Genomic DNA, 72,089 nt, shown 5'->3' with positions numbered 1-72,089 from the left:
CAGTTATACATTCAATTCAGCATCTAAACAGTTAACGATTACATTGTCACTTCCTTTAATATCTTAACATCTTGTACCTTAATAAATTCTTGAAGCATCAGACTCCAATTTAATAACTACCTATTTTTATTCCTTTTCTTCAGCAAACAAAAACTAAAGAGTTGTGATCTTAGCTTACGTGCATACTACAAAAGTTCATGCAAATACTAATCTTTATTTTACTTTCAAACTGAATAGTCAAACTTCATGGGGGTTGTCTTTATTATTCACATACTTTGTCGAAATCCCTTCAAACCGGATCCTGTTAGTTAAAATGGCATCCCGTCAACCCTCGCCCCGTTTCCAGTTAGCTCCCATGTGGGGAGCTTGTGCACCAGTGTGGAATAGGTTTTCGCCCGCTCCTTTCATAGGAGTTATTTTATCAACAATGTGTTCCAGACTTAGACCATTTTCCAAATTTCCACACAATTCTTTAAGTTTAAGCAAGTTGCTAGTTTTCTCTTCAGGACCCTTCATGCTATTAGTTCTCAATTTAAGATCTGCAAGCGATTCCTCTTTGTTCAAACAGCATTTCGAATTCTGCTTTTTCACACCACACTCTTGAATAACAATAGCGTAATCAACCTGTAATTGATTCGCAGGCACCACGTTACCAAGCCATTGTCTCTGTAGCCTGGTGGCTGCTTCTGACATCAATCCAGACTTTAAATTTTCTTCATTCAATTTGGGAACTATACTTTTCCCTTTTCCTTCAATAATAAGATTCACATCACCACCTTTTATCTCCTCACTAACCTTTAACACACCTTCGAGCACAAACAACTGAGAATTCTCACTTCCCACCATTACCCTTTCTTCACTGAACCAAGTCCATCTGACCCACAAGGACTGCATTCCTTTTCAACTGAATCAAATACCTCAGACTTTTTCTGAACTCCATTACTAGGTTCAGTACCACATGCATCCACATCTTGGACACACTCAAACGGGACATCTGCCTCTTTCAGGCTTTCAATACCCGTACCCTTTTCAAATTCTAAATTCCCCTGATCCTCCCAGCTACTCTCTAGGCAACTCCCTTCCGGAGTAAACTCAACCCCGCAGGCTAAAACAACCTCATCTGCCAACCCAGCAGACTTCTTCAAGGTAATGGCATCCTTTTCATCTAGGACTGCCCTCATTTCATTATCGGGAACACCTTTAGAATTTTCAACTTCTTCAAACAGTTCTTCCAAACCAGACAGATCATCCATGTCCAACTCTGGACCTTTTAACAGCCTTATCTGTTTCTCATCTTTACTTCGTGCCTCTATAAATTTCCTCCTGGCTAAGGGCAGGACTACCTCCTCTCCCTTACTCTTTTTCACTTTCCTATTCTCCGTTTTACCGCCCTCTTGGTACAGGGTCGGTAAAAACGTCTCGGCCAAATCGATACTGGCCGGATTTAAACTGCTCTCGTTCTCAGCTGCCTTTCTCGACATGCTGCGAGTGATCGCGCATGCAGGATAGATCTTGGAATCTAGGGGCGGGTCCTCAACACTTACAGGCTGGCTCGTCAGCTTCATTGCTGACCAAAACTTACCACCAGCTAAATCGTTACCAAGAAGGACGTCCACGTCAGTTCTCGGGAATTCTGATCGCACCCCTATTTCAGCTGGTCCAGATACCAGCTCACAATTTATAATGATCCTATGCAAGGGCACCGCTTCTGTCCCTTTTCCTATTCCTCTCAAAGCTACCATTCCCGTCTTGCGACCAAAATCCAGTACCTTACTGCTAATCAATGACAGTTCAGCTCCCGTGTCTCTCCAGATCCGCACTGGAACTGGTGTGTCTCCCTCTCTCACAGACACGGTTCCTTTTGAAATACATTTCTCAGACCCTTCTCGTACTCTGTCTACCTGGGGCTCTCTCGTCGATTTACTGATCACCACAGCACATCCTATAGGGACTGCTGCTTTCCATTTTCCTGTCTCCTTCCTCGGAGCAAGGCACCTAGATGCAATATGTCCCCCCTTTCCACAATTAAAACAGGTCAAGCCAGGACCTCTCCTGCCGTCTTGCCTCTCCTCCTCAATCTTACCACTAGCTCCCGGCGGGAGCCTCAGCCGGCGGGCTTTCTCTACCATTCCCACGGTCTCTCTGGTAACTTTTATTCGAGGAAAACTTTGTCTTGTGGGTTAGGGCATATTCATCTGCGAACCTAGCAAATTCTGAGATGGACTTATTCGGCTTCTCATTCAAATACATCCGGATATCATCCGAAACACAACCTTTAAATTCCTCAATCAGAATTAACTCCCTGAGACGCCAAAAATCTTCCACCATTTCTGCTGCACACCAACGATCCAAGAGCACACCCTTCTCATAGGCAAACTCTGCATACGTCTGATTCCACCCTTTCTTTAAATTTCTGAACTTTTGTCTATACGCCTCAGGTACCAATTCATAGGTCCAAAGAATGGCCTCCTTTACTTTCTCATAATTCTCAGACTCCTCCTCCTCCATGGACAACGCCGCATATGCCCGTTGTGCCTTCCCTTTTAACACACTTTGTAACAATGCCACCCATTGCTCTTTGGGCCACATCTGATTCACTGCCACCTTTTCAAAATGCAAGAAATAACTATCAACATCCGTCTCCTCGAACGGAGGTATTAACCTCAGCTCCCGACTAACATTAAACCGCTCCTCTCGGTCTGACCCTTGAGCTCTTTGCTCTTGCCTTAACTTCTCCATATCCAAGTCATGTTGCCTCTGTTTCTCTTTCTCCTCATTCTCTCTCTCCTTCTTGGCTCTCTCCCTCTCTTTTTCAGCTGCTTCCAGCTGTTTTAACTGAATTTCATGCTCCCTTTGCTTCTCAGCTCTGTCCTGCTCTAACTCCTTTAGCTGGAGCTCATGCTCCCATTCCTTTTCAACTCTTCCTTTCTCTCTTTTGGCTCTTTCTTTTTCTTTTTCAGCTGCTTCCAGCTGCTTTAATTTAATTTCATGTTCCAGCCTTAATTTCTCCAACTCTAACTGAGCTGTCCCACTAGCTGGTACCTTTTCAGGGATATTTTCCAATACCTCAGCAGAAAACACATTCTTCACAATATAATACTGAGTTATGGCCCTCCGCACCTCCCGCTTTTTCATTGACAACCTCACCTCTGCGAGGTTTAGTCCTTTCGCAATATTTATCAAGTCCGACTTTGTGGCTGCCTCTAGCGCCTCCAGAGTTGGGTTTTCTATAAATTCATCCACGTCCATCTTTGCTGGTTTCCCATCTGGCTACCCATGCAACCAGATCCAAGTTTGAACTTACAAGCCTGATTCACTGGCCCTCCAATTTGGTATCAAATCTCAAGACGAGATCCCCAAGTTGTTACGAACCCCGTAACTGGGTCACTTACCAGCAAAGATAGAGAGGTCCGTTGGTACTATTTTTAACAGTATTTATTAGTAAAAATACACAAAAATAATATCAATGCAAACATACAGATAATATACGTCGTCAATACTAAATCTAAAAGTGCGGGTATAATAATAATCAATAAGAAATAAGCTCTATTGTTGTCTGGGGATAATGTATTGTCCGATGGAAATATAAAAGTCACTCAGTTCATTCAGGCTGCAGCCTTTTGGTTGGAGAGAGACAGATTTTAGAAACTTGCAGGCTTTCCTTTATCCGATCTTGATCCGTATTCGTCCTTTAGCGAGGCCGTTCCATGGAAGACTTGTCATCCGGGCAAGGATGGACACACACACAAGCCTCCACCAGTCTCATACTTTTCTCCTGGTGTGTCTGAAGGGGTTGTTCCTCAGACCCTCTTTAATCCTTACTCACGGGGTCTCAGATGTCAATCAGGTTGGGATGATGCAATCCCTCAACCAGCCCACTCTGGTCATCTCCTGAGGGCTTCAATGAATAGTACAGTACTCAATACACAATTCCGTCTCCAAGAGACAATGGCCGTTATCAGTGGCTTTGTTTTCGCTGAGGCCAGGACACATTCCAAACCTTGAGGATTCTGCGTGTCTCTCTCTCATTTCCTGGGTCCCAGACCCGAATTAATAGCGATCTTGCGATTCTCAAAAAGGAGGGGGCTACTTTGTACCCTTCGGCCCCTCAGAGTTGTGGCACATTCGTAACAGTGCTTCCAAATCATTGGGATCGGATGATGCTTTAGTAATTGGATGACCATTGATAATAGCTCCTACTTTGCAAAGGACTGTGTGGGAATCCTGTTTGTTACGATTCTGTACCTTCATGGAGGAATGGAGGATCTTTCACACTAACCTGATCAACCTCTCCCTTGTTCATCCATGATGTGAATCAGCCAAGGGTTAAAATCCACTTCATTCCTCTTTGAAGGACGTCACTGATCCGTGAACAATTTCACTTCTCAATAGCTTCTCGCAATTCATGTTCCAACAGAGTCTGTTGCACGAACCTGACCTCTTCTCGCTATAAAGCGTTGGTGCATGAACAAAGGAATCTGTGTCTAAAGAAGATGCCACTTCAATGTGAACAGTTCGTATAGCTAGACAGGTAAATGTGACCTTACACCTCTTCACTGTACTCCTGCTCTTCACCTCTAAAGGGCCTACACATGTAAACTGAGGTCCGTCTGGAGAGACCCGGTCCAGAGGTAGATTTGCCATGCACCAGCACCCTGGATCTTCATGCAATGTCGACAAACAACACTCTCAGAAAGGATTCTTCTTACAGCTGTACTAGCACCGGGAATCTGGTATTTCTGGTGCAACCTGAACAACATGTGGTTATGGCCACCATATCCCACCTCTTGATGTATATGCCTCAGAATGATGTCTGACATATGGAGATAACAGAATGTTTAGACTCTTCAGCCATCCACTGACTCTCAAGACACCATCGTCAAGTACAGTGTTGTGCTTCAAAATATGGCTGTTTCTTTTCACACTTTCTCCCCTTTGCAAACTTAAGAATTCATCTGGAAGTCTCTTTATTTGGCAAAACCCAGTGATTTCCACTTCAGCCTTTCTGAGCTCCTCCACTGAGAGACAATCTCAGCCATTTTGACCTTTGGCCTCTCAATCTCTCTCTCTCTCTCTCCAAAGAATACCCTTGATCTTCATCCAGGACAGACTGAGCAAAAGCAACGTTCACCTGCTTCCTCTACTGATGAAGAAACAAAATCAGGTTCTTAAATCTAAGCCACTATCCATTGTCTTGCTCAAATGGGTCCAAGACGAAAAGTTATGTATTACCCGTGTTATCACATGTATGGCATTCATTGTAGCACTGCTCTCGACTTACAGATCATCTAGCAGAAGTTCTCCAGAACAGTTGGAATTCACAGGCCACTGCCTTTCAGGCTGAAGAAGATACTGAGACACTGATACCCCTATCTCATTCTTTGGGAATGATTTCACCTTCAACCCTCTAGAGGCCATATCTGTCAGTTTGTTTGAACTGTTTACATTCCTCCATTGAGATGATTGTGAGACCTTAAGGATTTCTGAAACTCTGTTTGCAAAGAAGGTTCAGAGCCTGGATGTTTAATTCTCAATATACTTCAGCACAGAAGTGCTATCAGTTCAAAACACTGAGTCATGAAGTTGCATGTGCAACTCCTTCCTCCACAATGAGTCCCATATGACTTGCCATTGTAGCAAAGTCAGCTCCATATGAGAGATGGGAACTGGTGTCAATGGAGCTACCCTAGATCTTCCAATGATAAACACACTGTGCACCTGACACCTCATGATGTGCAACAATAGCCATCTTCGCTTACATCTGCAAAGTGGTGTAAATGTGCAGTAGTAACTTCTCCAAAATCTAGGGGTTTCATGCATCTGACAAACTTGAAGTCTTCCAACTGGCAGAATTCTCCTAGCCGGCTTGTCTACCCATAAGTAACTGATGTTAGTACTATGACATTCCAGCCAAACCCTTTCTTACATAGATCTCGTAGGATCTTCTTATCAGATTGCACCACCGGACTCAAGATTCCTAAAGGATCTCAGATGGAACTAACTGTGGGGAGCATCCCCCTTCTGGTGAGCGGTCTATCTTGGAGCCTGATCTTTGACTTGAAAGCATCAGACTGAATGAACCATTGCCTGTCCAGAACTCTCTCTACTGAAGATATATCTTGTCCTAAATCCAAATCCTAAATGTATTTCACTCTTTGCACTTTTCTGATGTTACATACCCCGTAACTGGGTGTTTAACCAGCAGAGAAAGAAGAATCTGTTGGAGTCTGGTGGTACTATATTTAAAGGTGTTTATTAATAAAAATAAGCAAAACCATATCAATAATGCAAATATACATATAAAACAAGTTAGCAGTAATAAACCTAAAAGTGTAGGAATAATAATAATCAATAATAAACAAGCTCTATCAATGTCTAGGGGTAAATGAATTGTCATAGAAAAGTATAAAGTTCAGTTCAGTTCATAAGTGCTGATGTAGTTATGGTTGTTGTATTGTAATTGTTGGAGAGAGAGAGAGCGAGCGAGCGAGATGTAACAGCTACAGCAGCCAAACCTTCCTTTGCTTTCTTAATCCGTCGTATCTTTGTGGTCATTCAGTTATGACCTCTCCGTCCTTCTGCTAGACCGTTCTTCTGCGGTGGACACGTCACTCTGGCATGAGTGGACACACAAACAAGTCCCCACCGGCCCTGCTTTAACACTGATAGCCTTAATGACCGACCTCCTGGTTCGGTCTTTGAAGCCCCCACCTTTCTTGTGGGTTCCAACACTCAATCAGTGTCCACTGGCATGTCTGGAGGGTGTCTCTCCAGACCTGTCTTTTATCCCTACTAACGGGGACTCAGCTATCCATCACTCCTGAATGACTGTGTCCATCAAATAAGGCCACTCCTTCAGTCCACTGAGGAATGTTTATGAGCAAACTATTGTCCTTGCAGCGAAACAGTAAATAATTCAAAAAGGAGTCACAATACGGTTAATCAGCAATTTCCCCCTCTCTCTTATCTGTCGCCAATGTTCTTGCTTGTTTTTCGCCTCTTTCTCATGGTCAGCATAGCAACAGTAATAGTTCGTGTTTCTCGGGGGGGGGATGGTTAACTCTGTACCCCATTGTCCATCAGGTCTGTTCATCACTCATAACACTGATATCACAGCTAGTGCAATATGTCTGTTGGTTATCCACTTTGTGAGTCAAATGCTACCTTTAGCGCAAATACATAGAGAGATACCCACCACTTCTTCCTCAGGGAACACTGAAACAACATAGAAACAATGCAAAACCTTATCTACCATCTTGTAACTGTGTTGTTCTTCATTGATTTCTGCACGTTTCCTAAGTTGGCACAGCTCAGTGATGAAGTTGCTCTAAAGAGATGTACCACTATTCTAAAGTCCACCATATCTTGGTCGAGGTCACCATCAGGCCAGCGGAGCAACCTCAGCAGATCTGCATCTTCCACTGATACTTTAACCCGTTGGAACGTTGATTCAATGCCTGCCATGATCACCACTGGTTCCTTTTGGAATCCGGTTATAACTCTAATCAGTGAGCTAGTAAGATTTGGTCCCTGTAAAAGCTGAGCATTAAGCAATGTTCCCTGAAAAGTCACACCACAGTCAAACACAACAGGAAGTTTCCCTTTTCTGGGGTGATAAACACTATGATGTGGAATATACCCGACTTTCCATTCACTGCATTCCAGATCCTCTGCCGGCACTCTTAGGGCATAACCTTTAGCGATGGTGTCCTTCATGAAAGTTGTGTAGTCAGTGTGAAATTACAAATCCTTCTTAAACCTCTTCCTCACATTTAGAGCATGCTGATCAGCAATCTTCCTATTACTTGACATGTTAACCTTTTTCTTTCTCAAAGGTAACCTAATCTGGTAGAGGCCATCCACCAGTTTTATGGAATTCAATGCTAACTCCTATAATTCGTGATCTTCTCCTGACTTCATCCTGTTCATCCCGGCCGCATTCAGGGAAATCTGCCCTGAAATGCTGCTGCCAAGCTCATCCAAGATCAAAACTGGGATCCTGTTAACTATCAACTCTGAATGTGCACAGTCTCTTCCATCACCATGGGCTCCTTTCAGTGGTCCACTCGCAGTCCAACCCAATGTTGTTCAAGTTGTATAGAGTCCATTATTAATGCTATGAATCACTGGCCATGGCTCCAGTGCTTTAGACACATTTGTCCCTGTCAGCAGCTCAGTTTCTGAATCAGTCTCTGGCAAATGGACGTGTTTCAGGTGAGACCATTCCTGGAGATCACTCTGTTGAGGAATGTTCCATTTGTGGACTGGTATACTCCCCTGCTGATAGATGTTAGGTAGTTCACAATAGTTTTCATTATCTAAGCCAGCCCCTCCTGGAGCAATGTAGCTACTCACAATCTCCTTTTGACCCATGGTGTGTAAGAGTGGGCGTGCCCTTTTTCCTGTGAGGTTGAGCTTGTTCACGAGGCCCACTGCACAGAACACTGCTGTACTTCCTTGATCTAGGAAAGTGTAAGTAACCGCTGTCCTGTTACCCTTCTTAGGCTTCACTTGTACTGGGGCTATGGGAAGTTTACAAGCATGATCGCCAACCTTGGTAAGGCCGTTGGGTACAAGGTCACTATCACTGCTGTGTCGGATTTCTTCACGGCTTGTTTTGGATCTGCACCCTTTTCATTAGAGTGAACACGAAGTACGCTGGGATGCCTACCACTGCATTTCTTGCATGAAAGACGCTTCCTGTGATCTTTGCTGTCTTGTATACAAACAGCTGAAGCAGACACCACTTTCCTCGATTTGGAAGCACATCATACAGTGTTGATCTGCTGGCTTAGTCTCTCAGCAGTTTTGAGTTGTTTTAAAGTGATTTTGTCAAGAAAAAAATAAGTTATACCAAGCAAACATCAGTCTATGGGTATAAGATTGCCTCGGACTCATGGGCAAAATTGGAATCTCAGCACTGAGAACAAGTTAGGAACAGGAGCAGCTTGCAGTAGGATTATGATTCATGCTGTGTGTTTGTGGTTTGAATACAGCTTTGAATGGACAGTGCTGCCTGTCCACTGGGGACTATTGCTTGATCACGTGGAGTTTGCCCAAGGGTTCATTGCTTTGTTTTATTGAAGTGCTGAAATATTCCGATTGTGGACATTTGAATTGAAGACTGTTTGTTCGGTCTGGTTTAAGTGCCGTAGACACACAGACAGTTTGTTTGTTGATTACATTTATTGAATCAAATGTAGCTGGTGCTGCAGGCAAACAAAGAGATAATTGCAAGTTGTGTAATTCACAAGGGAACTAAGGAAAGTAACGTGAGTATATAGAAGAATGAAGTCGGTGCGAATGACCCCACAGTTGGGGCTCGCAAAAGAGAAATTAAAGCTGAAGCTAAAGCAAATCTAATCAGAAGGCTTCAAAAGAAGCATGAAACAAAGGTGAACAAAATTAAAGGTTTAATACAATCAATTAACGATTTTATGAAAATTAAAGAAAATGCCTTACAAGTGCAATCTCATCATGAGGGCTTGATGAATCAATGTGAAGCTGTTGCTAAGCAACATCATATGCCAATCTCATTACTTCCCATGGCCGAACAAGAAAAGCAGAAGCAAAGTTTTCAAAAACATTGACCCCTATTGCAGTGAATTCATAGAGGATATGAAATGATCGTTGGCCCAAATATGTTATATTGAAAGTCACATTTCTGCCACAAGTAAACAAGTGTTTCATCTTTCAACAATGTTTCTCAAATTCCAAGGCATGTTTTGATTATGCATATAGCTGGCAACCCACAAGATGATGTGAAACCAAATGACAGTGTGTCAACTATCAGCACTCGAAGCTGTGTTACAGGAAGAAAATCTTCTGTATCTACTACCTCCTCTGCATACATTAAAACAGAGGCTGATTTAGCTGCATTAATAGAACATTAACGATTATTGAAGGACAAACATGCACTAAAAGAGCAAAAGGAAAGAAGAACATAAGTTGGATGAAGAAATACTACAACCATATGGCTAAAGTTGATGTGCTAAGGGCTTCATGTGTGGTACATGCTAAAAGTGCTCTAGCAGGATAGTCTTATGGTGTGAATTCTTATATTGAAAAACGAAACCCCTCAATATCAATATTGATTCACTTATTCCTCAAGTGTTTGGGAAACATGAACTAAACCCCTAAGAGGTAGGTCAGGGTGTTTACTCCCAGTCTGCACTAATGTGTCACTCTGAATCTACGTCATATCCCTCAGCTCAAAGCGCTCGTGGGGACTTTCACTTCCAGCATGGAAACACTCTTGTTTCAGGTGACAGATGTCAGGATAGTATTATTGATATTAAGAGGAAGCAAAATGAAATAAAAATCTTATAAAAACAGCGAAGGATTTCATCTTTACCTAAGAGAGAGATTCAAACCTTTGACTGAGATCTGAGCACCCCCAGGGCTGTGTGCTCAGTCCACTGCTGTTCACTCTGCTGACCCATGACTGTGCTGCAACACACAGCTCGAACCACATCATCAAGTTCGCTGATGACACGACCGTGGTGGGTCTCATCATCAAGAACGATGAGTCAACATACAGAGAGGAGGTGCAGTGGCTAACGGACTGGTGCAGAGCCAACAACCTGTCTCTGAATGTGAACAAAACAAAAGAGATGGCTGTTGACTTCAGGAGGGCACGGAGCGACCACTCCCCGCTGAACATCAACGGCTCCTCGGTAGAGATTGTTAAGAGCACCAAATTTCTTGGTGTTCACCTGGCAGAAATTCTCACCTGGTCCCTCAACACCAGCTCCATAGCAAAGAAAGCCCAGCAGCGTCTCTACTTTCTGCGAAGGCTGAGGAAAGTCCATCTCCCACCCCCCATCCTCATCACATTCTACAGGGGTTGTATTGAGAGCATCCTGAGCAGCTGCATCACTGCCTGGTTCAGAAATTGCACCATCTCAGATCGCAAGACCCTGCAGCGGATAGTGAGGTCAGCTGAGAAGATCATCAGGGTCTCTCTTCCCGCCATTACAGACATTTACCCTACACGCTGCATCCACAAAACAAACAGCATTATGAAGGACCCCACACACCCCTCATACAAACTCTTCTCCCTCCTGCCATCTGGGAAAAGGCTCCGAAGCATTCCGGCTCTCATGACCAGACTATGTAACAGTTTCTTCCCCCAAGCCATCAGACTCCTCAATACCAGGGCCTGAACTGACACTGCCCTCTACTGTACCTATTGTCTTGTTTATTATTTATGCCATCCTGGGTAGGTCCATAGTCTAGTGTAGTTTTTTTCTGTGTTGTTTTTATGTAGTTCAGTGTAGTTTTTGTACTGTTTCATGTAGCACCATGGTCCTGAAAAATGTCATCTTGTGTTTACTGTGTACTGTACCAGCAGTTATGGTCGAAATGACAATAAAAAGCGACTTGACTTGACTCGACTCTGCAGTCTAATGCACTTGTGAATGCTTTTGAAATCAGTGCTGAAGGCAGGGCTGACAGCTATAGTCACTGCCTCTGTTTCCTTGATCAGTACAATAGAGGTTGCTTTCAAAAGGGCACACTCACACCAGTGCCCAAGAAGAGCACGGTGGGTTGTCCTAACGAATAGATAGATAGATAGATGATAGATAGATACTTTATTCATCCCCATGGGGAAATTCAACTTTTTTCCAATGTCCCGTACACTTGTTGTAGCAAAACTAATTACATACAATACTTAACTCAGTAAAAAATATGATATGCATCTAAATCACTATCTCAAAAAGCATTAATAATAGCTTTTAAAAAGTTCTTAAGTCCTGGCGGTAGAATTGTAAAGCCTAATGGCATTGGGGAGTATTGACCTCTTCATCTTGTCTGAGGAGCATTGCATCGATAGTAACCTGTCGCTGAAACTGCTTCTCTGTCTCTGGATGGTGCTATGTAGAGGATGTTCAGAGTTTTCCGTAATTGACCGTAGCCTACTCAGCGTCCTTCGCTCAGCTACTGATGTTAAACTCTCCAGTACTTTGCCCACGACAGAGCCCGCCTTCCTTACCAGCTTATTAAGACGTGAGGCGTCCCTCTTCTTAATGCTTCCTCCCCAACACGCCACCACAAAGAAGAGGGCGCTCTCCACAACTGACCTATAGAACATCTTCAGCATCTCACTACAGACATTGAATGACGCCAACCTTCTAAGGAAGTACAGTCGACTCTGTGCCTTCCTGCACAAGGCATCTGTGTTGGCAGTCCAGTCTAGCTTCTCATCTAACTGTACTCCCAGATATTTGTAGGTCTTAACCTGCTCCACACATTCTCCATTAATGATCACTGGCTCCTTATGAGGCCTAGATCTCCTAAAGTCCACCACCATCTCCTTGGTCTTGGTGATATTGAGACACAGGTAGTTTGAGTTGCACCATATCACAAAGTCCTGTATCAGTTTCCTATACTCCTCCTCCTGTCCATTCCTGACACACCCCATTAACTCCAGCTCAGCATTTAACACACTCATTCCAACAATTCTGATCGAAAGGCTCCAGAACCTGGGCCTTTGTACCTCCCTCTGCAAATGAATGATAAACTTCCTCACCAGAAGACCACAGTCTGCTCGGATCAGACATAACATCTCCACCTTGCTGACAATCAGCATTGGCGCACCTCGAAGGTGTGTGCTTAGCCCACCACTCCACTCGCTCCATATCTAGGATAGTGTGGCTAGTGTTACGTACCCCGTAACTGGGTGTCTAACCAGCAGAGAGAGAAGAATCCATTGGAGTCTGGTGGTACTATTTTCAAACAGTGGTTATTAGTAAAATATACAAATCAATATCAATAATGCAAATATATAGATAATACACGTTAGCAATAATAAACCTAAAAATGTGGGTATAATAATAATCAATAATAAACAAGCTCTATCGATGTCTAGGGGATAATGAATTGTCATTTATAAGTATAAAGTTCAGTTCAGTTCATACGTGCTGAGGTAGATGTTGGTTGTTGTGTTGTAATCATTGGAGAGAGAGAGAGAGAGAGAGAGAGAGAGAGAGAGCGAGCAGTAACAGCTACCGGCAGGCAAACCTTCCTTTATATTCTTGATCCGTCGTTCTGTTGTGGCCATTCAGGTATGACCCCTCTGTCCTTCAGCTAGACCGTTCTTCTGTGGTGAACTCGTCACTCTGGCATGAGTGGACACACACACAAGCCCCCACCGGCCCTGCTATATCACTGTGAGTTAAACTGATCAATCCTTCGTTCGGTCTCCGATGCCCCACACCTTCTCGTGGGTTCCAACACTCAGGCAGTACTCAATAGTGTGTCTCCTGGTGTGTCTGAAGGGTGTCTCCCCAGACCTCACTTTTATCCCCACTCACGGGGTCTCAGTTGTCCATCAATTTTGAATGGCTGTGTCCATCAAACCAACCCACTCCGGCTGTCCACTGAGGAATTTTAATGAACAGAATGGTATAAGGTAAACAACCCTCTCAGAAGCCATAAGTCTCTCAGAAGTCATAATATGGTGAATCAGCAAGTCTCTCTCCCCTGCCTTATCTCTCTCTTATCTGTAGCAGATGTTCCAGTTCCAGCATGTTTTCTCTTACATCTCTCTCTCTCATTAGCAGCATAGCAACAGTAACGGTTAGTGATTCTCCCGGGGGGGGGGGGGGGACATGGGCAACTCTGCACCCTTCTGCCCATCAGAGCTGTTCATCCTTCGTAACACTAGGCACAGTTCAAATGCCATCTTTAAAGCTGCTGGCAACAGAATTATTGCAGAATTTCAGATGGTGACGAGAAGACATCCAGGAGTGAGATATATCAGCTGGATGAGTGGTGTGGCAGCAACAACCTTGCACTCAATATCAATAAGAGCAACAAAGTGATTGTGGACATCAGGACGGCAAAGAAGAGGGAACACACACCAAGGATCAGAGTGAGCAATTTCAAGTTCTGGGTGTCAACATCTCTGAAGATCTATCCTGGGCCCAACATATCAAAGCAGTTACAAAGGAGGCATAACAGTGACTTTATTTCATTAGGAGTTTGAGGAGGTTTGGCATGTCACCAATGCTACTTGCAAATTTCTAGATTTACCATGAAGAGCATACTAATTGTCCACATTACCATCTGGTATGGGGAGGGGCGCTACTGCACAGTGAGATGCAGAAATTTGTGAACTCAGTCAGCTCCATCATGGATACATACCCTTCTCCGTAGTATCCAGGACGCCTTCAAAGTGCAGTGTCTCAAAGAAGTGGCACCCATTATTAAGAACCCCGTCACCCAGGACGTGACCTCTTCCCATTGCTACCATCAGGGAGGAGGTACAAGAACCTGAAGGCACACACTCAATGATTCAGAAACAGCTTCTTCCTCTCTGCCATCCAATTTCTGAATGGACATTGAACCCATGAACACCACCCTACTGCTTTTTTTGCACTACTTATTTAACTTAACTAATTTATTTATATACTTAATATAATTCACAGTTTTTATTATTATTATGTATTGCAATGTGCTACTGCTGCAAAAATAACAAATTTCATGACCTATGCCAGTGATATTAAACCTGTTTCTGATTCTGATTCCCTAGATAACTTGTCAGAAGGTGCACGCATGTTGACACTAAGGAAGGATATCTAAAGGCTAAGGCTTTACTACAGGAATATTTTCATATTGAACAGAAAATTGCATCTGCCTACATGCAAAAGGTTCTCTCTTGGGTACTTATCAAATCTGAAGATGTGAAGGCCCTTCAACACTGCAGTCATTTGCTTAGAGGCTGGTGTAATGCCATGGAAGAAGTGCAGTACATGTGTGAATTGGACATGCCTACCAACATGTCGACTGTAAAGAAATTGCCCTGTATGCTTAGGGATAAATGGGGAATGCTGGTCTGTAAACTGCAAGAAAAGCACAACTGTAAGACTACTTTCACTGATGTTGCTGATTATATCGAAAGGCAAGTAAAGGTTGCTACGCACCCAGTGTTTGGGAATACACAGGATGCTACATCACTGTCAATAAGCAAAGGTGTAAACAAAACTAGTCACCGTTTCTTTTCCACTGCTGGGGCCACTGTGAGAAGTAAAGCTAAAATGAACCAGGAAGTGAAATGGTCTTGTCAGCCAAAAGGGTTTGTTTGTTCTGTGAAGGTGAAAACACATTGGATACTCAGAAGCTGGATAGGATAGGACAATTTTCCCTGGAGCACAAAAGGCTGAACTTAAGTTGCTCAATAAAATCATGAGTGTCACCGACAATTTGAAAGTCTTTCCCCAGGATAAAGGAGTCCAAAACTAAACAGCGTTGGTTTAAAGTGAAAGGGAAAAGTGTTAAAAGGACGTGAGGGGCTAACCTTTCCACATTGATAGTGGTCGGTAAATGGAACAAGCTCCCAGAAGAAAAGATAGCACATAAATTTTGGGACACCTGTTAAAGGTAATGAAAATGTCTCGAGCCACCAGCAAGGTTTCCAGAGGACTGTAGGACAGCTAATGTTCTTCTGTTCTTCAAGAATAAGATGGAAAATTATAAGCCATGAGCCTGACGTCAGTAGTGGGTAAGTTATTGGAAGGTATTCTAAGGGACTGGATATATAAGTCTTTGTATAGACAGGGCCTCATTAGAGATCGTCAACATGGCTTTGTATGTGGTTGGTCATGTTGACCAAACTTTTACAGTTTTTTGAGTAGCTTACAAGGAAAGCTGATGAAGGAAAGGCAATGGATGTTATCTACATGGGCTTTAGCAAGGTCTTTGACAAAGTCCCGCATAGGAGGCTGGTCAAGAAGGTTCAGTTGCTTGGCCTTGGGGGAGAGGTAGTTGATTGGATTGAAGATTGGCTTCACAGGAGAAACTAGACAGTAGCAGTATATAGTTGCCTTTCTGGCTGGAGGCCTGTGACTCGTGGTGTGCTGCAGGGATCGGTGCTGTGTCCGCTGTCGTTTATCATCTATACTGATGATCTGGAGGATAATGCGGTAAACAGGATCAGTAAATTTGCAGATGACATCAAGACTGTGGGCATTATGGACAGCAAGGAATGATATCAAAGTGTGCAATGGGCCAGCTGGAAAATGGGCTGAAAAATGGCAACTGAAATGTAATGCAGACAAGTGTGAGGTGGTTTACTTTGGGAGCACAAACTAGTGTAGAACATAACCAGTAACGGTGGGGCAAAGAGGAGGGCGATAGAACAGAGAGATCTGGGAATATAGATTCATAATTCCTTGAAAGTGCACTCACAGGTAAATAGCATTGTAGAAAGAGTTCTTGGCACATTACCTTTCATAAATCAGAGTATAGAATTATGAGTTAAGATATTAAATTGTATAAGATGATGGTGAGGCTGACAGTTCAGGTCACCTACCTGCAGGAAAGTTATCAATAAGACTGAACCAGTACAGAGAAAATTCACGAGGACTTTATTCCCTAGAGTGTAGAAGAATGAGCGAAGATTTGAGAGAGATAAATGAAATTATGAAGGGTATTAATGGTGTAAATGCAAGCAGGCTTTTCCCACTGAGTTTGGATAAGGCAAGATCTGCAGGTCAGAGGTTAAGTGTGAAAGCTGAAATATTTAAGGGGAATCTGAGGGATTTTTTCATTCAGAGGATGGTGTGAGTATGCCATGAGCTGTCGGTGGAAGTGGCGGATGTGGGTTTGATTGCAATATTTCAGAGAAGTTTGGATTAGTAGCACACACAAAATACTGGAGGAACTCAGCAGGTCAGGCAGCATCCATGGAAATTAATACAATCAACATTTCGGGCTGAGACCGAAAGGAAGGGGCTGGAAAGGAAGGGGGAAAAGCCAGAATAAGAAGGTGGGGGAGAGGAATAGTACAAGCTAGAAGGTGAAGCCTGGTGTGTGGGGAAGTGGGGATGAAGTAGGTGATAGGTGGAAGAGCTGAAGTAAAAAGGAATATGAAAGGAGAGGAAAGAGACCATGGGAGAAAGAGAGGGAAAGGGAGGCACCTGGGAGAGATTATAGGCAGGTGAGAAGGAGTAAGGGTAAGGTGGGGGGCCGAGTGAGAAATTGAAGAAGAAAGGAGGAGAAAGGGGGTACAGTAACCAGAGGTTAGAGAAATTGATGTTCATGCCATCAGGTTGGCTGCCACCCAGGCTGAAGATCAGGTGTTTCTCCTCCAACCTGGCAGTAGAGAAGGCCATGAACCAACGTGTCAGAATGGTCACTGGGAAATCCTACTTCCTGCAGTCAAGTGGAGGTGCATGATAAAGCAATCACTAATCTCCATTGGGTCTCACCAGTGTAAAGGAGGCCACATCAAGAGCACCTGATACCATCGAAGACCCCAGCAGATTCGCAGATGAAGTGTTGCCTCAGCTGGAAGGACTGATTGAGGCCCTGGGTGGAGGAGGTGAATGGACAGGTGTAGCACTTTTTCCACTTGCAGAGATAACTGCCAGGAGGGAGATCAGTGGGGAAGGACTAAAGAACAAATGAATGATTAGTAGGGAAGGAAAAATGGACAAGAGGATTAGTGGGGAGGGACAAAAGGACAAGAGGATTAGTAAGGAGGGACAAAGGGGCAAGTGAATGATTAGTAGAGAGGAACAGATGGACAAGTTTGGATAAGTACATGGATGGATTGAGAATGGAGGGCATTAATCCAGGTGCGTGTTGATGGGTCTATCCAGAATAACAGTTAAACACAGACTAGATGGGCCAAAGGGCATGATTCTGCTCTCAATTACTCTACAACCAAATACAATTACGATATTTAAGTCTTTTGGACAATTATATGCATAAGAATGGTTCAGGTGGATATGGGCCAAATGCAGACAAATGGGATTAGCACAATCATGCAACTTGGTTGGCACAGATTGTTTTGTAAACTCACAGAAATCCGAAAATGCAGGCGTAACTTTGAATTTACTTTAAGTGAGGTGCACACATATCACATTGGTAGCGTGATGATGTTTGCATTTCACATATCTGTATGCTCAACCCATAATGAATTATTTAAAAACAACAATGCTTAATCAATTTATATATATACATACATACAATATGGTACAACTATGAGGGGTGATTGATAAGTTTGTGGCCTAAGGTAGAAGGAGTCAATTTTAGAAAACCTAGTACATTTATTTTTCAACATAGTCCCCTCCTACATTTACACACTTAGTCCAGCAGTCGTGGAGCATACGGATCTTGGACCTCCAGAAAATGTCCACACATGGGTGATTGATAAGCTCGTGGCCTAAGGTAGAAGGAGATGAGTTATACAGCTCTCGTTACATGTACATGCAAGTCAATTCTGATTAATTATGCAGACAGTTTGAAGTTAATAACTCATCTTTTACCTCAGGCCACCAACTTATCAATCACTCTTGATGAGTTATTAATGCTTTTTAAAGCATTTAATTATTTTAAAATTGAGGCATTGCTTAACTGGACAACAGTAAAGGTCACTGAGCACAGTGTCATGGATTTATGAGACAGTGCAAGAGAAGCTGTTTAAAATTGGATGATTATCTATTCCTCAGATGCTAGAGACGGGAACAAGAGAGACTCAGTAGCGGAACCTACGGTGAAAAGACCAATGCTGGAAGAACTCAGTAAGTTGGTTGTTGGGGAGGCTTGGGAGTGTGAGGGGTGGCCAAGTCATTGGGCATATTTAAGGCAAAGATAGATAGGTTCCTGATTAGCCAGGGCATCAAAGAGTATGGGGAGAAGACAGGGAGTGGGAAGAATTGGATCAGCCCATGATTGAATGGTGGAGCAGACTCGATGGGCTGAATGGCCTGCTTCTGCTCCTATATCTTATAGTCTTATGGTCCCAGCTATGCTAATACCTGGTCAGCTGGAATTGCTCTCGGACCCAGGGCCCAAGGTACCTCTCTGGAGAGTGTCCCACATAATGTGAGCCGTTTGCAGTGCTGCCCACCCTGCCTTTCCATGACACACTGAGACCGTTCCTGTATGGGCTGCTCGTGCACACCTTTCACTTCCTTGCTTTCGGCTGCTGACCAGACTCAACACGGCGGCAGGGGAGGCCCGCAGTGGAAATCTCTTTATGCAGGGGTCCTTCCTATGTCCATTGGGAACCCGGGTGGAGGGGGTGGGCAGTACTATGCAACAGGATTTTAAGTTGGTTCACTGACACACCGTCCATTCTGCGGCCGGGAGGTCTCAGTGTGTCACGTTGATATGGAGTGTGAGAGGTTGCTGCCCCTGTCTGAATATCTGAAAGGACTGCTACTCAGAGTTTGTTTACACTTCAGCCCCACGCTCCTGATCCTGTATATGGGCACGTGGTATGGAAGGGCACGGGTCACTCAGAGGATCTACTGGTAGGCTTGGTCCTAGGCATGGCCATGGTGATCAGATGATGGGCAGTCGAGGACTCTGCCCTGGCCGACTGCCTGCCCTTCTTCTGGGAATACATTTGTGCCCGGGTGTCCTTGGAGAGGGAACATGCAGTCATCATGGGTACAGTGGGGGATTTCCCTTCCCAGGGAATTGACTGCTTTTAGACAGTAATAATCATATCTTAATTTGAATTTGTTCACTGTCTTGACGTTTGCATTTTGTGTGAATAAACTTCTGCTCTTTTGTTTAAAAAATAACTCAGAAGGTCAAGCAGCATCCGTGAGGGGCAGGCAGTTGGCCCGGGCAGAGTCCTCAACTGCCTAAAGATGTAAATCAACATCAACGTAACATCAACCAATGTCAACATAACATCACAGGCTTTGGCGAGTGAGGGTTGTGGAGGACATTTAAGGAAGCAGGGAAGAGGGGGAAATAAGGAATAGACTGGATCAGGTTAATGTACTGTATTGTGCTAAGAAAGGCAAAAGAAGATTGAACTGGTGAGATATTTAAAGAAGGAGTGAAGGTGAAAGTTCTGACCCTACCCCACTCCCCATCCAGCACGTCAGTGCTCCCAATTGTCCTGATCTGCAGCCAGAATTCAAATCATTTTTTAGCATTCTGTTTTAGTTTCAGTTTCCATTTCCAGCTCTCTGCAAGCCCAATAGTTTTGTTTCCCTGATGTAAACTGCACAGGGGGCGGGGCAGGACATGAATCAACAGGGGCACACAGCCAGATTGTGGTAGAACTTCCTCATCCCTGCAGTCTTTAATATCCAAAACTAATCTACTCCCTTGGCCCTCACTCCCCACTGGCTTTAATTCCCCACCAACTCATATCCCAGTCCCCACATGCTTTTGTATGGCACCCCACTCAGCTGCCACACCCTTTATGGCCTGTTTCGATGTGCAGAACTGGGTGAGAACTGCCTTTGTCCGAGGGCTCTCACTTCGATCCTATGTTAATGCCTGACTGTGGGGATTAATACCAGAAACAAACGTTGCCAAAGTTGTCTACAGAACAAACAATGCACATGACAAATGTCTGATTGTAAGTAGTGTGTTATATTAGACCGAGGTGCCGTGAAAAGAATCAGAATTAGGTTTATCATCACTGACATAAATTGTGAAATACAGATTAGCTTAATTTGCCACATGGGCATCGAAACATACAATGAAGTGAGTGGTTTTGAGTCAAATCAAATCAAATCAGAGAAAACTGTGAAAGTTTCACGATGCTTCCTGCACCAATGTAGCACAAACTTGAAGCCCAATCCTACAGCTGCTGCTGTAATGTTTCCTGTTAACCACTTCACTACCATGTCAATTTTGTGTGGTGTGTCAGCAATACAATGCAGGCATAACAAATTACTATATTGTTATATTACTATAACAAATTACTACACTGTACTTTTATTTCAATAAAAATAAATAAATGGTAAAAAAAAGGGAAGTGAGGTAGAGTTCATGGATTTGTGGACTGTTCAAAACTCTGAGGGCAGAGGTGAAGAGTCTGTTCCTAAAATGTTCAGTGTAGGTCTTCAGGCTCCCAATACTCCTCTCTGATGGTAGTAATGAAAAGAGGACATGTCCCAGAGGGGGAAGGTTCTTAACAAGGGATGCTCTCTTGTTGAGGCACTGCCTTTTGAAGATGTCCTCACTGGTGGGGGGAGCTTGTGTCCCTGATGGAGCTGCCTGAGCCTACAACCCTCTGAAGCCTCTTACGTTCCTGTGCGTTGGCCCCTCCGTATCAGATGCTGGAGGAACCGGTCAGAATGGTCTTGTTGGTATACCTGTAGAAATTTGCTAGAGTATTTGGTAACCTACCGAATCTCCATACACCTCTCATAAAGTAGAGCTGTTGGTGTGTTTTCATCGTGATTGCATCAGTGGTAGCCCAGGATAGATCCTCGGCGATATTAGCATCCAGGAACTAAAAGCTCTTCTTCCTTTCCACCACCGACCTGTCAATCAAGATTGGTGTGTGTTCTCCCATCTTCCCCTTGCTAACATCCACAATCAGTTCCTTGGTCTTGCTGACATTGAAAGGCCTCAATGTGTTTTGAAATTACTCAGTAAGTCAGGGATCATTTACAGAGAGTTAATGCTTTAGGTTTTGAAATATATATCCAATACAAGAACAAGATGCTGGGTCACACTAATTAAACTCATACAATGTGAGGACGCCAAGCTGAAAATATTCACACCCAGTGAGACCACCTTCCACATTGTGCCACATTTTTTCCCACTGTCATGGGAACTACATACCGATTCGGGGATGATGCCGAATGGAGTTGTTAGACTGAGTCCTGGCACGATGGTGTCGCCCCATGAGGAGGGATTGAGGAAAATTACCCTGTACTCAGTGAAACTGAGAACAACGTGAGGTAATGTAGATGAAGTAGAAGCGTAAGGAGGTTTTTCCACATGCTGGAGAGTTTGAAACCAGGATCAATCTCAGGGCAGACATTAAAGACGGAGGTAAGATGAAGTCATGGTTAAAGTGTATTCTGGAGTTAGGGGATTTAGCCAATATTAATTCCACCAGCAACCAATCTTCGGATTTAAAGGTGGATTACAGATAGAATTTAAGATGCAACTGGGAACAATTAGACTGCAGATGCCTCGCATATGCATGAATGCAACCTAGAGTCAGTGGGGATTAACATTCATTTTGGGTGTCTGGAGTGTGGGTGCAAAGAAAAAAGTGTTTGACAACTATATGTAATTCAAAGAAAGCACTGTAGATACTTTATAACTATAGAATTGTCCTGCTGTTTCCTTTGATCTCTAGCATATAAAAGTGTTATGTAATATTGGATTGACGCCTAATGCTTATTTTTGCTGAATAAAACACTTCTTTATCCACTAGCTCAGTGTTTCTCCAGTGACGTTATTCACAGTTACAATAGTCCTTTGCACCGAGAATTGAGGATCTTCAGAATTTTCAAAGTATTGAGCATGCTCAGTCAATAAGGATTGAGATCAAATGATTTTCGGACATGCCTGGGATCATGGGAACCAGTGGAAAAGCGGATTCCTGTTTAATCAGTTGTAATCTTAATGAATGACCCAGCAGGCTCAGGGGACTGGAGATCTCCTGTGGATTTTCCAACATCACACATTCCCACAGAGTGCCAACAGTCATTGCTTTCAGAGAGCCGTTGGCTGCACTGCTGGCGTGTGGGTCAAGATCAGTTTAATTGACCATTGATTTCCACATGGGATGTGGACTAGTTTTTGAACAATTATCTAGTTCAGCGATCAGAAGGATCAGGGCGTTGGTAAACCGCTGGGCGATGACAATCAGTGTGGCTGCCATTAATTCTTTTGTTGCTCCAGTTGACGTCAACGTTATCGAATCGCTCCTCATGATCAACACTTCACCTGCGAGTCTGTTGGGGTAATCTATTGCATCCGAAGCTCCCGGTGTGGCCTCCTCTACATTGGCGAGACCCGACGCAGATTGGGGGACCGCTTCGTCGAGCACCTCCGCTCCGGCGGCACAGCAGACAGGATCTCCCGGTTGCCACTCACTTCAACTCTCCTTCACATTCCCATTTGGATATGTGCATACATGGCCTCCTCTACTGCCACGATGAGGCCAAACTCAGGTTGGAGGAGCAACACCTCATCTACCGTCTGGGTAGGCTCCAGCCCCTTGGTATGAACATCGAATTCTCCAACTTCCGGTAATTCCCTCCCTCTCCCTTCCCCCATCCCAGTTTCACTGCCTCCTCTTCCAGTTGCCTATCACCTCTCTCATGATTCTGCCCTCTTCTACTACCCATAGCGTTTTCCCCTTACATTCCTCCTTCACCTCTCCTGCCTATCCCCTCCCTGCTTCCCCTCCCCCACCCCTTGATCTTTCATCTGATTGGTTTTTCACCCTCCCCCCCACCTTCTTTATAGGGCCCCTGCCCCCTCCTTCTTTATAGGGCCCCTGCCACTTCCTTCTTTTGTCCTGACGAAGGGCCTTGACTGCTCCTTTCAACGGATGCTGCCCGACCTGCTGAGTTCCTCCAGCGTGTTTGTACCTCTCGCTCCCCATGATCACTTGGCGCTGAGTTCCAGCCAGGGAGGAGTTACCGGCCGCTCACGACTTGTTGCTGAGGTTCCATGTGGCCAGGCAGGATGCAGAGGAGTTTTCTCTATCGGCATTACCCCTGGTCCCTGCTCTTTGCCGTCGTCTTCGTCTTCGTCCTCGGCGTCCTGGGATGGACGCTCTTTCCCTCCAGTCTGGGGTATGATCCCGAGACGGCGGGGCTGCAGAGGATCAGAGAGTTGCAGAGGGAGAAAGAGAGCCTGCGGGAGGAGAACGGGAAGCTGCGGAGGGAGAGAGACGAGCTGCGGAGGGAGAGAGACGAGCTGCGGAAGGAGAGAGACGAGCTGCCGAGGGAGAGCGACGAGCTGCGGAAGGAGAGAGACGAGCTGCGGAGGGAGAGAGACGAGCTGCGGAAGGAGAGAGACGAGCTGCAGGAGTGTCGGCAGAAATGCAAGGTGAGACACCTGGATCTTGGGACAGAGATCACACGGGGCAGTAATGCCCCAGAGCTGATGAGTAGGACCCGGGACTGGAATCCGGTGCCCTTCTGGTTGTGGAGATTTGGGAGGTGTTGTCCAGGTGGACTAGGCATAGCTCACAGAGGTGACAAGTGTCTTAAGTTGGCTGGTAAGATGCCATCCAATTGGCTGCATTGCCCACATGGCGTGGAGCTTCCTGAGAGCAGTTGGCGCCTCACTTACCCACTGCGTTCCTGACGTGTGCCTTGTCCATGGCGAGTACTGGCTGAACACCCCTTCTCTGAAAATCCAACATCCAGAATTTTGTTCAGTGCTTCCTCCTTGTGCTGCCCCTCCAACTCCCCCAGTGTGGTTCACCTCACCCGGGCACCTCTGACAGGGTGGCACTCCCTCACTTTCACTGGGTATGGGGTCGGGCTCTCTCTGCCTTGCCACATTCCAGTCCAGTACCTACTCCCCATCCCCAGCCCTCGAGCGTCTCTGCACCAGGTGATCTCGCTAACACGACACCACAACTGGACTTTGCGCACCACAGACAACGCTGAGAAGTGACCTCACAAACCCGGTGTGGGACACTGTTGGTTCCAGTTTGTTTTCAGCAGAAATCATGCATTAATCACGGTGATTACCATGTGTTTTATTCTCTGCTCCATGAGTGAGGATATTGCCGAAAATGTCAAAACAACCGGCAGTATTCCCTATAGGAGCTTAAGAAATAGGAGCAGGAGTAGGCCATCCGGCCCATCGAACCTGCCCCGCCATTCAATAAGATCTTGGCTGATCTGTCCGTAAACTCAGCTCCTCAGCTCCAATTACCTGCCTTTTCCCCATAACCTTGTGCTCTGTGGATGAACATTCGGGAAGCAGAGGCAGTAATAGATCGGAGTTTCAGGGAGACAGGTAGCTGGGTGACTGTCAGGAGAGGGAAGGGGATTAGACAGAATGGGCAGAGCACCCCTGTGGCCGTTCCCATCAACAATAAGTATATCGTTTTGGATACTGTTGGGGACGACCTACCAGGGAGAAGTTGCAGTGGTTGTGTCTCTGGCACCGAGACTGGACCCTCAGCTCAGAAAGGAAGGAGGGAAAAGAGGAAAGCAGTAGTGATAGGGGATTCAACAGTTAGGGGGACAGATAAGAGGCTCTGTTGGAGAGATCGAGAATCCCAGATGGTCTGGTGCCAGGGTCCGTGATATCTCGGATTGAGTTCTCAGTATTCTCAGGAGAGAGGGTGAGCAGCCAGATGTCATGGTCCATGTGGGGACCAATGACATAGATAGGAGTAGGGATGAGGTCCTGAAGAAGGAATATAGGGAGTTAGGAAAGAAGTTAAAGAGCAGGACCTCAAGGGTGGTAATTCGGGACTGCTGCCTGTGCCACGAGACAGAGAGGGTAGGAACAGGAAGCTTTGGCAGATGAATGTGTGGCTGAAAAGTTGGTGCAGGGGGCAGGGGTTCAGATTTCTGGATCATTGGGATCTCTTCTGGGGAAGGTCTGACCTGTAGAAAAAGGACGGGCTGCACCTGAACTGGAAAGGGACCAATATCCTGGCGGGCAGGTTTGCTAGAGTTGCTGGGGTGGGTTTAAACTAGTTTGGCGGGGGGGGGGGGGGTGGGAATCAGAATGTGTGTGCAGAGATTAGGGTAGAAGGACAAGGGTATGATGCTATGTGTTCTGAGTTGATGAGGAAGGACAGGCAGGGGACAAAATATAAATGTAACAGTTAGAGGGGTTGAAATGTGTCTATTTCAATGCTAGGAGTATTAGGAATAAAGGGGATGAACTTAGAGCATGGATCAATACGTGGAACTACAATGTTGTAGGCATTACTGAAACTTGGCTGGAGGAAGGGCAGGATTGGCTGTTGCAGGTACCAGGGTTTAAGTGTTTTAAAAGGAATAGGATGGGAGGTAGAAAAGGGGGGGAGGGAGTGGCATTGCTGGTCAGGGATAGTATCACAGTTATAGAAAGGGAAGACGCTGCAGAAGGAGTGTCCACGGAGTCAGTCTGGGTGGAAGTCAGAAATAGGAAGGGATCAATCACTGTGCCGGGAATAGTCTATAGGCCTCCAAATAGCCCTTGGGACACCGAGGAGCAGATAAACAGGCAGATTTTAGAATGGTGCAGGAAATGCAGCGTAGTAGTTATGGGTGATTTCAACTTCCCTCATATTGACTGGTACCTCCTGAGTGCAAGGGGGAGAGATGAGGCTGAATTTGTCAGGTGTGTTCAAGAAGGATTCCTGACACAGTATGAATCAGCCGACGAGAGGAGAGGCCATACTGGATCTGGTTCTGGGTAATGAACCTGGTCAGGTGACAGACATCTTGGTGGGGGAGCATTTTGGTGAGAGTGACCACAACTCCCTTAGCATCAGCATAGCTATGGAAAGGGATAAAATCAGACGAAATGGTAAAGTACTTAACTGGGGAAGAGCTAACTATGAAGGGATGAGGCAGGAACTAGTGAGAGTAAATTGGAAACAGATGTTCAAAGGGGAAAGCACAGAAGTAATGTGGAGGAAGTTTAGGGACCACTTGTGCTGGGTTCAGGATAGGTTTGTCCCACTGAGACAAGGAAAAAATGGTAGGGAAAGGGAACCGTAGTTGACGAAACCCGTGAGGCTACTCATCAAGAGGAAGAAGGAAGCATATGTTAGATATAAGAAGCAGGAAGCAGGAGGGGCTCATGAGAAATATAGGGTAGCCAGGAAGGAGCTTAAGAAAGGACTTAGGAGAGCTCAAAGGGGGCACGAGAAAGCCGTGGCATGTAGGATTAAGGAGAATCCCAAGGCATTTTATGTGTATGTGAAGAATAGAAGGATGACAAGAATGAAGGTGGACCGTTAAAAGATACAGAAGACAACATGTGCCTGATGGCAGAGGAGGTTGGGGAGGTCCTAAATGAATACTTTGCTTCAGTATTCACAAGTGAAAAGGACCTTGATCAGGGTGAGGTCGAAATAGAACAGGCCTGTGTGCTGGACAATGTGGAGATTAAGGAAGAACAAGTGTTGGATCTTCTTAAAAACATTAAGATTGATATGTCCCCTGGGCCAGATGTGATATACCCCAGGTTGCTGTGGGAAGTGAGAGAAGAGATTGCTGGAGCAGTAGCTATGATCTTTGAATCCTCTTTGGCTGCTGGGGAGGTGTCGGAGGATTGGAGAATGGCAAATGTAGTTCCCTTGTTTAAAAAAGGTAATAGGGAGAATCCTGGGAGCTACAGACTGGTGAGTCTTACATCGGTGGTCTGCAAACTATTGGAAAGGATTCTTAAGGATAGGATCTACGAGCATTTGGAGAAGTACATTCTACTCAAGGATAGTCAACATGGCTTTGTGAAGGAAAGGTCATGCCTCACGAACCTAATTGAGTTTTTTGAAGAGATAACAAAAGAAATTGATGAGGGTAGGGTGGTAGATGTGGTCTACATGGACTTTAGCCAAGCATTTGACAAGGTTCCCCAGGAAAGACTCATCCAGAAAGTCATGAGGCATGGGATCAATGGAACCTTGACTGTTTGGATAAAATAATTGGCTTACAGGAAGAAAGCAGAGGCTAGTAGTAGAAGGAAAATATTCTGCCTGGAGGTCGGTGACTAGTGGGTGCAAGGATCTGTCCTGGGACCCCTGCTCTTTGTGATTTTTATAAATGATCTGGATGAAGAGGAGAAAGGATGGGTGAGTAAGTTTGTGGATGACATGAAGATTGGAGGAGTTGTGGATGGAGCTGTAGGTTATCGGTTACAAGAGGATATAGACAGGATGTAGAGTTGGGCAGAAAAGTGGCAGATGGAGTTCAATCTGGACAAGTGTGAGGTGATGCATTTTGGAAGGACAAACCAGAAGGCTGAGTACAGGGTTAATGGTCGGTTACTTATGAGTGTGGATGAACAGAGGGGCCTTGGAGTTCAAATCCATACATCCCTCAAGGTCACTGAGCAGGTTGATAGGGTAGTTAAGAAGGCCTATGGGATGCTAAGCTTCATTAACAGGGGGATTAAGTTCAAGAGTAGAGAGGTCATGTTACAACTCTACAAATCTCTGCTGAGACTACACTTAAGAGTATTGTGTTCAGTTCTGGTCACCTCATTATAGGAAGGATATGGAAGCTATGGAGAGGGTGCAGAGGAGATTTACCAGGATGTTGCCTGGATGGGAAAACAAGTCTTATAAGGCAAGGTTAGCAGAAATGGGACTTTTCTCTTTGGAGCGTAGAAGGATGAGAGGGGACTTGATTGAGGTCTACAAGATTATGAGAGGCATAGATCGGGTGGATAGCCAGTACCTGTTTCCCAGGGCATGAATAGCAAACACCCGAGGGCAGATGTACAAAGTTTAGGGGAGACACCAGGGGGTAAGTTTTTTTTACACAGAGTGTTGTGGGAGCCTGGAACGACTTGCCAGGGGTGGTGGTGGAGGCTAAAACATTAGGGGTATTTAAGAGCCTCTTGGACAGGCACATGGATGAAAGAAAAATAGAGAGTTACAAGGTAGTATGAGTTTAGTACTTTTTTAAAGGAATATATGGGTCAGCACAACATGGAGGGCTGAAGGGCCTGTACTGTGCTGTAGTATTCTAGTGTCTAGTGTCTAACCCTTAATTCCCTTACTATGTAAAAACCTATCCAACTGTATCTTAAATATATTTAGTGAGGAAGCCTCAACTGCTTCCCTGGGCAGAGAATTCCACAGATTCACCACTCTCTGGGAAAAACAGTTTCTCCTCATCTCCGTCCTAAGTCTTCTCCCCTGAATCTTGAGGCAATGTCCCCAGTTCTAGTCTCACCTACCAATGGAAACAACTTTCCTACTTCTATCTTATCTATCCCTTTCAAAATGTTGTATGTTTCTATAAGATCCCCTCTCATTCTTCTGAACTCCAGAGAGAAGAGTCCCAGGTGACTCAATCTCTCCTAATAGGTTAACCCCTTCATCCCTGGAATCAACCTGGTGAACCTCCTCTGCACCGCCTCCAAAGCCAGTATATCCTTCCTCAAGTATGGAGACCAGAACTGCACACAGTACTCCAGGTGCGGCCTCACCAGTACCCTGTATAGTTGCAGCATGACCTCCCTGCTCTTGAATTCAATCCCTCTAGCAATGAAGGCCAACATTCCGTTTGCCTTCTTAATAACCTGTGGCTAACAGTGAAATGAAAACAGGAAGCATTTATGTTCATCTGTAACACTGAAAGTCAAGTCGTTGGGAAAACGTCAAGGTGTAAATATGAAGCACCTACCACAGGATGGGAGGTACAGGAGCCTGAAGTCCCAAGTTCAAGAACAGTTACTTTCCTTCAAACATTCAGTTCTTGAAACAACTTGTAAACAGGAAACACTACTTCAGTACATAAACACTATGACCACTTTACATACCATAGATATTTTGTTCCAATTCTTTCCTTTCTCATTTAATTTTGTATAATATGCAGTTATATTTATGTTTTTCTTGTGAACATAAACTCTCTAATGCAAAGTGTTTGTGATGCTACTGTAAGTAAAGTTTCTCAATGCACTTGTGCCTTTGACAATAAACTTGATTTTGAGTTTGATCCAGAGAAAGACATTCTTTGCTTTTCTCTCTTTAAACAGACATTACTGGAAAAACAGAACGCAGCTCAGGATGAAACCATCAAAAAACTGAGTGAGGAGAACAAGGGCTTATATTCCAAAAAGGAGGAACTGGAAGGTGAGGTCAACAATGATTGCATTTGTATAGCTGCTTCAGGAATGTCCAGAGCGCCCGAGAGAACGGGATCAGGGTGGTATTGGACAGCACGTAATGGGCAGCAGTTCAAGCTCAAAAGGATGCAGGAGAGGGCAGGAAATGGGAGAAGTATGAGCCCAGAGCTGTACAGAAATGTGGTTCAAACTCCGCTAGACCCAGGACAGCTCCTCCCACACCAGGTGCTTGTCGACTGCTTCCTCCAGTAATTCCCTCTTCAGTGAACTAAGCCTGAACAAAAAAAGCAAATCTTTATCATCCTTGTCGCCACTAGATGGATGGCAGCAATGTTGCTGTCAAAATGCTGGAGGGACTCTGTTGCTCAGGCAGGTGATGAAAGGCCTCTGCGCAAGATGTCAGCTGCTTATTCCTTTCCATAGATTCTGCCTGACCTGAGTTCCTCCAGCAATTTTTGTGGATTTTCAGCATCTGCAGAATCTCTTGCCTGGATAGCCTGTCTGCTTGGGCTTGGGCACGATGGCATTAGATGAGCCATCTGGCCTTGCATTCCATAAGGGGTCACTCCATTCAGCGGAAGAGGGTAGAGAATTAAAGAAACAGTTGCATTGTACCATTGATAATCCTTATCCCTACAAAGCACTTCCCAGCCAATGGAATACTCTGAAGTGTTGTCATAGAAAACAGGAGCAGAAGTATTGTGATGTGGAAGACGTGTTTAACATGCTAATGAGAGATGTCAGGAATGCAGTGGGAAGTGAAGATGGAAAGTAATGACAGAAGTTATAGAAGAGATGAGAAAGGATCTCGTGCTTTCCCGGTGTATTTGATGAATAAACTCTTCTTGGTCTTCCAGACAGGTACAGCTATTAATTTTAACTGATGTTTCGATGACAAACTCTGCCACCTTTATTAGGAGAAATGTATATTCCGATGGTATTTATGCCCCCATCGTCCATCCCTCTTGATTGGTTAGTCCTCATCCAATCAGGTTTCTTCTCTCCTACCTTGCTTACAATTGATTTCCAGTTCTTACTCAGAGTGAGGCCTTTGTCCTTGTTAAAATTCTTTTCCTCCAGTTTTATTTGAATGGTTTCGTCCACCAGGCGGTCCGAAAAGCCACTGGTGCGACACGGTAGTTTTGTGCAGTCGAAGTCAATCCAATGGCCATTATGAATGCAGTGTTCTGCTACTGCTGATTTCTCTGGGTAACGCAAACAGATACACCTCCTGTACAATTGATGCGGGTTTCCACCATACGCCCCTTCTGGCCAATATATACGCTGCTTGGCATTCGCAGGGAATCCTGTAATCGCCAGCCTACCTGAGTCCCAGGTCATCTTTAACCCACATAAACTGTGATTTTGAGCTTCCTTGCGGGATTGTGGATGGAGTTAATCCTGTATTTCTTCAGGATCCTGGTGACTACGCACAACATTCCTACAGAATGGCTACAAGGTAAAGAAAACCAATCGGGTCCCTAAATGGGCCGATGGAAAACCCGGGAAATCTAAAAACAAGGAGGAACCCGTTGTGACACCCTGTCTTCCCTATACTTCCATGGTTTCTGGAAGGATAGCTAGGATCTTGAAGAAAATCCACGTACCCGCAAGGAAGCTCAAATCACAGCTTACGTGGGTGAAAGATGACTTGGGATTCAGGACGGCTGGGGTTTACTGGATTCTGTGTGGAAGCGGAACAGTGTATCTCAGCCAGACAATGGAAACTTGCATCAAGAAGCAGAGGAGTTGTATCCATTTGGCTTACCTAGAGGAACTGGCGGTAGCAGAACATTGCATTTGCAATGGCCATAGGGTTGACTTTGATGGCACAAAACTGCTGTGCCATGCTAATGCCTTTTGGGACCATCTGGTGAAGAAGCCATTGAAATAAAACCAGAGAAAAAGAATTTTAGCAAAGACAAAGGGCTTATTCTAAGTAAGAACTGGAATTTGATAGTAAATAAGGTGGGACAGTGGAAACCTGATTGGATGAGGACTAACCAATCAGGAGGGACAGACAGGGGTATAAATACCACCGGACTAGACATCATCCCTGATGAAGATGGCAGAGTTTGTCATCAGAATGTCGGTTAAAATTGATATCTGCACCTGGCTGGAAGGCCAAGAAGAGTTTATTCATTACAGAAGGGGAGTTAGTGATAATTTACCTGTGTTCTCTGGACACTGGGCAGGTCCTGGCAGATTGGAAGACAGTGACTGTCATGCCACTGTTTAAGCAAATGGATGTAGGCAAAAGGCAGGTAACTATAGGCCAGTTTGATCAACGTCTGTAGTTGGGAAAGTACTTGAAGCTGTCACTAAAGAACAAATAACAAGACACCTGATAGGCAGACACAGCAGGGATTCATGAAGGACATTCCTGTCTGACAAATTTAATGGGGTTTTTTGAGGATATAATGAACATTGTGGATAGAAGGGAATAGGAAAATGATGTGTACTTGGATTTCTAGAAGGCATTCAGTACAAGATTGTTTACCGCCAGTAACCATCTCCTTTGTCTTGTTGACATTGAGGAAGAGGTGTTTTACCTGGCATCAGTCCTTGAGCTCCTTTACCTCTATCAGTAGGCTGTCTCTTTGTTTTTGGTGATGAGCCCCACCACTGTCATGTCATTGGCAAACTTGACAAAGTGATCACTCGGTTGCTTGGCAACGTTCAGGTGCTGAATACGAGACTTATCCATAAAATAAGGATGCATGGAGTTATGGGTAATGTATTAGCATGGATAGATTGGTTAACTGACAGAAGGCAGAGAGTTGGAATAAATGGGTATTTCTCTGGCGGGTAGCCAGTAGTGAGCGGACTGCCACAGGGGTCACTGCTGGGCTCACAGTCCTGTGCCTTCACAATTTGGGTGAGAGGACCAAGTGTGGCATGTCTAACTTTGCTGAAGGCACAAAATTGAGTGGAAAATCAAAATGCTCAGAGGATACAGAGAGTCCTTAGAGAGATATAGATAGGTTAAGTGAGTGGACAAGTGTCTGGCAGATGGAGACTATTATTTAAATGGTGAAAGAGCGCAGAGGGTCTTGAAATTGCAAAAGGTTGGTTTCAGTGACAACGAGTTATCAAAAAGGCAAGTGGAACATTGGACATCATTGCTAGAAGGATTGAAATTAAGAGTAGAGAAGTTTATGCTGCAACTGTATAGCATACTGTTTGAGATGCACTTGCAGTAGAGCATGGAGTTTTGGTCTCATTACTTGAGAAAGGATGTACTGGGTTTGGAGGTGGTGCAGAGGAGCTTCACTAGATAATTCTGGAGTTGATGGAGTTAATCTATGAGGCTATAATCTGGAGCTATATTTAGTGAATTTAGAAGAATTATGAAAGGGATATATAAAACAGAGACAGGAATGATGTTTTCACTGGTAGGTGAGACTAGAATTAGGGTCATAGCCTCAAGATTAAGGTGAGAGAATTTAGGATGGAGACGAGAAAGAACTGCATTTCCCAGATGGTAGTGAATCTGGGGAATTATCTGCCCAGTGAAGCAGTTCAGGCTGCCCTGGGTGAATTCCTCTCTTGATAACTATTCAGAGCTAATACCTAGTTTTAGAGTGCCTTAGTAATATTGGTAGTGTTCTAACTTGTTCACTATGTCATTTAAATAGATAATTTGTTATTCAGCTATTTCCATGAAACTTTGGTTAATTGGGGCAACCATTTAATTGGTCCAAAATGTCCTGGTCCTCATGTACAACTAATAGTTAACTGGAATCCACTGAGCTTATTAGGCAGGGGGATTAAGGGTTATAGAGAATCGGCAAGCAGGTGGAGCTAAGCCCATGGTCAGATCATCCACGGTCTTATTGAATGATGGAGCAGGCTCGATGGCCAGATGGCCTCCTGAATCTATTTCTCATGTTCTTCCTTGAGCCTGTTCTGCTCTGCAATATCATCATGGAGGAGTATCTAAATTAAGTAACCTTTCTCCCTACTGACTTTGACTCCCTAAACCCAAAGAGAAACATCCAACTTCTTGAATATGCTGAATACATTTACTGCATACCTAGGCACATGGATGTAAGGAAGATGGAGGAATACGGGCATGGAGTAGGTAGGAGGGATTAGTGTTTGGATATTTTTGATTTGCTCTTCAGCTGGTTTGGCATAACATTGTGGCCAGAGGGTCAGTTCCTGTACTGTTCTATGTTCTATGTTCACACTGCCTTCTGTGCAAGGAGAGCTCTCGTAGGAAACATAGTATGTTGCTCCATACAGCAAGATCTCCCAAGTTGCAATCAGGTCATAGCCGGCTCCTGTGTTTTGGGACTGCTAACTGGGGAATCAGTGTTGGTGCATTGACACAGAGTGAACTTCAAAGCAACAGGAGCATACCTCAGATATTCCTCAACTAAAATAAACAGGCCCAAACTTAACACCCTATGTAAGAGAAGGTGTTTCACTCTGTCATTCCCACACGTGCCAGACTAGATTAGAACACAGAGGGATCTTTCAAATATTATTCACGTAAATTATGAAACACAGACACAAGGTTTTAATTTGCATTGTTTTATCCATTCTCCCCAGTTCACCAATCTGTAACTCTTATTTTTAAAGGTAATCTTCAGGATTGTCAAGAGGCACAAGAGCGTTACAGCCGCGAGATGCAGAGGTGCAAGAAAAATAATGAAAACATTCTGGAAAGCCATAGGTTTGAACTGAATCATGCACGGTGAGACCTTGTGCCTTTTAAAATAATTTTATTTGAGGTCCTACAGGGGATTGTATGGGGCCCAGAGATGGGTGCGTAGATTAAACTCAGGTGGGGATTTAGAGATACGTGTGAAAGGGAAAAAACGCTGCATTTCTCTGGGGTAAGTGTGGTGAAAGCAGAAGCGATTGGAAAAGGGACGCCACTGACACAATGAAAGACAGAATTACATCTTTCTGTCCTGTATCGGTCTATGGCAGAAACTGGAAAGGCAGATAATCTTGCTCTGGGGTAAATCCAACAATTGTCGCACTATCCCAAATTTCTGGGCAGTTAAATACTGCCAAAAATGAAAGTGCGGGAATCATTCAGGTTGATGGAGAGTGAAACGGAGTTAACATTTTATATTAATCACCTTTCATCAGAGGTTAGAGGTGAGAAGTGAAGCAGGATATCCATAACACGCACAAAATGCTGGAGGAACTCAGCAGGTCAGGGAGCGTATATGGAAATGAATTAATACTTGACGTTTTGGGCCGAGACCCTTCATCAGGACAGGATATCGGTATATTGGTAACAGGTTTATTAAGGAAGATCTATCGGGTATAAAGAAACCAAACTTAACACAAACAGTAGTCACAGTCCTCCCACAAAACCTCACTGCCGTCGGAGTGGGTCTCATACTGTCTCTCCTGTTTTCTCTTCCTTCTTGTCATACTTGTCCTCTCTCTCAGTATCAGAACACTTCTTTCATACACTCACTTCCAGATCTGTTTTACTCTGCCACTTTGACAGTTTCCATTTCCCTGCTTGGAACTGGCTCATATTTCTCATTCAGCCAATCAGTTTATATTTTCTTTTTCTCACCATGGCTACCTGTGGGCCCTTTGTTTTTTCCCTGAATACAGGGCACACCAGTTCCTTCCACAAATGCAGTCTTTTGCATCACTGAGCTTGTTCTCACTGTGTGTTGTACAAGATTTCCAGCATCTGCAGAATCTCTTGATTTTTTTTTCAACTCCAGAGGCTCTAATTGACCAACTGGCTATTTCCCACCTTTCTCCTTTTTAGTCTCTTGTTTTGTGTTTTTCCCTCCTCCAATTTGGCTAATACAAGAGGGCATAGTTTTAGTGTGAATTATGAAAGTTATAGAGGGGATGTCCGAGGTACACAGAGAGTGGCGGGCTGTGGAATGCCCTGCCCTGCCAGGGGTGGTGATACTTCAGGGGCAATTAAGAATCTCTTCGGAAGGCACGTAGATGATAGAAGAATTGACCAATGTTGGAGAGAGAAGTTTTTTGATCTTATAGTAGATTAAGAGGTCGGCACAATATTGTGGGCTGATGGGCCCATACTGTGCTGGAGTGTTCTATGTCCTATGCTCTAATTTCCTCATCAACATCTTGCCCGAAGGCAGCTTTGTAAACAGTACTTCTCCATGGCAAACTTGTCTTCAGCTATCAAACATACACAGTGTACTGGAGGAATTCAGCAAGTCAAGCAGCATCTATGGAGGGCAACAAATTAGCAGTGGACCGATTGATCTGAAGAGAGAGTGAGCTTTGTATGGTTGGGGAGAAGAGTTTTTTAAAAAGTGCATTTCACGGGGATTGGCGCATTAGTGGTGGACCGATCAATTCGCAATTCATTAGCAGGAGCAAATAAAAGTAAAGCAGGGTCAAAGCAGAGTGGCCATTGTGTGAGGGGACCAGTGTAGGAGTGGGGACTTGAGGCTTTAGCAAAGATGTACAGGTAAGTAGCAAGCAAGGCTTTTGTCGTGGTTGAATAAAAAGTCACTAAATTAGAGCTAATTAAATAAAGTAGGGATGATGCTGGGTAAGGTGATATGCAGTAGCTGCATGATGTGGGAGCTGGTGGACCCATTGTGGTTCCTAGTGACCACATCTGCTGTCATACGAGGGGGCGTTGGGAACGGACCCAAATGCAAGACACAGACACTGAAGTACTGGGAATTGGACTGGACTAGAGTTAGGGACGGGACTGGACACAGACTAGGAGCTGGGACAGGAACACAGACTTGGGCTAGGACTTTGGCTAGGAAAGCAGGAACAAGACAAGGAACTGGGAACCAGGAGCCTGGGCTTGGACTCCGAGCCAGAGACCGGACAAGGACCCAGAACTTGGGTCTTGACTCGGGCTTGGACCCCAGAACTAGGCATGGGCAGGACAAGGCATTCCTTCTTAGAGCACAGGGCTGGGACCCTTCTTAGGATGCAGGGCCAGGCCCCTTTCTTGGACACCGGGCTGGGATGATTGCTGAGGTAAACCACTGAGGAAACTGTCAGGGATTCAGATGGGGAGGGGAAGAGAACAGTCCAGCCTCAGGGTAACGGCAAAGACAGCCTGACTTACCCAACAGAGGCAAGGACAGGAAGGGACGATCCAACCACAGGATAACGGCAAGGACAGCCTGACTTACCCCACGGAGGCAAGGACAGGAGGGGAGGTCAGTCCAGGGTGGCTCAGAGTCTCAGGGCGGCCAGCAACCTTGGCTGGCACCAGAAACAGCCAAATCCATCTCCAGCTCGGAGTGGCAGACAGCTGGCCCCAGAAATGGCCGAATCCATACCCCGATAACCGCTCCGACTAGAGACAACAGGGCTCCATGAAGCGGTGGTCCTCCAACCAGGCCTAGAGATCACGAATGACTGCAGTAGCCTTCCACCAGCAGGTTGCTCCAAGGGGATACTGACAAGAAGAGACAGCACGCACACTCGATCCCAGGGCCACTTATCTTCCCAGCCCCAAGATGACAGCCAGAAGACCCGGAGTCCAGAATTCACGGCCTGGACCGTGAACTGGAATGCGGATATCACAGACCAGACCGTGACATCTGCAGCGAGTGTTGACCGATCGAGGAACTCGGGCTCAAGGTTGATGACCTGGAATCTGAGCTTCAAACACTGTGGCACATCAGGGAGGGGGAGAGTTACCTGGATTCTCTGTTTCAGGAGGTAGTCACATTAGATTAGCTGCCTCAAATTCGGTCTGTGGTCAGGGACAAGAGGGTGTGACTGTGAGTGAGGCAGGTGGTGGGATCCAAGCGACAGTGCTGGAGGAGCCTCAACCCTTGAGCTTGTCGAACAGGTCAGAGATTTTGCTCCCTACGTGGATGAGAGTGGGGGCTGTAGGAAGGATGAGCATCCTAATTGTGGCGTCGTAGTTCAGGGAGCCATTCAAGAGGGGAGGCTGAGAAGAGAAATGTAGTGGTAATTGGGGATAGTATAGTCAGGGGAATGAACATTTAATCTGACTTGCAGAGGAATTTGCAGTGGGAGGGGAAAGATCCAGTCGTCATGGTCCATGTGGGTACCAATGAGATAGGTAGAATGAGGAAAGAGGTTTTGCTGAGGGAATTTGAGCTGCTAGGGACTAAATTAAAAAGCAGGACCAAAAGGTAGTAATTTCTGGATTACTACCTAAACCACATGCAAATTGGCAGAGGGTCAAAAAGATTAGAGTTAAATGCATGGCTTAATGATTGGTGTGGGAGAAGTGGGTTTGAATTCATTAGAAATCAGCACTAGTATTGGGGAAGGAGGGAGCTGTACCAATGTGAAGAGCTCCACCTGAACTGTGATGGGGCCTGGATTATAGAGAATCACATAACTAAGGCAGTGGATAGGGTTTTAAACTAAATAGTAGGGGAGTAGGTTCAACAGATTGCAGAAGTATGCATGAAGTAAAATGAAAAAATGTGGATAAGAATAAAGAAAAAAACTAAAGATAAAAAAGGGAAAAGTAAGATTGGAGTGAAGAAAAGTCAAGTGCAAATGAGTAAAAAATTACAAGATTTTAAAGGCACAATGTGTGTAAGGGCACTTTATCTGAATGCCCGTAGTATTCGATACAAGGTCAGTGAACTTGTGGCACAAATCGGTACAAAGGGGTATGATTTAGTGGCCATTACAGAGACGTGGTTGCAGGGTGGAGAGGATTGGGAATTAAATATCCAAGGATATCAGATAATACGGAAGGATAGGCTGGAAGGTAAGGGAGGTGGAGTAGCGCTCTTAATTAAGGATGAGATCAGGGTGATAGTGAGAGATGATATAAGACCTAAGGAGCAGAATGTTGAATCCATCTGGGTAGAGATTAGGAATAATAAAGGGAATAAATCACTGCTGGGAGTTGTCTATCAGCCGCCGAATAATAACACTACAGTGGTACAGGCAATAAACAAATATCTGAGGCATTTAGGATGGAACAGCAGTTATCAAGGGGGACTATAACTTGCATATAGATTGGGTGAATCAAGTTGGATGAGGCAGTCTTGAGGTGGACTTCATAGATTACATCCGTATAGGAGTAACGAATCAAAACACAAAAATACAACTGCAGATGCTGTGGATCAAAGAATACGTACACAATGCTGGAAGAACTCAGCAGGTCAGGCAGCATCCGTGAGAAAAGAGTAGCCAACGTTTTGGGCCGAGACCCTTCATCAGGAATGGGGGGGTGGGGGGGAAGAGAGGGCCGAAGCCCAGCAATAGAGGGAGGGGGAGGGGTAGGGCCTAGAGGCGCCAGTGTGTTACTGAACCTACAGGGGAACATACTATCTTGGATCTGGTCCTGGCAATGAGACAGGGTAAAATTAGTGATCTTGTAGTTATGGATCCTCTTAGAAAGATATGATTGTATTTCTCTTACAAATGGAGGGTGCCATAGTTCAATCTAAAACCAGTGTATTATGTCTAAACAACGGGAGGAGGGAGGATTTGGCTAGTGTAGACTGGGAACACAGGTCATGTGGTGGGACAGCTGAGGAACAGTGGAAGACTTTCAAAGAAATTTTTCACAGTGCTCAACAAAAGTATAGTCCAGTTAAAAGCAAGGACAGTAAGGGTGGGGAGAGCCAGCCTTGGATAACTAAGGAAATAAAAGAAGACATCAAACTAAAAGCTCGTGCATACAAAGTCGCCAAGAATAGTGGGAAACTGGAAGACTGGGAAAACCTTAAAAAGTACCACTAAGTGAGCAATAAAGAAAGGGACGCTAGGTTATGAAAATAAACAGGCACAAAATGTAAAAACAGATAGTAAACGTTTTTATAATTATATAAAGTGGAAAAGGGTGGCAAAAGTGAATGCAGGGCCCTTGGAGGACAAGAAGGGGGAATTGATAATGGGTAATGAGGAAATGGCTGAGGCTTTGAATATTTTGTGTCGGTTTTCACAGTGGAGGGCACATCTAACGTGCTAAAGAGAGATGTTATGGATACGATGGGAGCTGAGGACGTCGATACAATAGCTATCACTAAAGAGGTAGTGCTGAGCAAATTTGTGGGCGTGAAGATAGCTAAGTCCCTTGGTCCAGGTGAAATGCTTCCCAAGGTACTGAAAGAAATGGCAGAAGCTATAGAGGCTTTGGTAATGATTTACCAAAATTCTATGGATTCTGGGCAGGTCCCATCAGATTGGAAGATGGCGAATGTCATGCCACTGTTCAAAAAAGGATGTAGGCAAAAGGCGGGTAACTATAGGCTAGATAGTTTAACATCCGTAGTTGGGAAAATGTTTGAAACTATCATTAAAGGAGAAATAGCAAAGCACCTTGAAAGGAATGGAGCCATCAGGCAGACACAGCATGGATTCAGCAAAGGCAGGTCTTGTTTGACAAACTTACTGGAGTTCTTTGAGGATATAATGAGCGCAGTGGATAGAGGGGAACAGATGGGTGTTATTTACTTGGATTTCCAGAAGGCTTTCAATAAGGTGTCACAGAAAAGACTTTTCCATAAGATAAAGATACATAGATTTAGACGTGATGTTTTAGGATGGACAGAGGATTGATTAACTAATAGAAAGCAGAGAGTTGGGATACATGGGTGTTACTCTGGTTGGCAATCAGTGGTGAGCGGTGTACCACAGGGGTCGTGCTGGGCCCGCAACTGTTCATGTTATACATTAACGATCTGGAAGAAGGGACCGAGTGTAGTGTGTCTGAATTTGCTGATGATACTAAATTGAGCGGAAAATAAATTGTGCAGAAGATACAGAGAGTCTGCAGAGAGATATAGATACGAGGGGTGATTGACAAGTTCGTGGCCTAAGGTAGGAGGAGTCAATTTTAGAAAACGTAGCACATTTATTTTTCAACATAATCCCCTCCTTCATTTACACACTTAGTCCAGCGGTCGTGGAGCATACGGATCCCTTCTTTATAGAAGTCGGCATCTTGGACCTCCAGGAGTGGTCCACAGCAGAGGTGATTGATAAGTTCGTGGCCTAGGGTGAAAGGAACTGAGTTATTAACTTCAAACTTTCTGCATAATCACTCAAAGAGTTGAACTGCACGTGGATGTAACGAGAGCTGTATAACTCATCTCCTTCTACCAGAAGCCAGAATAGAAGGTGGGCTGAGTGGGAAGGGAAGGTGGCAAGTGATTGATAAGACCATGCGAGGGGTACGGTGAGTGGTTGGGGGAGGGGGGATGAAGTCAGAGGTGGGAGGTGATAGATTAATGGGGTATAGGGCTGCAAAAGAAAGAATCTAACAGGAGAGGGCAGTGAACCTCAGAAGAAAGGGAAGGAGGAAGGGGACCAGAGGGAGGTGATGGGCAGGTGAGGAGGAGAAGGTGTGAGAGACTTCATCTATCAGAGAAATTCCTTTTGTCCAATTCAATCCTCCTCCCCCTCTCTCGATAACTTGAAACCAACTTTTTTCTCACTTTTCTAATTCTGATGAAGAGTCTCTGAGCGGAAGCATTAACTTTGTTTCTCTTTCCACTAACCATACTTGGCCTCTGAGCATTTCCAGTATTTTATGTTTTTGTTTCAGTCTTTAGACATATGCTGTAATTTGTTAACACAAGAGATCCTTCAGATGCTGGAAAACCAAAGCAACACACACAGAATGCTGGAAGAACTCAGCATGTCAGGCAGCAACTGTGGAAATGAACAAACAGTTGAAGTTTCAGTCCAGGACCCTTCTTCAGGACTGTGTGTTGCAGTATTTCTGTGTGTTTTGCGTTTCTTGCAGTATTTTGTTGTTCTATATAAAACCCTTCTTCAAAGGTTCATCTTAGTGTCAAAGTATGCGTGTACAATACAACTCTGATATTCGTCTTCTCAAGATAGCCATGAACTACATTGAGTCATTGAAGGAAAAATCTCTCCGCTCCCCTTTCCCACATGGAAAGGAAAAGGTAACGAAACTCCCAAACCCCAAACACCCAACACCCTCCCTCGCCAAAAAGAACAACTGCTTTGTAGACATATTCCAGGTAAATTTAATGTACTTTTTTTCTCCCTGCTTCAAACAACATTTCACAGTCCGCACGTTTCACGCATTTTTCTGTTGCAGTACATTCCACGACTAACCATCATACTTTGCAGTTTGATCTAAAACTACTTCAAGACCATTAATACTGCAGTAGTTGTGTTGCCTCACTGTTCCATTGCTGCAAGACAAACACTGAAATACACCAGAAACACTTCTAAATAGGCTTTTACATTTGCAACATTCTATTAATTGGTTTAAACTAGTTCTTACAAAAGCCTGGTGATAAGATGGGCAGTGGGAAAGGATTAAATGGGGTGTAGAAGGGTAGGAAGGTAGATATAGGTGCAAAGGTTGGGTGTGTAGAGATGTGGGGGTCAAAAACCCCTGGGTTGTGAAGAGAATTGCCAGCGAATTTGAACCACTAATATTTGTACTATACCTGGGCCTCAGGAAGGCCTTTTATCATTCTCTGTTTTAAAGACAATTAGAAATTAATTCTTAATTACCTGAACTTGTTTCTTACAGATACAACTGTCAGAGTAAATCATGTGACAATCAGAAATATAACGTTTGGTGGTTCATTTCGTGTTTTGTTTTGGGTTTTTTCCTGGCTTGGTGCTGCAGAAGCAGTGATGGGTAAGTTGAAGCACTGAAAGGAAAGTCATGAACTGTGAAGAAGGGGAGGACGTGTGTGGTAATGTAGGGTGGAGCTGAGGAATGTGGGAGATGGTGTAGGACGTGTGGAGGAGAGGAATGGGAGAAGGTGGGAGGAGTGAGTGGAGAACATTGCAGGAGGGCTGGTGTGGGGTGGTGGCATCTGAGGGAAAGGTGCTGAGATGTGGAGAAAGGTTATGGGATGGGGTCTGGAGGATGGTTTGGGTGTGGAGGTGTGGGAGAGAGAAAGTGGGAAAGGGTTTGTATTAGGAAGAAGGAGTGTTATTTGAGAAAGCATGAGGGAGGAACAAAGGAAAGAATGAAAGAAGGGGCTGTATAGTGAGAGATAGGGGAAAGGTTGTGTATGGAGAGCAGGTGGGGAATGAGGCATGGAAGGTGAGGTGTGCGGAGCAGGTGATGAGTCGAACTGTGGGAGAGGAGGGAAGGTGACTGGGGGAGGGCTACAGAGAAGGTTGTGTGTGGGGAATGGGCAATGAGGGGAAGGGTGAGGGAGAGGGTTTGGGCTGTGGTGTCCTGATGTGGAAAAGGGAGAGAGGGATTAGAGGACGACAGTGGATGAGGAGTTTGGGATGGGGTAGGGTGTGAGGAATACGTGTAGATCAAGAGGGGTGGGTGGGGGTGCCCTGGGGTCAGCAATGGAGAGTAGGGTATGGGGAATGGCGAGAGGAGGGTGGGGTAAGGGAGGTGTGGAGCTGAGCTGTCTGTTGTTAGAGCTTCAGGCATTATGCCGGAGTACGGAGAAGGGATATGCAGAGTGTGTGTTGGCGATTCTTGTGGGCGGTGGGCTGAAGGACAATAGACATGTCTGAGGATTTTTGTTGTGTCCTGAAGGTGTCAATGAAGAAAGGAAGACCCCAGTGTGAAGGGAATGATTGCTGGTTATAAACAGAAGGAAACATGAATTCTGACCCTCTGGACACAGTCCCCTAAAGGAATCTGAGCTGTTACCCTGTGATGAAGCAGCCACTCCCACACTCCCCAAGGTGGTCATGTGGAAATAGTGGGTGTGAAGATCTACAGCCCAGCCGGTGATATAACCCATAACGATAACATGTACGGCACTGAATGTAAAGTATTCCCCTCCTATTCCTCAGCTCACATGGTCTGCCCTCTCATGGACTTGAAACCTCCTCTCCAGTTTTGGACCCACCACCCCCCTCTCCACTGTGCATTGTCACATCAATGAAGCAGAACGTATCCTCCTGTCCTCACTCTCATCTGGTGATCACTTCTGCTACCTCTGTACAAAGTGGGACATGTCCCTTGTCTATTCCTATTTTGGCTATGGAGTTACTGTGTGTGTGTGTGTTTTTATTAAATTTACAATAAAATATAATTGCTAAATGCAGCTGTCAAATCAGATCCTGTTGCTTCTGTTGGACTCCTGGTAGTTCCAGACACCATCTAGATATTTTTTACTTCATTCATAGGACTTGAAATTCGGCAGCCAGTCTTGCTGACCATTTCAGAGGGGGGTGTTGCTTCAAGTCACACAGAGACCGGACTCATAAGGATGACAGATTTCTGGATTGGAAAGCAAGTGGCTTTTTGAAACAATCTACAAATGATACAAGCTTTTGATTCAAGGTTTACTTCTTTACCTGGGATTAGTTATAAGGTTACCAAGTAGTTACCAAGGCTTTGTTATATCTCACAGTGGGATTTGAACTTGCATCTCCATATCAACTGACCAGATACCTGGGTACTAGCCCAGTAATTTAACCACTGTGCACTATACTGCATTGGAGCAGAGCACCAAACAACAACACAGGAGTCCAGCAGGACTCAGTGTAACCATCTGCTTTGTCTGCACTGAAACCAGTAACAGAAGCTTAGCACGATTGCCAACAAGTATCTTGGCACACCTCCATACAAATCAGTGAAACTGTGGCATGTGTCTAAGGGTTGGATGGCCCTTCTAAACCATCAATAGACTATCATTAAAAAAAACATACTCATTACCATTATTCTCAATGAAAACTCCAAAGCCTTTCCATTAGATACTAGCCTGTAACTTAGTCCCAGATATTGGTTATCCTATTTATAACACTAACCTCTGAACCTTTCAATTAGATTCCAGCTGGTAGCTTACTCAAACTGTTCACTATTGGTATTGTTACGTGCCCGTGGGTATCTTGTACTTGTCACGTGACAGTGGTGTTGAAGCTATACTGGACTTAAGGTAGTGGTCTTGTGATGGTGGAGTGACGTCATTTTCCTGCCAGTAGAGGTCATGTGACAGGTTGTTTTTACTGGGTATAAAAGGAGGACCCCTCCCTGTGAGGAGGGGCAGTTCGTGGCTGGATTTGCTAGTTTGACTCCATGCCGCTGCGTGGTCCAATATTATGACGCAGTTTGGTTGAAAGGTGGAGTTTTATTTAATGCCTAAAGTTTAAAAGGTCATTGCTGGCAGATTCTTTATAATACTGCCAGTTAAAAATCAGTGGAGAGTGAAGATCGAAGTTCGGGAGTTAAAAGATTGAGGAAAGTCGATTTCGATGGTGAAACAGGTTCGACCTTGTTTGATCCTCATTCGGAAGGAGTTCGTTGGCTGTGCCCGTGGTAACCCCTGCACATGATAGCAGAAAGGGTTGGGTACAATTTTGTCCAGGAAAGGTCAGTGCCTTTAAGCCGTTTCATTTTCATCTCGTAAATTCTCCGGGGAAAAGTATAGTTTGACTGGGAACCGCAACAACACGACGTGAAAGAGAATTCAAATCATCTAAAAAGTCTCTCCTTTAATGGACTGTAAGCATTTTGAACTTTTGCAGTACTACTTTGAAGAACTGTTTTTGCAACATCGCTTTAAGAACTGTTTTCACTTTATCGCTTTAAGAACTGTTTAAGCTGCCACACAGCAGCTGGTTTCCGGTTACGTTAGTCATTTGTTTACTTTTGGGGGTTTGTTTTTCAGTGTTTAATAAATGTTTTATTTGTTATAAGAAACCCTGCCTCACTTATATATTTGTTGTTGCTGAATCCGTAACATAAATATGGGGGCTCATCCAGGATGAACCATTTTTGAGTTTAAATGCTTGTTAAATTTTGAATCGGTGTTTTGGAAAAGGGGAATACTCAATTCTTTTGTTTGATTGGCTTGTGAGTGCTATTTGGCAACAATGAATATTGATGAGTTTCTGGCTTCGCCAGACGCAGAGTTGTTAGTGAAGGCAAAAAAAAATGAGGTGTCTGAGATAGCTAGTAGATTGGAACTTAAAGGTATTTCGAGGTCTACATCAAAGGCTCTAATACAGAGAAAAATCGTGTCACACTATGTAGATTCGGGTGATTTTGATGAATCTATTTTAGATTCGTTTCCAATAAGTAATCTAGAGATGCAGTTGCAAATCGAACAAATGAAGTTAGAACAAAGTAAAGCAGAATTGGAGCATTGTAGTTTAGAAGCTGATAATAAAAAAAGGGAATTTGAATATGTGATGGCGGAATTAAGGTCTGAGAATCAGTCTTCTGGTTCTAGAAAACCGTTTGTTTCTAGTCAAGAAATTAAATTGGTCCCTCCATTTAGTGAATCAGAAGCAGAAAGATATTTCCAACATTTTGAAACGATTGCTCAGATTTCAGAGTGGCCGAAAGATAAATGGTCAGTGTTGTTACAGAGTGTTATTAAAGGCAAAGCACAACAAGTTTATACAGCTTTAACTGCTGCGCAAGCACTAGATTATGATATTGTGAAACAGCATATTTTGAAAGCATAGGAATTGGTCCCAGAAGTGTATAGAGAAAGATTTAGAAGTTTGAAGAAGTCTGTGGAAAAAACTTATGTGGAATTTGCCTATGATAAAGCTGTGTGTTTTGAGAGATGGGTTTCTTCTAAAAATGTAAATGGGGACTATAATAAATTGAAAGAGCTGATTTTAATGGAGGAATTTTAAAAAATCATCCCTGTTGAAGTAAGGACCTACTTAAATGAGAGGGATACTCATTGCATGACTCTGCTAGATTAGCTGATGAGTATGTTTTAATCCATAAGAATAAATTTCCTCAGGGCAGAATTTTTAGGAGGAAAAATAACACAGAGACTCAAGGTAAATCAGAAATTAAATCAGAAGTTAATGAGAAAGGTAAGGAGGAAGGAAAACCTGTGAAGGAAAGACAGTTTGGTCCTATTTGTAACTATTGTAAGAAACCTGGCCATGTAATAGCTAACTGTTTCCGATTGAAAAAGAAAGAGAAGGAAGCAGTCCCAGATGCTTGTGTGCAACATACTGAAACACCTGTAAATCCACAGTGTTTGATAAACACAAATGAGGTTTTGTTAGAGTCTGAGCAAGTTAAAAAGGGATATGATCATTTTATAACTGAAGAGTTTGTATCCTTGAAAGAAGGATCTACTCCGGTGCCAATAAAAATCCTTAGAGATACTGGAGCTTCTCATTCACTGATATTAGACAGTGTGTTGAAATTTAATGAAGAGTCTGATACTGGTGAAGTAAATTATATACGAGGTGTTGGGAGTGCTTTTATGCCTGTATATTTGCATAAAGTAAATTTAAAGTCAGGGTTAGTTACAGGATTTGTTAAAGTAGGACTACAGCCTAGCTTACCTGTGAAGGGTATTTCTTTATTGTTAGGTAATAACTTGGCAGGTGGACAAGTTTTTCCTGAAGTGCATTTGACAATGGAGTCAGAGGAACCACAGATGAATTCTAACACAGATTCTTCCTGTGTTGTGACTAGAGCTATGGCTAAAAAGATTGATGCGCAGAATGAGGTTGTTACTCATGACCATTCAACTCAGGATTCGAGTTTTGAGGATGTGTCAGAGACTTTCTTACCTACATTGTTTGTACAAGATTCTTGGAGTAAGTCTGACTATGAAGATTTATCTCTGTCTCAGAAGGAGATGATAGCAGAGCAGAGTAAGGACCCTGAGATTATAAAATTAAGAGAACAAGCTCTACCAGATAGTGAAATTGAGAAGGTGCCTGTAGGGTATTTCTTTGAAAAAGGAGTGTTGATGAGGAAGTGGAGATCACCTACAATTCCTGCAAGTGATGAATGGAATATTGTTTACCAGGTAGTTGTCCCTAAAATTTATCGAAATGAGATTTTGACTTTAGCTCATAGTGTGCCCTTAGGTGGACATCAAGGGGTAAGGAAAACTGTGGGCAAGATTTTAAAACAATTTTACTGGCCTGGTCTAAGAAAAGATGTGGCGATGTTTTATAGAACATGCCATACTTGTCAAATTGTGGGTAAACCTAATCAAATTACACCAGTGGCTCCATTACAACCTATTCCAGCATTTGGTGAACCATTTTCTATTATTATTATATATTGTGTAGGTCCATTACCAAAGACAAAAACTGGTTATCAGTACTTGTTGACTATCATGTGCACTTTGTCTAGGTTTCCAGAGGCAGTACCACTTAGGAATATAACAGCTAAAACTGTGACAAAGGCTCTTATAAAATTCTTTACTTATTTTGGATTACCTAAGGAAATAAAATCTGATCAAGGCAGTAATTTTATGTCTGGATTGTTTCAACAGATAGTTTATAAATTGGGAGCTAAGCAAATCATTTTGTCTGCATACCATCCAGAATCACAAGGTGCCTTGGAGAGATTTCATTCTACCCTCAAGAATATGATTAGAACATATTGTGTGGAAAATGAAAGTGATTGGGATGAGGGTATAAACTTACTTTTGTTTGCAGTAAGGGAATCGGTACAAGAATCTTTAGGTTTCAGTCCATTTGAACTTGTATTTGGGCATAGAGTTAGAGGACCTTTAGCTTTATTAAAAGAACAGTGGATTAGTAAGGAAGTACACACTAATTTGTTGGACTATGTTTTGAAATTTAAGGACAGGTTACATAAAGCTTGTAGCTTAGCCAAGGAAAATTTAAAATTGGCTGAGGAGAAAATGAAAACTTGGTACGATAAAGAAGTTAGGATGAGGATGTTTAAGCCTGGAGATAAGGTGCTGGTTCTTTTCCCAGTGCAAACGAATCCTTTACAAGCTAGATTTCATGGTCCTTATGAAATTGTGTCTAAAATCAATGATGTGGATTACGTGATAAAAACTCCAGATCATAGAAGGCCAACACAACTTTGCCATATAAATATGATAAAACCATATTATGAGAAACAATCTGATACTGTGACTGTTGTGGTTAATGATAATGAATCTGATCTAACTAGGAACATGATAGATGATTCATCTGAATTTCATTCTAATTCCAACATTGTTTCTGTCAGGTTACCAAATTCAGCCATTCTGGAAAATATTGACGAGAAACTAGCACATTTACAGCCACAGCAGCAACAGCAGATGAAGAAATTAATTTTTAAATATAAAGATTTGTTTCCAGACATTCCGAGAAGGACTACTATAGCTTCACATGATGTAGATGTTGGAGATGCCAAACCCATTAAACAACACCCATATAGGATGAACATAGAAAAATGTGAACTTGCTGAGAAAGAAATTAAATATATGTTAGAGAATAATATTATTAGACTTTCTAACTCAAATTGGAGTTCACCCTGTGTTATGGTGCCAAAGCCAGACGATAGTATTAGGTTTTGTATGGACTATAGGAAGGTGAATGCTGTAACGAAAACAGATGCATATCCAATTCCTAGAGTAGATGATTGTGTAGATAAAGTTGGAAAAGCAAAGTTCCTTACAAAGATTGATTTATTGAAAGGGTATTGGTGTGTTCCACTAACGGACAGAGGTAGAGAGATTTCTGCATTTATAATTCCCATCTGGGTTATATGAATATAATGTTCTTCCATTTGGGATGAAGAATGCCCCAGGTACTTTCCAGAGGATGATTAACTCTGTGATTAAGGGATTGAAAGATACAGATGCTTATATTGATGATTTAGTGACAGGAAATGATACTTGGGAAGCACACATTATTGCGGTGGAGAAATTGTTTGAAAGGCTTTCAAAAGCTAACTTAACTAAGAGTGAATTTGGACATGCCACTGTGACTTACCTTGGTTATGTTGTGGGTCAAGGTAAGGTAGCTCCTGTTCAGGCAAAAGTTTGGGCAATTTTAGAGATTCCCACTCCAATGGGGAAAAAATCTCTCAGATTCTTGGGAATGGTAGGATATTATCGAAAATTTTGTAAGAATTTTGCTAATGTGGCCCTTCCATTAACTAACCTCTTGAAGAAGAATGAGAAGTTTGTGTGGACAGTGCCTTGTCAAGAAGCATTTGAAAAATTGAAAACTATGATATGTCAACAATTTGTGCTCAAGGCACCTGACTTTGAAAAACCTTTTTCATTAGCTGTAGATGCTAGTGATGAGGCTACAGGAGCAGTATTAATACAAAGGAATGAGGGTGATGAGGTTGATCATCCAGTAACTTACTTTTCTAAGAAATTTAATAAGCATCAAAGAAACTATTTGACAATAGAGAAGGAATTGTTATCTCTTGTTTTAGCTTTAGAGCATTTTGACGTATATTTTGGTAGAACTCAAAAACCACTTATTGTTTACACTGATCATAATCCATTAGTGTTTCTGAGTAAGATGAAAAACAAAAACAGGTTATTAAATTGGAATTTGATGTTACAAGAGTACAATATTGTGTTAACTCATATTAAAGGTAAAGATAATATGGTTGCTGATTGTCTATCTCGATGTTGAATGTACATTGTAATTTTTTTATGGAGTGATTTTTTTAAACATTTGTAACACTCCTACTGTATTGTAAGTTGTAAGATGTTATATGTTGATACTATGTATACTGTGTATGTTATAAAATTTATACATATGTTTTTTTTTCTTGTAAATAATTGTTAAAATTTTGTCCTTGATAAACCAAAATTTTTTTTTGGAGGGAGGTGTTACATACCCGTGGGTATCTTGTACTTGTTACGGGACAGTGGTGTTGAAGCTATACTGGACTTAAGGTAGTGGTCTTGTGATGGTGGAGTGATGTCATTTTCCCGCCAGTAGAGGTCATGTGACAGTTTTTTTTACAGGGTATAAGAGGAGGACCCCTCCCTGTGAGGAGGGGCAGTTCGTGGCTGGATTTGCCATTTTGACACCATGCCACTGTGTGGTCCAATATTATGACGCAGTTTGGTTGAAAGGTGGAGTTTTATTTAATGCCTAAAGTTTAAAAGGTCATTGCCGGCAGTTTCTTTATAATACTGCCAGTTAAAAATCAGTGGAGAGTGAAGATCGAAGTTCGGGAGTTAAAAGATCGAGGAAAGTCGATTTCGACGGTGAAACAGGTTCGACCTTGTTTGATCCTCATTCGGAAGGAATTCGTTGGCTGTGCCCATGGTAACCCCTGCACATAATAGCAGAAAGGGTTGGGTACACTTTTGTCAAGGAAAGGTCAGTGCCTTTAAGCCGTTTCATTTTCATCTTCGTAAATTCTCCTGGAAAAGTATAGTTCGACTAGGATCCGCAACGACACGATGTGAAAGAGAATTTAAATCGTCTGAAAAGTCTCTCCTTTAATGGACTGTAAGCATTTTGAACTTTTGCAGTACTACTTTGAAGAACTGTTTTCACTTTATCGCTTTAAGAACTGTTTAAGCTGCCACACAGCAGCTGGTTTCCGGTTGCGTTAGTCATTTGTTTACTTTTTGGGGATTTGTTTTTCAGTGTTTAATAAATGTTTTATTTGTTATAAGAAACCCTGCCTCACTTATATATTTACTGTTGCTGAATCCGTAGCAGAATACAAATACCTTGACCACTGCCTTTACATGTCTCTAAGTCCTTCCCAGGTGTCTGTTATACACATGTTCATTAAACCCTTTGATTAGCCTCCAGCCTGACTATGGCATATGAGTAGATATTATTGCATCAATAAACCCCCTGAACTCATTAAGTTGCAGGTATTGCTTACCATTAGATATTGGTTACTTTATATTTAAATTTACTTTCCCCTCACTCCAAACCCCAAGCGCAATGTCAGAGCCCTTCTACTACATGTAACCTAGAATAAAGATAATTACAACCCAATACAGGCCCTTCAGCCCATGATGTTGTACTGTCCTTTTACACTACTCTAAGATCAATCTAACCCTTCCCACATAACCCACATAACCTTCCATTTCTCTTTCACCCAGGTACCGATCTAAGGGTCTATTAAATGCCCCTAATGTACCATGACCTCAGACATTGCATTCCACTCTCTATGCAAAGAATTTACCTCTGACTTCCTTCCAGTTACTTTAAAATTATACCCCCTCATACTAGCCATTACCAACCTGGGAGAAAATATCTGGCTGTCCACCTGACCAATGCCTCTTATCATCTTGTACACCTTTTTGAAGTCACCTTCCATCCTCCTTTGCTTCAAAGATAATTACTCTAGCTTGTTCAACCTATCCTCATAAGACATGCTCTCTAATCCAGTCAGCATCCTGGGAAATCTCCTCTGCATCCTCTCTAAAGCTTCTACAGTTTTTCTACAATGAGGTGACCAGAAATGAGCACAATACTCCCAAGTGTAGTCTAACCAGGGTTTTATAGATCTGCAACTTTGAAGCTTAATCCTCCAACTAGTGAAGGCCAACACACCATACACCTTCCTAACAACCCAATCAACCTGCACAGCAAATTTGAGAGATCTATGTTTGTGAACCCAAAGATCCATAAGTTCCTCCACGCTGCTTACCAGTAACTCTGTATTTTGCCTTCAAATTTGACTTTACAAAGTGAATCAATTCTCATACTCCCAGGTATCTCTTAATCTGCAATGAATCTCCTAAATCCCTGAATTAAATCCCAAAATAACACTTGAGTAGGCATCTGTTACATTATGTTTTGACTTCATTTCCGCCCAGATTCCATTGTTATACAATAGTGTGTTTATCAATTCATGACAAAATAATAGATACTTCAACTATAACAACGATTGCTGTGCATTTGGTGATGATCTTTGTGCCTTCACTGGCCACAGGAGTAGTGACAGGTTCAAAGTTGAAAGTAAATTTTATTATTGAAGTACATATATGTCACAATATAGAGCCCTGAGATTCATTTTCTGGTGAGTGAGCATACTCAATAAATCTATAGAATAATATCCATAACAGAATCAATGAACGACCACTCAACTGCAGCGTTCAGCCAGAATGCAGAAGACAACAAACTCTGTAAGTACAAAAAGAGTAAATAATAATAATAAATAAACAAGCAATAAATATTGAGAACATGAGATGAGCAGTCCTTGGAAGTGAGTCCATTAGTTGTGGGAACATCTCAGTGACGGGGTGAGGGAAGTTGAGTGAAGTTATCTCCTTTGGTTCTAGAGCCTGATGGCTGAGGGGTAGTAACACTCCTGAACCTGGTGGTGAGTCCTGAGACATTTGTACCTTCTTCCAGCGAGAGCATATCGTGGATGGTGGGGGTCATAATGACGGGTGCTGCTTTCCTGCAACAGCGCTCCATGTAGATGTGCTCAGTGGTTGGCAGGGCTTTACACGTGACCAATTGAGCCATATCCACTACTTTTTATAGGATTTTCCATTCAAGTTGTTTGGAGGATGGCAAATGTTATTCCTTTAGACCATAGAACCTAGAAATCTGCAGCCCATTACAGGCCCTTTGACCCACTATTTTGTGCCGACCATGTAACCTATTCTAGAAAATACGTAGAAATTCCCTACTGCACAGCCCTCTATCTCTCTAAGCTCTATGTACCTATCTAAGAGGCTCTTAAAAGACCCTATTGTATCCACCTCCATCACTATTGCTGGCAGTGCATTCCAGCATCCACCACTATCTGTGAGGAAAAACTTACCCCCTACATCCCCTCAGTACCTATTCTCAAGCACCTCATAGCTATGCCCACTCACGTTAGCCCACTCTGCATAGCCCTGGGGAAAAGCCTCTGGCTATCCAGACCATTGATGCCTCTCATCATCTTATACACCTCAATCAGGTCACCTCTCATCCTCTGCCACTCCAAGGAAAAAAGGCCAAGTTCACTCAACCTATTCTCATAAGGTACGCTATCCAATCCAGGCAACATCCTCGTAAATCTTCTCTGTATTCTCTCTATAGTACCCACATTCTTCCTATAGTGAGGTGACCAGAACTCAAGAGAGTGGGGTCTGACCAAGGTCTTGTATAGTTGTAACATTACCTCACAGCTCTTGAACTGAATCCCATGGTTAATAAGCACCAACACACCATACGCCTTCTTAACAACACTATCAACCTGCACAGTAGCTTTGAGTGTGCTATGGACAAAGGCCCCAAGGTCTCTCTGATCCTCAATGCTGCCAAGCATCTTAACATTAATATATACCATTAATGCTCCCATTAATTCTATCTTCAAATTTGACCTACCAAATTGAACCACTTCACACTTATCTGGGTTGAACTCCATCTGCCACTTCTCAGCCCATTTCTATATCCTGCCGATGTGCCACTGTAACCTCTGACAATTCTCTAGACTATCCACAACACCCCCAACTTCTGTGCCATCAGCAAACATACTAATCCACCCTTTTACTTCTTTATCCAGGTCATTTATAAAAATCACAAAGAGGAGGGGTTCCAGAACAGATCCCTGTGGAACGGCATTGGTCACCGACCTCCATGCAAAATATGAACCATCTGCAATCACCCTTTGCTTTCTGTGGCAAACCAATTCTGGATCCACAAAGCAATGTCTCCTTGGATCACATACCTCATTACTTTCAGACAGAGCCTTGCTTGGGGAACCGTATCAATTGCCTTACTGAAATCCATATACACTACATCCACTGATCTACATTCATCAATGTGTTTGCTACATCTCAAAGAACTCAATCAGACCTGCCCTCGACAAAGCCAAGGAGTAAGAATAACTCTTTGAATTATAGATCAGTGAGCCTCTACTTCAGAGTGGGCAAGTTATTGGAGAGGATTCTTAGAGACAGGAATGATGAGCATTTGGGGAAGCATAGTCTAATTAGAGATAGTGAGCATGGCTTTGGAAGATGTAGGTCACACCTCACAAACCTGACTGAATTCTTTGAGGATGTGACAAAAGCACGTTGATGAAGGTGGAGCAGTGGATGTGGTGTGTGTGGATTTTACTGAGACCTTTGACAAGTTCCCTGTGTTAGACTCGTTCAGAAAGTCAGGAGACAGGGGATCCAGGGAAATCTGGCTGTGTGGACTCAGAATTGACTTGCTCATAGGAGGAAGAGTGTGGCTGTGTATGGAGCATATTCTGCCTGGGGGTTGGTGACCAGTGGTGTGCCGCAGGGATCTATTCTGGGACAGCTGCTCTTCGTGATTTTCATAGATGACTTGGATGAGGAAGTGGAAGGGTGGGTCAGAGAGGTTGCAGATGATATGAAGGTTGGTGGAGTTGTGGATAATCTAAAAGGTTAGACCACACTTGGAATATTGGGCTCAGTTCTGGTCACCTCATTATAGGAAGTATGTAGAAGCTTTAGAGAGGGTGCAGAGGAGATTTATCAGGATGCTGCCTGGATTAGAGAGCCTGTCAGGCTGGTTTAGTGAGCTGGGGCTTTTACTTTGGAGTGAAGCAAGATGACAAGTGACTTGATAGAGGTGTTACATACCCCGTAACTGGGTGTCTGACCAGCAGAGAAAGAAGAATCTGTTGGAGTCTGGTGGTACCGTATTCAAAGGTGTTTATTAATAAAATAAGCAAAACAATACCAATAATGCAAAAATATATATAACACAAGTTAGCAATAATAAACCTAAAAGTGTGGGAATAATAATAATCAATAATAAACAAGCTCTATCGATGTCTAGGGGTAAATGAATTGTCATAGAAAAGTATAAAGTTCAGTTCAGTTCCTGCGTGCTGAGGTAGTTATGGTTGTTGTGTTGTAATCATTGGAGGGAGAGAGAGCGAGCGAGCGAGATGTAACAGCAACAGCTGCGGCAGGCAAACCTTTTACTCCTTTCTTAATCCGTCGTGTCGTTGTGGCCATTCAGTTATGACCCCTCTATCATCCAGCTAGACCGTTCTTCTGTGGTGGACTCGTCACTCTGGCATGAGTGGAGACACACACAAGTCCCCACCGGCCCTGCTGTAACACTGTGAGCTTTAACTGACCGATCGCCTGGTTCGGTCTCCGAAGACCCCACCTTTCCTGTGGGTTTCCAACACTCAATCAGTGTCCACTGGTGTGTCTCCTGGTGTGTCTGAAGGGTGTCTCTCCAGAACTGTCTTTTATCCCTACTCAAGGGGTCTCAGCTATCCATCAACTCTGAATGACTGTGTCCATCAAATCTGGCGTCTCCTGCTGTCTCCTGAAGTAAAAGGTAAATAATCCTTGTAGAAGTCATAATACAGTAAATCAACACTCTCCCCTCTCTTATCTGTAGCAGATGTTCTTGCATGTTTTCCATCTCTCTCTGTCATGAGCAGCATAGCAACAGTAATGGTTCGTGGTTCTCAGGGAGGGGGGGATGGGTAGCTCTGCACCCCATTGTCCATCAGATCTGTTCATCACTCATAACAGAGGTGAACAAGATGATAACAGGCATAGCTCAAGTGCTTAGCCAGAGACAATTTCCAAAGGTGGAACTGGCTAATACAAGGGGCATAATTTACGGTGATTGGAGGAATGTGTAGAGGGTACGTCAGGGTTAAGTTTTTCTTTACAGAGACTGGCGATTGTGTGAAATGTCCTGCCTGGGGTGGTGGCAAAGGCAAATATATTCAAGACACTTAAGAGGTTCTTAAATAGGCAGATGGATGATAGAAAAATGGAGGGCTATATAGGAGGAAAAGTTTTAATTGATCTTACAGTAAGTGTAAAGATCAGTACCTGTCTCTGAATGTGAACGAAACAAGAGAGATGGTTGTTGACTTCAGGAGCGAATGGAGTGACCACTCTCCGCTGAATATCGACGGCTCCTCTGTTAAGATTGTTAAGAGCACCAAATTTCTTGGTGTTCACCTGACGGAGAATCTCACCTGGTCCTTCCACACCAGCTCCATAGCCAAGAAAGCCCAGCAGTGTCTCTACTTTCTGTAAAGGCTGAGAAAAGTCCATCTCCCACCCCCCCATCCTCACCACATTCTACAGAGGATGTATCGAGAGCATCCTGAGCAGATGCATAACTGCTTGGTTTGGAAATTGCACCGTTTTGGATCGCAAGACCCTGCAGCGGATAGTGAGGTCAGCTGAGAAGATCATCGGGGTCTCTCTTCCCACTATTGCAGATATTTACACCACACGCTGCACACATAAAGCAAACAGCATTGTGAAGGACCCCACACACCCCTTATACCAACTCTTCTCTCTCCTGCCATCTGGCAAAAGGTACCGAAGCATTCGTGCTCTCACAACCAGACTGTGCAACAGTTTCTTCCCCCAAGCCATCAGACTCCTCAATACCCAGAGTCTAGACAGATATCTACATCATTTATTATTATATTGTAATTTGTCCTCTACTGTGCCTATTGTCTTGTTTATTAAATATTGTACTGCCCTGCACTGTTTTGTGCACTTTATGTAGTCCTGTGCAGGTCAGTAGTCTAGTGCAGTTTTTATGTTGTTTTACATAGTCTCGTGTAGCCTTGTGCTGTCTCACATAGTCTAGCGTAGTTTTGTGTTGTTTCATGTAGCACCAGGGTCCTGGAGGAATGTTGTTTCACTTTTACTGTGTACTGTACCAGTTTACTGGTCGAAATGACAATAAACTTGAACTTCACTTGACTTGGTCTGAGCATTGTGGGCTGTAGGGCCTGTGCTATGTTCTGGTAGATAAACCCACATTTTTTGCTACTAGTACACAAAGGAATTAAAACTGAGCACAGAAGTTTGTCACCCTCTACCTTGTTAGCATGTTGAGTATTTTCATAATCACACACACTTTTTCTCTTCCAGTTTCTGATGCACATGATGTTGACAATGTGGAGTTTGCCATGATCTGTCTGCAGATTTAAAACAGGCTTATTCATGCTGTTTTTATTGAAGAAATTATTCAGTGCGCACTTGTCACTGGGCAAAAAATTACACAGCACAAAATCCCCTCTTTCCCCTGCTTTCTTTACTTGCTACAGGTTGTGTAGAGTGTTAATACTACAGGTGGTAGGGTGGAGATGTTTGCAAAAGTCCCTGTCAGACAGGTTTGGCGCCCACATTGCTTGATGCGATGAATAACATTTCTGAAGCAATTAACACTCTTTATTGGAAAACTTTAGTTTCTGTTTCCTCCAATCTTGACATAAGTCATATACCTTGCGTCACAGCCAAAGAAAACAGACCAGGAATGAGGAGGATTTCCCACCATTTCTATGCTCGCTAATAGGTCTCATACATTTACAGTAAGGCCAAGACTTAGCTGTGAGTGATACTCACCTTTGTTCAGGGGAGTGTTGGAGACAGGTTTACATTTGCAATAACTGGAGACTGTAATAAGTATTGCACTAATGGCTTGCAAATTAAGTTACAAGCTAACTAACACAATTACAGTTGGAAAAGTTAATTTCTAGCAGCTACACTGATTATGAAATGGGAGGTGCCATGCCGGGGAATGAATGGAAACAAAACTAATCTTTAGAAGCTAAAAATATTTTTAACGGAAAGGAGTTACAAGATGGCTTCCAGCTTAAGATTTCAGAATGGGCTGAGCTTAGTGACTGGAGGCAGCATTTTTCCTCAGAAGAGATGAGATATTAATGAAACGGGAGGAACTTGGGGAACAGTATGTCCAAGTAGATAAAGGTGCAATGTAATTAACCTGGTGCTGTAAAAAATGTCCAAGCAAGCTGACTTGAGGATGGCCAAGGAGGGAAAGACTATGAAACTCATCAAGGAGAGGAGCTCTTCTTTGGCGATAATGCACCATTAAGCTGGGTGCCAACCGCCGTAAAACAAGATGGAGAGAGAGAGGTGCTCTTTTCGTCTGAGGCAATGTCTTGGGATTGAGGAAAGTTTTATATCTGCTCTGGTTTCCTGGGGTCTGATTTATGAACCAATGTAGGAACTACAGATCTTTCCACAGATCTGACAGGAAGTAGCTGATGGGGGTCGTGCCCTCCTGTGTTCCCTCTAATTTGTAATAACCAGTGCGCGCAGAAATCTCCTGCATTGTAATTTTTTGCCCAGTGACAACAACAAGTGCACACTGAACAATTTCTTCAATAAAAACAGCATCATTAAGCCAGTTCCAAAATCTGCAGACAAATCGTCGCAAACTCCAAGTTGTCAATACCATGTGCATCAGAAACTGGAAAAGGAAATGTGATTGTGCATGATTAAGAAATATACTCAACATGCCAATGAGGTAGAGGGTCACAAACTTTTGTGTTCAGTTTAAATTCCTTTGTGCGCTAGTAGCAAAGGATGTGTGTGCGTGCACATGCTCACACCTCAGAGGGAACATTGGTGCCCTCCTCCTGCTGCTTACACGGGTTCTTTCTGTTCCTTATAGGTAGTCTGAGGGTTCTCAGTAACAACCGTGATAATTAACTGTTACTGTCTTTCCTGATTTTGAACAAGGGTCTCAGAACTGAAATATTATCTTTGTTTCCTTATCCATGGATGCTGCCTGACCTGCAGAACATTTCCACCATTTTCTGCAATTTCTTTTACTTCAGATTTATAGCATCTGCGATTTTTGAGTTTATCAGAAACATTGACTGTGTTTCTTTCTTCACAGATACTGCATGACTTGCTGGACATTTTCTGCTTTGTATGCCTTGCAGGCTTATCTGTTAGAGCACAGTACAGGCCCTTCAGCCCACGATGCTGTACTGATCTTTTCACTTACTCTAAGGTCAATTAAAACTTTCCCTCCTATATAGCCCTCCATTTTCCTATCATCCAACTGCCTATTTAAGAACCTCTTAAATACCCCAAATATATTTGCCTTTGCCACCACCCCTGGCAGGGCATTTCACACAACCACCACTCTCTGTAAAAAAAACTTAAGCCTGACATCCCCTCTATACATTCCTCCAATCACTTAAAATTATGCCCCTTGTATTAGCCATTTCCACATTTGGAAAACACCTCTGGCTATTTACTTGAGCTATGCCTCATCATCTTATTCACCTCTATCAAGTCACTTGTCATCTTGCTTCACTCCAAAGTAAAAGCCCCAGCTCACTAAACCAGCTTGACAGGCTTTCTAATCCAGGCAGCATCCTGATAAATCTCCTCTGCACCCTCTCTAAAGCTTCTACATACTTCCTATAATGAGGTGACCAGAACTGAGCCCAATATTCCAAGTGCGGTCTAACCTTTTAGATTATCCACAACTCCACCAACCTTCATATCATCTGCAACCTCTCTGACCCACCCTTCCACTTCCTCATCCAAGTCATCTATGAAAATCACGAAGAGCAGCTGTCCCAGAATAGATCCCTGCGACACACCACTGGTCACCAACCCCCAGGCAGAATATGCTCCATACACAGCCACACTCTTCCTTCTATGAGCAAGTCAATTCTGAGTCCACACAGCCAGATTTCCCTGGATCCCCTGTCTCCTGACTTTCTGAACGAGTCTAACACAGGGAACTTGTCAAAGGTCTCAGTAAAATCCACACACACCACATCCACTGCTCCACCTTCATCAACGTGCTTTTGTCACATCCTCAAAGAATTCAGTCAGGTTTGTGAGGTGTGACCTACATCTCCCAAAGCCATGCTCACTAACTCTAATTAGACTATGCTTCCCCAAATGCTCATCATTCCTGTCTCTAAGAATCCTCTCCAATAACTTGCCCACTCTGAAGTAGAGGCTCACTGATCTATAATTCAAAGAGTTATTCTTACTCCTTGGCTTTGTCGAGGGCAGGTCTGATTGAGTTCTTTGAGATGTCGCAAACACATCGACGAAGTTAGATCAGTGGATGTAATGAAAATGGATTTCAGTAAAGTATCTGATAAGGTTCCCCAGGCAAGTAAGGAGGCATGTGATCCAAAGAGACCTTGCTTTATGGATCCAGAATTGGTTTGCCACAGAAGGCAAAGGGTTGTTGGAGATGTCTTGTATGGAGGTCGGTGACCAATGCTGTTCCACAGCGATCTGTTCTTGGACCTCTCCTCTTTGTGATTTTATAACTGACCTGGATGAAGAAGTAGAAGGGTGGGTTCGTAAGTTTGCTGATGACGCAGAAGTTGGGGGTGTTGTGGATTGTCTGGAGGGTTGTCAGAAGTTGCAGTGGGACATCGACAGGAAGCAGAAATGGGGCTGAGAAGTGGTAGATGGAGTTCAATCCAGATAAGTGTGAAGTGGTTCATTTTGGTAGGTCAAATTTGAAGACAGAATTAATGGTAAGATGCTTGCCAGCGTGAAGGATCAGAGAGATCTTAGGCTCTGTGTCCACAGGGCACTCTAAGCTGCTGCGCAGGTTGACAGTGTTGTTAAGAAGGCATTGGGTGTGTTGGTATTTATCAACCGTGGGACTGAGTTCAAAAGCCTTGAGGTAATGTTACAGCTATACAAGACCTTGGTCAGACCCCACTTGGAGTACTGTGTTCAGTTCTGGTCACCTCACTACAGGAAGGATGTTGATACAAGAGAAAGTGTGCAGAGGAGATTTACACTGATGTTGCCTGGATTGGAACGTGTACCTTATGAGAATACGTTGAGTGAACTTGGCCTTTTTTCCTTGGAGCGGTGGAGGACAAGAGGTGACTTGGTAAAGGTGTATAAGATGATGATGGGCATCAGGTGTGTGGATAGCCAGAGGCTTTTTCCAGGGCTGAAAGGCTAACATGACGGGGCATAGTTTTAAGGTGCTTGGAAGTAGTGGCAGACAGGACTTCAGGGGTAAGTTTTTCACACAGAGTGGTGGGTGCATGGAATGCACTGCCGGTGATGGTGATGGAAGGGGATACAATAGGGTCTTTTAACGAGACTCAGATAGGTACGTGGAGCTTAGAAAAATAGAGGGCTGTGCGGTAGGGAAATTCTAGAGTAGGTTACATGGTCGGCACAAAATAGAGGGCCAAAGGGCCTGTAATGTGCTGCAGATTTCTAGGTTCTATGGTCTAAAGGAATAACATTTGCCATCCTCCAAACAACTTGAATGGAAAATCCTATAAAAAGTAGTGGATATGGCTCAATTGGTCACGTGTAAAGCCCTGCCAACCACTGAGCACATCTACATGGAGCGCTGTCGCAGGAAAGCAGCACCCGTCATTATGACCCCCACCATCCACGATATGCTCTCGCTGGAAGAAGGTACAAATGTCTCAGGACTCACCACCAGGTTCAGGAGTGTTACTACCCCTCAGCCATCAGGCTCTAGAACCAAAGGAGATAACTTCACTCAACTTCCCTCACCCCGTCACTGAAATGTTCCCACAACTAATGGACTCACTTCCAAGGACTGCTCATCTCATGTTCTCAATATTTATTGCTTGTTTATTTATTATTATTATTTACTCTTTTTGTACTTACAGAGTTTGTTGTCTTCTGCATTCTGGCTGAACGCTGCAGTTGAGTGGTCGTTCATTGATTCTGTTATGGATATTATTCTATAGATTTATTGAGTATGCTCACTCACCAGAAAATGAATCTCAGGGCTCTATATTGTGACATATATATACTTCAATAATAAAATTTACTTTCAACTTTGAACCTGTCACTACTCCTGTGGCCAGTGAAGGCACAAAGATCATCACCTAATGCACAGCAATCGTTGTTACAGTTGAAGTATCTATTATTTTGTCATGAATTGATAAACAATATATTGTATAACAATGGAATCTGGGCGGAAATGAAGTCAAAACATAATGTAACAGATACCTACTCGTGTTATTTTGGGATTTAAATCAGGGTTTTGGAAGATCTATTACTGATTAAGAGATACCTGGGAGTATGTGAATTGATTCACTTTGGAAAGTCAAATTTGAAGGCAAAATACAGGGTTACTGGTAAGATTCTTGGCAGTGTGGAGGAACATAGAGATCTTGGGGTTCACTAACATAGATCTCTCAAATTTTCAGTGCAAGTTGATTGGGTTGTTAGGAAGGTGTATGGTATGTTGGTCTTCACTAGTTTGAGGACTGAGCTCCAATGTTCCCGCTCTGTAAAACCCTGGTTACACCACACTTGGGAGTATTGTGTTCATTTCTGGCCACCTTATTGTAAGAACAATGTGGAAGCTTTAGAAAGGATGCAGGGATTTCCCAGGATGCTGACTGGATTAGAGACTTTGCTTTACGAGGATAGGCTGAACGAGCTGGAGTTATTATCTTTGAAGCAAAGGAGGATGAAAGGTGACTTCAAAAAGGTGTACAGGATGATAAGAGGCATTGGTCAGGTGGACAGCCAGCTATTTTCTCCCAGGTTGGTAATGGCTAGTATGAGGGGGTATAATTTTAAAGTAACTGGAAGGAAGTCAGAGGTAAATTCTTTGCATAGAGAGTGGAATGCAATGCCTGAGGTCATGGTACATTAGGGGCATTTAAGAGACCCTTAGATCTGTACCTGGGTGAAAGAGAAATGGAAGGTTATGTGGGCGGGAAGGGTTAGATTGATCTTAGAGTAGGGTAAAAGGACAGTACAACATCATGGGCTGAAGGGTGAAGAGGAAGTAAATAAAATAACCAATATCTAATGGTAAGTAATACCTGCAACTTAATGAGTTCAGGGGGTTTATTGATGCAATAATATCTACTCGTATGCCATAGTCAGGCTGGAGGCTAATCAAAGGGTTTAATGAATGTGCGTGTAACAGACACCTGGGAAGGATTTAAAGGCATGTAAAGACAGTGGTCAAGGTTTTTATATAGTGAACAGTTTGAGTAAGCTACCAGCTAAAATCTAATTGAAAGGTTCAGAGGTTAGTGTAATAAATAGGATAATCAATATCTGGGACTAGGTTACAGGCTAGTATCTAATGGAAAGGCTTTGGAGTTTTGATTGAGAATAATGGTAATCAGAGTATGCTTTTTAATGATAGTCTATAGATGGTTTACAAGGGCCATCCAACCCTTGGACACATGCCACAGTTTCACTGATTTGTATGGAGGTGTGCCAAGATACTTGTTGGCAATCGTGCTAAGCTTCTGTTACTGGTTTCAGTGCAGACAAAGCAGATGGTTACACTGAGTCCTGCTGGACTCCTGTGTTGTTGTTTGGTGCTCTGCTCCAATGCAGTATAGTGCACAGTGGTTAAATTACTGGGCTAGTACCCAGGTATCTGGTCAGTTGATATGGAGATGCAAGTTCAAATCCCACTGTGAGATATAACAAAGCCTTGGTAACTACTTGGTAACCTTATAACTAATCCCAGGTAAAGAAGTAAACCTTGAATCAAAAGCTTGTATCATTTGTAGATTGTTTCAAAAAGCCACTTGCTTTCCAATCCAGAAATCTGTCATCCTTATGAGTCCGGTCTCGGTGTGACTTAAGACAACAACACCCTCTGAAATGGTCAGCAAGACTGGCTGCCGAATTCCACATTTTACAAATGAAATAAAAAATATCCAGATGGTGTCGAACTATCAGGAGTCCAACGGAAGCAACAAGATCCAATTTGACAGTTGTTTTTGGCAATTATATTTATTGTAATTTATAGAGAAGAATTTAAATAAAATACATGTGATAACTCCATAGCCATCATAGGGATAGACCAGGGACATTTCCCACTTTGTACAGAGGTAGCAGAAGTGATCACCAGATGAGAGTGAGGACAGGAGGGTACGTTGTGCTTCATTGATGTGACAATGCACAGTGGAGAGGGGGGTGGTGGGTCCAAAACTGGAGAGGAGGTTTCAAGTCCATGAGAGGGCAGACCATGAAAGCTGAGGAATAGGAGGGGAATACTTTACATTCAGTGCCGTACATGTTATCGTTATGGGTTATTTCACCGGCTGGGCTGTAGATCTTCACACCCACTATTTCCACATGACCACCTTGGGGAGTGTGGGAGTGGCTGCTTCATCACAGGGTAACAGCTCAGATTCCTTTAGGGGACTGTGTCCAGAGGGTCAGAATTCATGTTTCCTTCTGTTTATAACCAGCAATCATTCCCTTCACACTGGGGTCTTCCTTTCTTCATTGACACCTTCAGGACACAACAAAAATCCTCAGACATGTCTATTGTCCTTCAGCCCACCGCCCACAAGAATCGCCAACACACACTCTGCATATCCCTTCTCCGTACTCCGGCATAATGCCTGAAGCTCTAACAACAGACAGCTCAGCTCCACACCTCCCTTACCCCACCCTCCTCTCGCCATTCCCCATACCCTACTCTCCATTGCTGACCCCAGGGCACCCCCACCCACCCCTCTTGATCTACACGTATTCCTCACACCCTACCCCATCCCAAACTCCTCATCCACTGTCGTCCTCTAATCCCTCTCTCCCTTTTCCACATCAGGACACCACAGCCCAAACCCTCTCCCTCACCCTTCCCCTCATTGCCCATTCCCCACACACAACCTTCTCTGTAGCCCTCCCCCAGTCACCTTCCCTCCTCTCCCACAGTTCGACTCATCACCTGCTCCGCACACCTCACCTTCCATGCCTCATTCCCCACCTGCTCTCCATACACAACCTTTCCCCTATCTCTCACTATACAGCCCCTTCTTTCATTCTTTCCTTTGTTCCTCCCTCATGCTTTCTCAAATAACACTCCTTCTTCCTAATACAAACCCTTTCCCACTTTCTCTCTCCCACACCTCCACACCCAAACCATCCTCCAGACTCCATCCCATAACCTTTCTCCACATCTCAGCACCTTTCCCTCAGATGCCACCACCCCACACCAGCCCTCCTGCAATGTTCTCCACTCACTCCTCCCACCTTCTCCCATTCCTCTCCTCCACACTCCTGCCACACGTCCTACACCATCTCCCACATTCCTCAGCTCCACCCTACATTACCACACACGTCCTCCCCTTCTTCACAGTTTATGACTTTCCTTTCAGTGCTTCAACTTACCCATCACTGCTTCTGCAGCAACAAACTAGGAAAAAACCCAAAACAAAACACAAAATCAACCACCAAACGTTATATTCCTGATTGTCACATGATTTACTCTGACAGTTGTATCTGTAAGAAACAAGTTCAGGTAATTAAGAATTAATTTCTAATTGTCTTTAAAACAGAGAATGATAAAAGGCCTTCCTGAGGCCCAGGTATATTACAAATATTAGAGGTTCAAATTCGCTGGCAATTCTCTTCACAACCCAGGGGTGTTTGACCCCCACATCTCTACACACCCAACCTTTGCACCTATATCTACCTTCCTACCCTTCTACACCCCATTTAATCCTTTCCCACTGCCCATCTTATCACCAGGCTTTTGTAAGAACAAGTTTAAACCAATTAATAGAATGTTGCAAATGTAAAAGCCTATTTAGAAGAGTTTCTGGTGTATTTCAGTGTTTGTCTTGCAGCAATGGAACAGTGTGGCAACACAACTACTGCAGTATTAATGGTCTTGAAATAGTTTTAGATCAAACTGCAAAGTATGATGGTTAGTCGTGGAATGTACTGCAACAGAAAAATGCGTGAAACGTGCGGACTGTGAAATGTTGTTTCAAGCAGGGAGAAAAAAAGTACATTAAATTTACCTGGAATATGTCTACAAAGCAGTTGTTCTTTTTGGCGAGGGAGGGTGCTGGGTGTTTGGGGTTTGTGAGTTTTGTGACCCTTTCCTTTCCATGTGAGATTTTTCCTTCAATGACTCAATGTAGTTCATGGCTATCCTGAGAAGACGAATATGAGAGTTGTATTGTATACCCATACATTGACACTAAGATGAACCTTTGACAAAGGTTTGATGTAGAAGAACAAAATACTACCAGAAACGCAAAACACACAGAAATACCGCAACACACAGTCCTGAAGAAGGGTCCTGGACTGAAACTTCAACTGTTTGTTCATTTCCACAGTTGCTGCCTGACATGCTGAGTTCTTCCAGCATTCTGTGTGTGTTGCTTTGGTTTTCCAGCATCTGAAGGATCTCTTGTGTTAACAAAATACAGCATATGTCTAAAGACTGAAATAAAAACATAGAATACTGGAAATGCTCAGAGGCCAAGTATGGTTAGTGGAAAGAGAAACAAAGTTAATGCTTCCGCTCAGAGACTCTTCATCAGAATTAGAAAAGTGAGAAAAAAGTTGGTTTCAAGTTATCGAGAGAGGGGGAGGAGGATTGAATTGGACAAAAGGAATTTCTCTGATAGATGAAGTCTCTCACCCCTTCTCTTCTCCTCACCTGCCCATCACCTCCCTCTGGTCCCCTTCCTCCTTCCCTTTCTTCTGAGGTTTACTGCCCTCTCCTGTTAGATTCTTTCTTTTGCAGCCCTATACCCCATTAATCTATCACCTCCCACCTCTGACTTCATCCCCCCTCCCCCAAAGACTCACCGTACCCCTCGCATGGTCTTATCTATCACTTGCCACCTTCCCTTCCCACTCAGCCCACCTTCTATTCTGGCTTCTGGTAGAAGGAGATGAGTTATACAGCTCTCGTTACATCCACGTGCATTTCAACTCTTTGAGTGATTATGCAGAGAGTTTGAAGTTAATAACTCAGTTCCTTTCACCCTAGGCCACGAACTTATCAATCACCTCTGCTGTGGACCACTCCTGGAGATCCAAGATGCTGACTTCTACAAAGAAGGGATCCGTATGCTCCACGACCGCTGGACTAAGTGTGTAAATGTGGGAGGGGATTATGTTGAAAAATAAATGTGCTACGCTTTCTAAAATTGACTCCTCCTACCTTAGGCCATGAACTTGTCAATCACCCCTCGTATCTATATCTCTCTGCAGACTCTCTGTATCTTCTGCACAATTTGTTTTCCGCTCAATTTAGTATCATCAGCAAATTCAGACACACTACACTCGGTCCCTTCTTCCAGATCGTTAACGTATATCGCGAACAGTTGCGGGCCCAGCACGACCCCTGTGGTACACCGCTCACCACTGATTGCCAACCAGAGTAACACCCATGTATCCCAACTCTCTGCTTTCTATTAGTTAATCAATCCTCTGTCCATCCTAAAACATCACATCTAAATCTATGTATCTTTATCTTATGGAAAAGTCTTTTCTGTGACACCTTATTGAAAGCCTTCTGGAAATCCAAGTAAATAACACCCATCTGTTCCCCTCTGCGCTCATTATATCCTCAAAGAACTCCAGTAAGTTTGTCAAACAAGACCTGCCTTTGCTGAATCCATGCTGTGTCTGCCTGATGGCTCCATTCCTTTCAAGGTGCTTTGCTATTTCTCCTTTAATGATAGTTTCAAACATTTTCCCAACTACGGATGTTAAACTATCTAGCCTATAGTTACCCGCCTTTTGCCTACATCCTTTTTTGAACAGTGGCATGACATTCGCCATCTTCCAATCTGCTGGGACCTGCCCAGAATCCATAGAATTTTGGTAAATCATTACCAAAGCCTCTATAGCTTCTGCCATTTCTTTCAGTACCTTGGGAAGCATTTCACCTGGACCAAGGGACTTAGCTATCTTCACGCCCACAAATTTGCTCAGCACTACCTATTTAGTGATAGCTATTGTATCGACGTCCTCAGCTCCCATCGTATCCATAACATCTCTCTTTAGCACGTTAGATGTGCCCTCCACTGTGAAAACCGACACAAAATATTCAAAGCCTCAGCCATTTCCTCATTACCCATTATCAATTCCCCCTTCTTGTCCTCCAAGGGCCCTGCATTCACTTTTGCCACCCTTTTCCACTTTATATAATTATAAAAATGTTTACTATCTGTTTTTACATTTTGTGCCAGTTTATTTTCATAACCTAGCGTCCCTTTCTTTATTGCTCACTTAGTGGTACTTTTTAAGGTTTTCCCAGTCTTCCAGTTTCCCACTATTCTTGGCGACTTTGTATGCACGAGCTTTTAGTTTGATGTCTTCTTTTATTTCCTTAGTTATCCAAAGCTGGCTCTCCCCACCCTTACTGTCCTTGCTTTTAACTGGAATATACCTTTGTTGAGCACTGTGAAAAATTTCTTTGAAAGTCTTCCCCTGTTCCTCAGCTGTCCCACCACATGACCTGTGTTCCCAGTCTACACTAGCCAAATCCTCCCTCCTCCCGTTGTTTAGACATAATACACTGGTTTTAGATTGAACTATGGCACCCTCCATTTGTAAGAGAAATACAATCATGTCTTTCTAAGAGGATCCATAACTACAAGATCACTAATTTTACCCTGTCTCATTGCCAGGACCAGATCCAAGATAGTATGTTCCCTTGTAGGTTCAGTAACACGCTGTTCAAGAAAGCTATACGGATTGGTTTTCCACCTGGCGCCTCTAGGCCCTACCCCCTCCCCCTCCCTCTATTGCTGGGCTTCGGCCCTCTCTTCCCCCCCCCCACCCCATTCCTGAAGAAGGGTCTCGGCCCGAAACGTTGGCTACTCTTTTCTCACGGATGCTGCCTGACCTGCTGAGTTCTTCCAGTGTTGTGTACGTATTCTGTGATCCACAGCATCTGCAGTTGTATTTTTGTGTTTTGATTCGTTACTCCTATACGGATGTAATCTATGAAGTCCACCTCAAGACTGCCTCATCCAACTTGATTCACCCAATCTATATGCAAGTTATAGTCCCCCTTGATAACTGCTGTTCCATCCTAAATGCCTCAGATATTTGTTTATTGCCTGTACCACTGTAGTGTTATTATTCGGCGGCTGATAGACAACTCCCAGCAGTGATTTATTCCCTTTATTATTCCTAATCTCTACCCAGATGGATTCAACATTCTGCTCCTTAGGTCTTATATCATCTCTCACTATCACCCTGATCTCATCCTTAATTAAGAGCGCTACTCCACCTCCCTTACCTTCCAGCCTATCCTTCCGTATTATCTGATATCCTTGGATATTTAATTCCCAATCCTCTCCACCTTGCAACCACGTCTCTGTAATGGCCACTAAATCATACCCCTTTGTACTGATTTGTGCTACAAGTTCACTGACCTTGTTTCAAATACTACGAGCATTCAGATAAAGTGCCCTTACGCACATTGTGCCTTTAAAATCTTGTAATCTTTTACTCTTTTGCACTTGACTTTTCTTCACTCCAATCTTACTTTTCCCTTTTTAATCTTTAGTTTTTTTCTTTATTTTTATCCACATTTTTCCATTTTACTTCATCCATACTTCTCCAATCAGTTGAACCTACTCCCCTACTATCTAGTTTAAAAGCCTATCCACGACCCTAGTTATGTGATTCTCTATAATCCAGGCCCCATCATGGTTCAGGTGGAGCCCATCCCAATGGAACAGCTCCCTCCTTCCCCAATACTGGTGCCAATTTCCCATGAATTCAAGCCCACTTCTCCCACACCAATCGTTGAGCCATGCAGAACCTGACGGACATGGTGGGTGTGTTCCTGAAGGCTGCGGGAGAAGATTAAGATATCATCCAAATGAACAAACACAAAACAGTTAATGAAGTCTCTAAGGACATCGTTATCAGGGCTTGGAAGACGGTGGGGTCATTAGTTAGACTGAATGCATGACTAGGTATTCGAAGTGACCAAGAGGGGTGTTAAAGGCTGTTTTCCACTCATCTCCCTCCCGTATCCTGACCAGATGGTAGGCACTTTGTAGGTCCAACTTAGAGAAGATGGTGGCTCTGTGAAGGAGTTCGAAGGCAGAGCTGATAAGGGGTAGTGGATACTTATTCTTAATAGTTATGCTATTTAGGCCCTGGTAGTCAAAGCAGGGGCGCAGTGAGCCATCTTTCTTCCCCACTGTTACGTACCCCGTAACGGGTTAAAAGAACCAGCAGAAATGGAACACACCTGGAGTCTGGTTTTGCTACAAACAAAACACTATTTTATTAGTATCTACGTAATTATAGTAATATAAAACCAGATAAATCAAACAGGTTAGAAGAATTTATGCATATATGAGTGTGTAAATATAAAACCCCAAACTTCTTCAAGCTTAAGTGGTAAATGATAGTCTTACGATGGTATAGGAATGAAGTCAGTTCAGTTCGTGATATTGAATTGAGGAGAGAGAAAAAGGTGCTTTGCTTTTCCAGGTAAGCCGATGTCGTCGATTCGCCCACGTTGTCCTCCGAAGTTCTGTTAAAGTCACCGACTGTGACCACGCAGAAGGGTACCATCTTCATGTGGTAAAGCTATCAACCCAGGGAAGTGTTACACACACCGATAGCTTTCCACCAGTCACCCCTCTTCCACACTGCGAGCAAAAACCCACCCTTTTGTGGGCTCATCCAGTATCTATTCCTTCTGTATTTCTGTCCGTGTCTTCCGTGTGTCTGTCTGAAAAGCCAGCTGACCTTGTATATATCCCAAACATGCTGAATGCCAGCTGTCCATCATATAGCTCCGCCCTTCCATCACCATGGCAACTCATGAGCTGTTCGGTGCTCTCTCTCTCTCTCCTAATCAGCGTACACCCACTCTCTTTCTTTTTAAAGGCACAGTCCATATTGAATAAACCTTGGGATCTTGTCACACCCACAAAGAACCCTGCGCCTACAGGGGAAGATGATGGTTGGATGATGCCCGCCATGAGAGAGTCATTTAGGTAAGCCTCCATCGCTTCCCTTTCTGGCCGGGACAGATTATACAGCCGACTGGTGGGTAGAGGGGCTCCAGGGAGAAGTTTGATTGTGCAATCATAAGGGCGGTGTGGAGACAGGGAAAGGGCCTTGTTTTTTGCTGAACACTTCTCCCAGATCGTGGTACTCTGCTGGAACCTTGGATATGTGGGAGTTTCAGCAGCAGACGAGATCACGGTGACTTTCACAGGGGAAAGGGCCGACTGTGGACAAGTGGAGTGACAGAATGGACTCCAGCTGGCTATCTGCCCGGTGGACCAGTCAATGTGGGGATTATGGCAGCTTAACCAGGGGTACCCAAGAACTATAGGAGCTTGAGGAGAGGAAATTAGGTTAAATTGTACCTGTTCCCAAAGGTTCCCAGAGAGAATAATAGACAGGGGTGGTGTGCAGTGCGTGACTTGGGCCAGAAGTCTACTGTCCAGTGCCCGGGCTTCCAGAGCGGTAGTCAACGGCTCCGAAGGAATTCCGGCCCGGGAAGCTATGTTTTCATCCAACAGGTTTCCCTCAGCGCCGGAGTCCACTAGAGTGGACAGAGGCAGGGACTGTTGGTTATAACTTAAAGTAGCTTGGATCTGCATTTGGGTTCGGGGGACAGAAGGAAATGTTATCTGGCTCATCAGGGTCCCCCTTTCTACTGGTGAGCCCTCCCTTTAGGCCGAAGGGGACAGGTAGCACGGAAGTGGCCGGACTGGCTGCAGTATAGACACTCACCCACTCTCAAACTCCAGAGCCGTTCTGTGGGAGAAAGACGGTTCCATCCCAGCTGCATAGGTTCCCCTCCCGGGGTGGTGGAAACAGCCGGACTGGGAGCTATTTTAGGAGCGGGAGAAGAGAGGCTTGTGCTGGTGGGAGGCGGTAATCAGTGCCGTGGAGTGGCCAAAGGTGGTGGACGACCAGTTCTCTCCCTATGGCGTACTCAAAGACGATTGTCCAACCTGATGGCTAGGGAGATCAATGAATCCAGGCTGTCGGTGTCATCCCTTTCCGCCAACTCATCCTTCACCGTGTCGCTGAGGCCATTCCGAAATACCCCTTGGAGTGGCTCATCATTCCACCCACAGTTGGCCGCTAACGTCTGGAATGCCACAAAATATTCGGCAACACTGCGTGAGCCCTGACGGAGAGTGAGTAGATGCTTAGCAGCATCTTTACTACGGACGGGGTGGTCAAAGATCTTCCTCATTTCTGTGATAAAGATGGAGAATGAAGAGCAGATTTCCGGCTGATTATCCCAGACTGCCGTGGCCCACGCTAAGGAACTTCCCCGCAACAAGCCCATGGTATAAGCTACCTTTGACTTGAACGTGGCGTACGTGGATGACCGCTGATCAAACACCAAGGAGCATTGCAGAAGGAAGTCCCGGCACTTCCCCAAATCCCCAGCATAGTGGTCTGGTTCAGGTATGTGAGGCTCTCTTGGCGGAGGTGTTGCTGACATGTAGGGGGTTGCCGCTATCGGCTGTCTGGGCTGGTCTGACAGAGTTCCAGGAGTGGACGGGGTACGATGAG

At 43.8% G+C, this 72,089-nt stretch overlaps 1 protein-coding gene across 1 annotated transcript; it reads left to right on the top strand.

The window, feature by feature from the left end:
- The first annotated feature begins 23,256 nt into the window (after positions 1–23,256).
- LOC140740357 (uncharacterized) lies at positions 23,257–43,451 on the top strand. The gene is made up of 5 exons (XM_073069502.1): positions 23,257–23,784; positions 29,404–29,500; positions 34,081–34,195; positions 41,945–42,055; positions 42,926–43,451. Exons 1-5 carry the CDS (start codon positions 23,404–23,406, stop codon positions 42,933–42,935), a joined length of 714 nt encoding a protein of 237 aa, XP_072925603.1. The 5' UTR covers positions 23,257–23,403; the 3' UTR covers positions 42,936–43,451.
- The last annotated feature ends 28,638 nt before the right edge of the window (positions 43,452–72,089 follow it).

This window comes from Hemitrygon akajei, chromosome 16 (genome assembly GCF_048418815.1).
Source record: "Hemitrygon akajei chromosome 16, sHemAka1.3, whole genome shotgun sequence".
Lineage (NCBI taxonomy): Eukaryota > Metazoa > Chordata > Chondrichthyes > Myliobatiformes > Dasyatidae > Hemitrygon > Hemitrygon akajei.
The sequence above is the reverse complement of the archived record's forward strand: the minus strand, read 5'-3'. Positions and strand labels throughout refer to the sequence as shown.

Coding starts and splice junctions, on each gene's coding strand:
- LOC140740357 (XM_073069502.1), top strand. CDS start 23,404: ATGTGGCCAGGCAGGATGCAGAGGAGTTTTCTCTATCGGCATTACCCC. Junction 29,501..34,080: donor CAAAAAGGAGGAACTGGAAG/GTGAGGTCAACA, acceptor TTATTTTTAAAG/GTAATCTTCAGGATTGTCAA. Junction 34,196..41,944: donor TTTGAACTGAATCATGCACG/GTGAGACCTTGT, acceptor TGTTTCTTACAG/ATACAACTGTCAGAGTAAAT.